The sequence below is a fragment of the Equus przewalskii genome, chromosome 2, assembly GCF_037783145.1.
Source record: "Equus przewalskii isolate Varuska chromosome 2, EquPr2, whole genome shotgun sequence".
In the NCBI taxonomy this organism is placed as follows: Eukaryota; Metazoa; Chordata; class Mammalia; order Perissodactyla; family Equidae; genus Equus; species Equus przewalskii.
The window spans coordinates 40,161,751-40,231,954 of NC_091832.1; the positions used below are offsets into that span (position 1 = coordinate 40,161,751).

At 50.4% G+C, this 70,204-nt stretch overlaps 2 protein-coding genes and 1 long non-coding RNA gene across 14 annotated transcripts in view; 1 reads left to right on the forward strand and 2 right to left on the reverse strand.

Moving 5' to 3' along the window:
- Positions 1 to 4,372: 4,372 nt before the first annotated feature.
- Positions 4,373 to 10,020, reverse strand: LOC103552234 (uncharacterized). Of its 3 annotated transcripts, none has more exons than XR_011537575.1 (4): positions 9,001 to 10,020; positions 6,112 to 8,060; positions 5,521 to 5,676; positions 4,373 to 5,133 (listed from the first exon to the last, which is right to left on the reverse strand). It is a non-coding gene; the product is annotated as an uncharacterized lncRNA (long non-coding RNA). The 3 variants fall into 3 exon arrangements; XR_011537576.1 differs by lacking the exon at positions 9,001 to 10,020 and having other exon boundaries at positions 4,379 to 5,133; positions 6,112 to 6,319; positions 7,953 to 8,820; XR_545199.2 differs by having other exon boundaries at positions 4,377 to 5,133; positions 6,112 to 10,002.
- A 4,650-nt stretch (positions 10,021 to 14,670) lies between these two features.
- Positions 14,671 to 52,686, reverse strand: UBIAD1 (UbiA prenyltransferase domain containing 1). Of its 3 annotated transcripts, none has more exons than XR_011537577.1 (3): positions 52,009 to 52,686; positions 33,154 to 33,267; positions 14,671 to 14,770 (listed from the first exon to the last, which is right to left on the reverse strand). XR_011537577.1 is itself a non-coding variant. In XM_070610817.1 (3 exons), the coding sequence occupies exons 1-3, from the start codon at positions 52,535 to 52,537 to the stop codon at positions 43,506 to 43,508; spliced, it is 681 nt and encodes a 226-aa protein (XP_070466918.1). In that variant the 5' UTR covers positions 52,538 to 52,686; the 3' UTR covers positions 42,505 to 43,505. The 3 variants fall into 3 exon arrangements, 2 of the variants coding, with proteins under 2 accessions (XP_070466918.1, XP_008520311.1); XM_070610817.1 differs by lacking the exons at positions 14,671 to 14,770; positions 33,154 to 33,267 and adding exons at positions 42,505 to 43,568; positions 44,869 to 44,957; XM_008522089.2 differs by lacking the exons at positions 14,671 to 14,770; positions 33,154 to 33,267 and adding an exon at positions 42,505 to 44,957.
- A 5,894-nt stretch (positions 52,687 to 58,580) lies between these two features.
- MTOR (mechanistic target of rapamycin kinase) overlaps positions 58,581 to 70,204 on the forward strand; it is a 119,473-nt gene continuing 107,849 nt past the window's right edge. Inside the window, exons 1-8 of one of the 8 annotated variants that reach the window (XM_008522097.2) lie at positions 58,581 to 58,708; positions 60,643 to 60,818; positions 61,739 to 61,847; positions 62,544 to 62,776; positions 64,361 to 64,561; positions 65,327 to 65,461; positions 69,282 to 69,557; positions 69,642 to 69,750. In XM_008522097.2, the coding sequence (XP_008520319.1) occupies positions 60,657 to 60,818; positions 61,739 to 61,847; positions 62,544 to 62,776; positions 64,361 to 64,561; positions 65,327 to 65,461; positions 69,282 to 69,557; positions 69,642 to 69,750 (1,225 nt within the window). In that variant the 5' untranslated portion in view covers positions 58,581 to 58,708; positions 60,643 to 60,656. Of the gene's footprint in view, positions 58,709 to 60,614; positions 60,819 to 61,738; positions 61,848 to 62,543; positions 62,777 to 64,360; positions 64,562 to 65,326; positions 65,462 to 69,281; positions 69,558 to 69,637; positions 69,751 to 70,204 lie in introns of those variants that run through there. The other 7 variants (XM_070610818.1, XM_008522096.2, XM_008522095.2 and 4 more) reach the window with 7 other exon arrangements.

The window sequence follows — 70,204 nt, forward strand, 5'->3', positions numbered from 1 at the left end:
AGAGTCTTAATAAATGTTTATAGAAGGAAATAAAGAATGGAGAGAAGAGGGAGGGAGGGAGGGAAAAAGAGAGGGATGCGAACAAGGACTTGTGGTCCCCTCTGAGCAGAGACAAATACTTCCAGACCCCAGCAGTATCCTCCAGAAGCTGATCAGGTAAGTGGGTTCCCACCACCCAAACACCCTCCCCCTGCCCCCCACCACGCTCCAGGATTCTGAGGTCCGGAGGTTGCCAAGGGGAACCTGGATCTTCCAGCCCAGGATTCCCTCCCCAGCTGTGGAGAGGGCAGCCCAAAGCCAGAGAGTAGAGAGGCTATTTCCCCCCTCCAATTGAAGACTTCTTCAGCCAAATGAATAATTCATTGTAAATGACTTTGAGATGAGTCGAGTCTCCATGTTGCCTCCCGATTATATGTACCATAAAAAGCAATGGCAGTAATTTATCTCCTTCCTCTCCAGGGGTGGGCCATGGGGATGGGGAGGAAATACTCGGTGCCTGGCGTGGGGTTATGAATCATTCCTCTTAGCAGTTAAGCTGCAAGCTGCTGACACTTTTACTGATTTGGCATTAAATAATTCCAGCCTTGGTCTGGAAGCAGAGAGAGGGTCCCACTTCCCTTCTCGAGGGAGCGCCAAGGGGATTGAGAGAAGTGGGGCAAGAGGCCCTCAGGCGGGGAGGGGTAGAGAGAGGAGGTGTGTGCAATTTGGCCTCATTAGTTCACCCTGAAGTTGTCTCTTTTCTGAGATTCGGGGACAGAGCCTGCTGCACGTGACAAGCCCTCATCTGAGCCATCTGAGCTGCATGGGCTGCAGAGGGACGCAGCCAGCAGGGACCAGCTGCTCCTGGGATCCTCCCAGCCTTTCCAACTCCCAGGCAGCTAAGAGGCAGAAGCTCCCGGCCCTCCTTCAGAGGAACCAGGTCTTTGTGCTGGAGAAACCCCAAGAACTTCACAGCCACTACTGCCTCCTTCCATCTTAGACAGCCACAGGAGTGAAATACGGTTCCCAGATTGCAGATGGAGAAACTGAGGCCATAGTGAGGCAATAACGAGATAAAAGGCACAATACAAAGAGAGAGAGTGGTGGGTGGGACACACGTCCTCCAAAAGCCAGACCAGAACCTTCTCCCACACCCAAACGGCCTATTCTACTCATATACCAAGAAGACAGAAGTAACCCAGAGAAATCCAGAGCTGTGCATCCCGTCCACAGATCTTTATTCTGACAAAAATATTTCTGTTTTACACTTGAGGGGCATGGTCAGGATCCTATAGAAACCAAACTCTACTCGCCTAACTCCACGTTCCTGCCCCACCCTGGCCAGCGACAGCACAGACGTTTTGACACAATCCCAGGCCCCACCCTAGAGCCACCAGTTTATGCGTCACGACCTCCAGGGGAGGGGTCTGTTTGGCTGAGTGTTTAAAAAGAACCCCAATAGCAGCTTTATTTGCAATAGCCCCAAACTGGAAAGCAGCCAGCTGTCCTTCACCAAACAAACTGGAACATCCCTACAAGGGAAGAAGACCCAGTAACAGGAAGGAGCAAACTCAAGACGCTGCCAACAACTAGGATGAAATTTCAGGGAATTACACTGAGCGAACAGAGCCAGTCCCAAACGGCTACACACTGTACAGTTCCATTGATATAACACTCTCGAAACAACAAAATTATAGAGGCAGAGGACAGATTAGCGATTGGCAGGGGTCAGGGATGGGGCTGGGGTGTGGCAGGGATGGGATTGGCATTGACGTGGTTATAAAAGGGCAACACCAGGATCCTAGCACCAGCGAACTTTTCTGCTTCTTGACCGGAGGTGCATATGAAAACTTACCCATGTGATAAAATTGCATCAACACACGCACAAATTAGTGCACACAAAACTGAAGAAATCCGAATAAGACCAGTGGATTACATTAATGTCAATTTTTTGGCATGATATTATACTACAATTTTGAAATATGTCAGCACTGGAAGGGGAAGGGTACCAGGACCTCTCTGCATTACTTCCCACAACTGCATGTGAACCGATAGTGATGTCAAAATAAAAGTTTAATTCAAAAATTTTTCAAAAGCTCCTAGTGATTCTATTCAACCAGGGAGGAGAACACCTGCCACACTGAGCTTTCTTTTGTAATTCAATGCCCCAATCAATAGAGTCCACACGCTTCCCCCTTTCACGGTCAAGGAGAAAATGTGCACCCTTCAGGATGCGGCTGTCCGTGGCTGGCCCGGTGCTAACCGGATGACAGACAATTCCTGCATCTCGAAGGCTTGGAAAGGGAGCAACTTCGGACAGGCCCAGGCTCTCCTACGCACCAGCTCTGCAACTTTATGAAATGATTGAGCTGCATGAGTGTCTCTGCAGAGTGGCACATTAATTACACCTGCTTTAAAGGTGGCTTAGGCTGGAGATGTGGAGGGGAGAGGCCTGAAGAGTGAAGTCACTCGGAGACAGAAGCTGTCGGCAAATGTCTGGTGGGTGGTGAGGAATCTGGGGTAGGTCTTCACTTCAACCCCGGGTCTCCATTCCCATGGGCACACCTGTGCACCTGCCACCCCCTCAGCCCCCCTGAACTCTCGCAGTACAGGATTCAGGGGCCAAGGTTGATTCGAGGCTTCCTCTGTCTCTGTAAGACCTGCTGTGTATCTACCCAGGTAACACAGGGCAGAGCTCCTAAAACGGTTTCCCCTCCGGAATCAGACACTGGTACCCTCCAAGCCACCAGCCCCAGAGGGCAGGTGGGCACTGAACTTAACCAGGGATATTTGATGTTTTCCCAGCTTGTGTTTAAAATAATACAAAGCCTTTCTCTCTGTCGATGGGAGCCTTCTTGTAAAGTCCGCAGTGTGGACAACCCAACTGCTCAGCCCTGTGTGTGCAGACCCCACCCTCGGTGTGCACATGAGTACATACAAACACACACATACACATACAGACACGCTCCTGTGCCACACACGCCTCCTTCCTGTGAAGGACTTGGATTCTGACGCGAGAAGGGTAGTTTTGAATGTCACTTCCTTGCAGAGCCCGTCTCACCTGGATGAGACACAGGGAAGCGGAAGCTGCAGCTGGGACCCAGGCACTTTCATTATTTATGAAGCTTTCGTTATTTCACGTATAAATAATCGATGACTGCAAAGTGTGGCGGGCCCCGCCGTGGAATATTCATGAGCCACATTTTCTGGGGTTTCGGCTGCCACCTTGGCCCATATGTGCACGCACTCACATACACACATGCTCACACACACGCCCCCAGATAAAAATCATTGCAGTAGAGATTTCATCTGTCAGGCTGGGGCCCCGTCTCCGGGAGAGCAGCCGCTTGCGCCGTCTCAGCACTAGGAGGGTTTGCTCGCCTGGTAACGCCGCAGCTAAGAGGTTCACCAGGCTCTCAGTCAAAGATCAAGAATCCTCTGCGTGTGCCCGCTGAGACCCTCCCCCCAAGCCAGGACCTCGGCCTCCGAGGGGCTGCGGCTGCACACTCGGACCCCTGTGCGTCTGGGAAATAGTTTTGTCCCTGAGTTTCGTGTCTGCTGGTCCAGAGAGCAGAAAGGTCTGACCTCCTCTCATCATGGGATCCCACAGGGGGAGGGGGAGGATGAGCCAGATGGAAACAGCACGGCCCCCCAGGTCCTGCAAGGCTGGCCCTTACCTTTTCAGCCCGTATTCTGCATCCCACTCCGGGCTGCAACTCCTTTCTGTTCTCTTGACTTGTTTTTTTTTTTTACTGAGGAAGATTATCCCTGAGCTAACATCTGTGCCAATCTTCCTCCATTTAATACATGGGTCACCACCACAGCATGGCTGACAAGCAGTGTAGATCTGCGCCCAGGATCCGAACCCACAAAACCTGGGCCACTGAAGCAGAGCATGCCAAACTGAATCATTAGGCCACGGGGCGAGCCCCATGTTCTCTTGACTTTTAATGCTCTTCTCTCCTCCAGGGCTTTCCATTTGCTATTTATTCTGTTCCCTTTGCTTGAAATACTTTTCCTTTCCCCACCAATGCCTGGCTAGTGCCTACCCACCCCTTGGGTCTCCAGTAGATGCCACCTCTTCTGGGTCTTCTTCTCCAACTCCCCAAGTTGGGTTAGGCCCCTCCTCTGGTTTTCAGGACCTGGACTCCTGGTTCTGTAGCTTATTCCACCATGTTGTCATGATCTCTTTGTTAATGTCCCCCTCCCCATGCACAAACACTGGATTGTAAACTATGTGACAATGGAAGGCTCTCAACAGACCTCATTTTGAATCCAAGTTCTGCCACTTACTAGCTGTGTGTCCTTGGGCAAGTTATTTAACCTCTCTGTGCCTGAATTTCTTCTGTAAAGCTGGCATAATAAAAACAGAACCAACCTCATAGCGCTGTTACGAGGATTTAATGTATTAATCCAGTGGACGTGCTTGGCCCAGTGCCTGCCCAGAGCTCAGTAAGTGGACAGTCCCAACCTCCCCAAAGCTCTGAAAACCAAAAAGCTCTTCGAAACTCATTTGGCAGCAAAACCTGAACTGAACTGACCTTGGAGGTACTAATGGTCTTTATCCACTGGCTGGAACTAGTCATAGATATTTTGCTACAGAAATATGAATATGTTGACGTGTTTGTAATATATAGAACATTATATTTCTAAAACCTGGAAAAACTTCAGAATGTGAAATGCATCTAGCCCCAAGAGCTTCTATGAGGACCCACAGACTGACAGCCTTCTCATGACTTTTATTATTGATAGGATAGTAATGGGGACGCACCCATCCCACCCAGCACCATGCCTGGCACAGAGCAGCCTCCGTAAATCAAGGGTGACGGTTGCCATAGCGACTGGAGTTAGCACCGCTTCCCTCACCTCCTGGGAGACCATCCTGCCACCCACCCCCTCAGAGCCCCGAGCCTCAGGCCCAGCTTGCTGACTTCCCAGAGCTCACGCTTTGCTGTGGTGGCAGAAGCGGGCCACCTGGCCTGTCTGAACTCTGGTTTTGCACAGGAAGCAAATTACTTGTTCCAAGTCACAGGTGAGGAGCAGGGAGCCACTGCCTCTGTCCGTGCTTGCGGGAAGCGGCTTCATTCTTCCAGGAAGGCAGGGGGATGCTCTCAGGTCCTCCCTGCCCCTCTCCACAACAGCACCAGGAAGAGCCTGGAAGGGAGGGACCCATCAAGTGAAATTGGACTGAGTGCCGATCCGTGCTGGTCCTAACGTGTAGACAGTAGAGATGTTAGAGAGCGAGCGATAGTATAGCTAGACGCTATGGATATAGATGCTATGGATAGAGAGACAGATGAAACAGACCTTATAGCTGGACAGTATACCACCACTCTTTCCATCCTCACATCCAGCTCATGGGGTGTGTTAAGATTTAATGGATCCTAATAAATAACCTCACTGCCTCCCCACCCGAGTTCAGATCCACGTGAGAGAGAGACGCTGGCACCCCACAGATAAAGGTCAAATGCCAAGTTTAGCACTTGCCCAAAGCTCAGCTGCAGAATGTGACAGGGTGGGGAAAGGCTGGTCACATCCCACCTCCTGAAAATACGAAGCCCATTTTGTTGATGAGGAGACGGAGGCGAGTGAGTGGAGGAGGATTGGAACCCAGGGCTGTCTGTCTCCCCACATCATTCGGCCTTGCTTGTTGCTCTTGACAGGCCCCAGAAACACCCACTCAGGACCTCTGGGAGCCTGTGGGAAAATGAATCCCATATGAAAAGATGTTAGAGGTTGGGGAGCCTGCCGCAGAGCCCTTGGGTCTGGCCAAAGGCTGGCCCATTATTTCCCTCCTCCCTTTCTCTCCCTTTCGCCCCCACCCCGCCTCCTCCCCCTTCCTCCCTTTCTCTCCTTTTCCTACTCCTCCTCTTCTCCCCTCCCCTCCCCCTCCTCTCTCCTCCCCTCCCCTCCCCCCTCCTCTCTCCTCCCCTCCCCTCCCCCTCCTCTCTCCTCCCCTCCCCTCCCCCTCCTCTCTCCTCCCCTCCCCTCCCCCCTCCTCTCTCCTCCCCTCCCCCCTCCTCTCTCCTCCCCTCCCCTCCCCCCTCCTCTCTCCTCCCCTTCCCTCCCCCCTCTAGTGCCTATCCTTATCCTCCTCTGTCAGATGACCCTTGCTCATTTCCTTCTGGTTACCCTGCTTGGCGAAGCGGCTGTCCTGGTTCCATATCTGATCCGCACACCTGAGCCAAAGGAAGGACTTGCTTTCAGGAGCCACTTCCATCTCCAGCTCATTAAACAGCAGGTACCCTTGTCTGGGTTCACCTGTCATAAGCCTGATCCATGTCTGCCAGCTGGAACAAATCCCACGAGGGAATCAAGCAACCCCAGTCACTCTGAACACCTGCGGAGAGGGCAGGGGGCCCAGTGGCTGGAAAGCCGGATCTCAGGCAGTGCCCTCTGAGGCTGCCCTGATTCTGTCTCATATACTAGAGTTGTGGTCAGTTTATAAATCAGGCAGAGAAAGCTGCCACAAGTTCAAGGAACAGGGTCCCAAGTCCCGAGATTGGGCTGTTGCTGTCCCCCACGCCCAGGCCAGCCTGGCCCTGCCGCAGAAATGGCAATATGCTTCCTTTTATGAACCAGCCACAAGCGGGCTTTCCAGAATCCTGAGGTTGCATGAGCTCAGCATGAAGGAGCCCTGTGATTGATTAGGGGCGTCTGCCAGGGCTGCAGCCTGGGAGATGGTGGCGCTCAGGCCATGTGTTCACTTTCTCAGCATTTGTGATACCTTATGGATGGCCGTTAGGGAAGGACCCTGTGACTGTGTCACTCTGGGCGTCGGGGTTCTGTGTGTATGCATGCATGTAATTTTGAAAGATATACCTTTACAAAGCTGCTCATAAATCAATGGTCAACGAAAGCCCTTTCTTCCACACCATATGGCCTGTATGACCTCCAGCCAGCACAGAACCTTCTGGAGCCTCATTGCCAATTTACAAAACAAAGATGAAGCTGCCAGTTGGAGCAAGGTTGAATGCATTAAAGTCCTCCATCCATTTATGGAAATAAAGGATTTGGGCTTTTTAAAATTATTATTAAAAAGCCATACATTCTACAGATCAGAGACAGACAGGGGAATGCAGGACACGGAGCCTCAGACTTGCTGGTCTCCAGGTCCCCAATAGGTAGGAGCAGCCAGAATTTCAATTCCTCTGGGATGTCGGAACCAAAGGGCCTACTGGTGCATGTGAATTCCACCATCAAAATTCTGCAAGAGCGTTGCATCTCCTGGGGCAACAGATGAAGTCCTTACAGCAGGTACAACAGGCTACATCCTCCGGCCACCCTCCCCTCCTTCACTCCACACCTACCACGCCCCTCCACCCCGGCTGTTCCTTACACACACAAGCACTTCCTGCCCCAGGACTCCCTCGCTTCATATTTGACCTATTTCTTCTTGTCCCACCTTCCAGGGAGCTGGACAGGGCCAGTTCAGGAGCTCCCGACACAGGCACTGTGACCATGACACGTCATTGAACTGGGAAGGGAGAGAGGCCACGGGCTCCGTGCCCCAGCAGTTCGCCGCAATCCGAGAACCCCAGCTCCCGAGGCTGGGGCTGTGTCAGCACTTCGCCCCCCCGCCTCGCCACAGTGATTTATGGGCCCTGTCAATCTGCAGGCTGAGCGGGAGACAGCTGGAAGAAGAGGGGATCAGGAGCAGAGATCCGATCCGATCCGATCCGTCAGGCCAAGGCGGGACTGCGGTGGGTGGGGGGGGGTTTGCAGAGAGGGGCTGAGGGTTCATCAGGAGGGTGGGGTAGGGCGGAGGTGAGGGGGTAAGGCGGCGAGAGACCCAGACCCTCCAGGTGACAGTAAGACAGAGACCGGGATGGGGACCCCAGCATGCTGGGTCAAAGAGGCCACCGCCCCCAGCCAGACCCAGTGGCTGGGGCACAAAGACACCCAGAGTGGAGAATAACAAAGAAAGCAGGAGGAAGGGAAAGACAGCGAAAGCGAGCTGTGTAGAAACCCACCTCAGGAGTTTCTAATTCTCTTTATTCTGAAGACAAAAGCGAAATGAAGATGACAGACGGTGAGAGACGTTTAGTGGGGTCTGCTTTTCTGCAGACACGCTGGAGGACCTGGTTGAAATCACAAATTAGCACATTTCCTATCTCTCGTGTGTCACAAGCCCTGGCAGGGATCAGAAGCACCAGCTCCGCCTCCCCTTAGGTCCCAGCGCCTGCTGGAGGCAACTCTCCCACTGTCTGCCTCACCCTGTTTATGTCCCTTTGCCCCTGCAGCTCCACATCTGCCCCACTCTCAATTGCTTCTCACCTTCCCAGCCTTAGATTTTTCTTGCCACTCTCTGCAGATCTTACTCCTTGCCAGCCACTCTCTCAGTCAGCCTCCCTGTCCCTGGTACTTTCTACTCCTTTACAGTGTCTCCCCCACCTGCCTCCCTCCTGGTGTGTCCCCCTGGGTCTCCACCTCACACTCTCCTGGGTCCCCCATCTTTCAGTTGGCAATTGGCCCCTAATGTTCACCGACTGCAGATGCCCCTGTCCCTGCCGTGGGTCCAGGCAGCAGATGGAGTGGGAGAGTGGCATCTCCAGGCCTGGAGGGAAAGGGAGCCCCCACATCTCTCGTAGCTGCAAGCAGCTCGGCACAAAGGCGAGGCAGCCCCGGGAGTTAGGGGAAACAGAACAGCAGCCAGCAGCTCTCTTTTATCCAGAGTGGATTTGATATTCCAGGTCAGGCCCCGCTGAATGCTCAGGCGCTCGTGCGCACACACGCACACGCGGGGACACAGCACAGTAGCCACGCACTGAGCAGCCTCAGACGGCCTAGCAACCAGACGTGCAAATCCACGTCTCTCCACAGGCGTCCAGGAACCAGAGACCACCCCCAACTCCAATCCCCAACCCCCCCAACTCCAGCCCCAACTCGCCCCAGCACAGAGATGTCCCCCTTCCCCCAGGGCCCCAGGAACGCCGGGGTCGGGGAAGGTGCCTCCGGGCGTCTGCAACGCCCGCGCCCGCGGGAGAAGGACGAGGGTCCCCAGACTGCAATCCGCCGCACCATGAAGACGCCAGCCTCTCCCAGGCGACGGCCGGGCAGGAGGAGGGACGGCCTTCTGGACCAGGCTCTTCAGCTGGAGGAAGGAAAAGAGTCGCTCCCAGGGCACCGCGTCGGCCCGGGACCTGCCCCTCTCCCGAGGAGGAGACCATCTGTTTCCAGGCTTCCGCCATCTCTTTGTTTCCCGCTTTCTTTGTATCCCCTTGATTTATGAGACTAGGGGAGACGATCTCTTCTCATTTAACTTACTTTGAAGCTGATTCAAGTTGTTTCAATAATAAATTAGTCTAAATAAAAAGCAAAGTTTTCACCTGCGGCCATGCGGTCTAGTGGCGCCGCCTGCTCCCCTGAAGTTTCCGGTAAGGTGGGCGGTGCGCCCCCCAGGGGCCAGTGTGGAAATGGCAGTGCCTGCCCTGGGAACCAGGCGGCGCCGATAGGCGCTACATATACACACTAATCGTGGATATGGACTACGCACGCACTATGTACATTATATATGCACTGTATGCACACTACATGTGCACTATATGTACACTATGTATATATATGCACTATATGTGCACTACATGTGTACTACACGTACACTATTTACAGTATATGTGCGCTATATGTGCACTATATATGGACTAATCTTATACATGCACTACACATACACTAATCATGTATGTGCACTACATTTACTCTCTACATACACTATGTACAGTACATATGCACTATATATACACTATATATACAGTAATCACATATACGCACTACGTATACTCTCTACATGCACTATGCACAGCACATATGCACTATATATACACTATATATACAGTAATCACATATATGCACTACGTATACTCTCTACATGCACTATGCACAGCACATATGCACTATATATACACTATATATACAGTAATCACATATACGCACTACGTATACTCTCTACATGCACTATGCACAGCACATATGCACTATATATACACTATATATACAGTAATCACATATACGCACTACGTATACTCTCTACATGCACTATGTACAGCACATATGCACTATATATACACTATATATACAGTAATCACATATACGCACTACGTATACTCTCTACATGCACTATGCACAGCACATATGCACTATATATACACTATATATATACACTAATCACGTATATGCACTACATACGCACTATGTACATTATATATGCACCATATGTGCACTAATCATATACATGCACTACCATTACACTATATGTACACTACATGTTATAGACTGAACGTGCCCCCCCCCCCCAAATTTACGTTTGAACCTAATCCTCAGATGGTCTGAGGAGGTGGGGCCTGCGGGAGGAGATTGGGTCATGAGGGAGGAGACCACAGTGTCTGACCCCAGAGACTGCTCCAGCTTCTCCACCTGCACCTCTCATGCAGGCCCTACCACCTAGAAATGCCCACATGGGGTCCCTGATCAAGTATGGGACAACTTGTGCCTTGGGAACTCAGGGCCAGAGCCACTCAGACCTATATCCCAACCATGGTTCTGCCAGTGTTTAGCTCTGTGACCCTGACATCTCTGAACCTCCGTTTCCTGGGTTGACAATGGGGATAACAGTAGGTCCCACCTCGTAAGGTCATGAGGATTATCCCAGAGTTGGATGGAGGCGCGGGAGCTAGTGGAGGGACTCAGAGAAGAAATCTCAACGGAAGAGAGGGGCCTGAGAGCTAAAGATTCTTAAGGCCATGCAAGGACACCCCTAGGCACACTCCCCCAACCCAACAGAGGAGGGCAACAGCGAGAGGCGGCAGGAAGGAGCCGGAGGGCTGGGACAGTCCACAAGTACGTGGGGGGGTGGGTCTCAGGCACCACCCCAAGGAGTGAGATGTAAGGAGCATGATGTTTTCTGGCACAGCTCAAGCTGTCCCCACAGCTGGGGAAGTGTGGCTCAGTTAGGAACCTGCTAATGACATTCTCTGCCACCTCCAGGCTGACTGAGCAGGCCTCCAGGCCTCCCTGCCAACTCCAGGCTGTAGGGGGGAGGGTCCTGTCTGGGTTTTAGGATCAGGGCTGGGCTGTGGGATGGATGGAGAGCACCTGAAGGATTTTCAAAGACCCTAAGTAGTGGAAGCGTAGACGTGTGCTGGGGCACGGAACTCAGGACAGGGGACCAGGGCTCAGAGACAGGACAGTACTGGGCAGCAGTGGGCCGGGTGAGAGTCATGGCTGGGGGTGAAGATGGAGACGAAGCTAGGGTCACAGCCCAGCAAGGAGGGGCTTGGTGGGGCATAGGGGAGCGGACAGGGGCTCCAGGCAGGCTGGGGAGAGGGGAACCAGGTTGGCCACAGACCTGGGCCGGTGAGGGGTCCTGTCGAGGCATCTGGGTCAGGGAGAGAGGCCACAGCCTCCAGGTGGGGGGAAGCTGTCAGCAGCATGCTGCATGGCAGCCACTGAGAGGTACTGTGTGCTGGGGACAAAGGAGCCTCAGGAGGTGACAGGATGCTGTGTTTCCCCTAAAATAACAGTGGCAGGGGTTCTTTTCTTGTCGAGAGAGAGAACAGTTCAACTCTCCTTCTGTGAGCAGCTCTGCGGGCTCCTCGAAGCCCCTGCCCACTCCAGGGCCAGGGCTGGGCCAAGTGTCCAGCGGGGTCCTCATCAGGCCTTCCTGCCCACGCCCCGACTGCCTCCAAGCAGCCTGCACCCTTTCTGTCTCTCCTTCTCCTTCCCCCCATATTCAGCTTTATTTTTATCCTCACTTCCACCTCCAGAGGTAGAAGTTCGCGCTCCTCAGTCCCGGGGCCCAGGCTGCTCCCCTGTCAGCTGTGGCCTCTGTGGGGACCGGGCCGGCCAAGGCCAGAGATGGGAAGGGGACATCCCTCTGCCCGCCCCTGGCTGGCTTGCAGGGTCCACTCAGTTGGGGCAGAACTCTCCATGGAGGGGCCGTCCGCAGGGAGGGCCGAGGATCAGCCACAGACCCATTTATAAGCCAGCCCTAATAAAAAGTGACATTCTTGCCTGCTAGAAAATATGGTGCCATTTCCCCATTCGTGTCCAGCCCAGCTTGTGGGAGATGGAGCACATTATTCCATTTCCGTCACAGCCGCCTCCCTCCCCGCCACCTCCTGGCATGTGCTACGGCCCTTATTAATAAGGAGCTGCCTCCCCGGGAAGCCACCCACTGTGGGAGCAGCCATCTCCCTCTGATGCTCAGCACCAGAGGCGGCACTCAGGCTCGGGGCTCCAGCGCCACCCCAGCTTCCCTCCCCGCCTGCCTCCCGTACTTCCCAGTATTGCCATATCAAGGCCTTGGCGCATGAGGGAGCTGAGTTGCCCAGCAGGGATGCCCCAGGGGAGCCTCACTCTGGAGGCTAAATATGCATTCATTCATTCAACAAACGTTTATTGAGCACCTGCCATAAGGCACTCACTGTTCTGGGCCCCAGGGTCAGAGCAGTGAGCAGACGGGTGCCTGCCTTGATGGCACTGACAGTCCGGTGCAGGATATGGACGTGAAATGAATAAGCTCCGAACAGATGAGGTAATCTTAGATTTTAGACAGTCCTGCTAAGTCTGATGCAGCAGTGAAACAGGAAGAGCAGATGGGGAGAGCCTGGGGCTACTGTCAGCAGGGGGTCAGGGAGTGCTGTCCTGTGGGTGACACCCGAATGGTGAGAAGCCAATGCCTTGAGAAGATCTGAGGGGAGAGTGTGCGGGCAGAGAACGGCGGGCGGAGGTGGGCAGGGGCACCGAGCGCAGGCAGTACAGGGGCGGAAGGGGCCCGTGCTGGGAGAGGGGTCTGGTGGAGGAGGGGTCACGGCTGAGAAGCTAGAGCAGGAAGAAGGGGCTGCATGAGGTGCAGGGCACCAGAAGGACCTGGGATTTTTTTATAAGTAGAATTGGGAAGCCGTTGACAGTTTTAAGCAGGTCTGTTCTTTTAAAATCCCTCTGGCTGCTGGGCAGAGAGTAGCCTGGGGGTGTCGGGGGAAGGAGGGGGCCATGGGCTGTACCAGTGCAAGGTGATGGGGAACTGAGCGATCGTGGGGCAGAGGGTAGAGAGGCATCAGATTGGGGGTACATGTTGCAGGTCGAGCTGGCCGCATTGGCAGATGTACGCTACCTCTCCACTTCCTCCTCTCTTGCAGGAGTGTGGACCGTGACCCACCTCCATAGCCACCCACCTGGGGGCTCTGTCTTCTCTGTCCCTCTGCCCCACCAGCCTGAGGCTCACTCTCACGCCCTGCCAGGTCATGAAGCCATGTCTTCGTTACCTGGAGGGAAGAAGAGAGAGACCCCGCACCAGACTGTGTGCCTGGCGGTCAGGCCCCAGCTCAGCAGAGAATCCAACTCTGCTCCCAAAACCACTGAGCAGCTCAACCCATTTTGCAGAGGGGAATGTGAAGGCACCGAAGTTCGGGTTATTCTCCGCTTCTGTGCTAGGCCTGGGACCCGAGCTCCTCCCAGCAGCCTCGGGAGCAGGTAAGAGTTCAAATTGTGCCATCTGCAACCTGGGTGTGAATTTCAGCTCCACCAGACACAAACTGTGTGACCTTAAGAAAATGACTTACCTGTCTGAGCCTATTCACTTGATTAAGTCTTTCATTTAGTCAACAAATATTTAGTAGCACCTAGTGTGCTCCAGGCCTTACAGTGGATGCTGCGGATGCTGCTGTGAACAAGAGGAACTCACAGTCTCAGACTGAAGATGGGCAACAAGTCAACAATGAGTACCATGACTTGTGATCCCTGCCAGGAGCGGAGGATAGGGTTCGATGGAAGATGATAATCAGGAGAAGGAGGCCTCTTTAGACAGAGCGCTTGTGAGGATGAAATGGCATCATACATGTAAAGCCCTCGACTCAGGGCCTAGCACATGGTAAGTGCCAGGACCCGCGAGCCCCTATTTCTAGGGGCCCAGGGGAAAGGGGGAGGGTGTCAGAACTGCCTTCAGCTCCAAGCCCAGAGCTGGCCAAAGCGGGGAGCCTGCTTTCTCCCCCCACAGGTCAGAACTCAGCACTGGCCGCTCTTGTGGGGAGGCGGGATAGCCCGACTCCTAACTCTGGTCTGGTGCTCACCTCACTTCCTGGAGTGGGAGAAGGAGAGGGGACTCCGAGGCCCCTCCTCCAGTGACCAGCCCTCTGGGCTCAGATGGGGGGACACAAGGGACAGCATGGAGGAGGATCCAACTCTGTAGGCTCCAGACAGAATTTGCAAAACCTCCACTGTTCCTGGTCACTCAGGGCTAGAAACCCCTCTGAGACCCTTCGTGGGGACAGCTGGGGGAAGACACGGGCCCCTGCCCAAAGCGGGAGCCAGCCCTGCCTCCTGCCTTTCCCCATTCCCTGCAGCAGCCGTTCGCTGCAGTCATAAAGATGCTTTATAACCCTCCGGTAGGGAGACAGTTCAGCAGAGCTCCTGAGCTGGGCGGGTGGCTGCCCTGACCTTCTCCCAGACCGGAAGGGAGGAGCTGCCATCTTTCACGGGTTTGGAGTTGGAGTGAGAAGGGACAGCTGGATATCAGTCTGAAATGGTCCTTGTCTGTGGGTGCCCCTGCCCCCACCCCAAGGAACCGACAGCAGAGTTGGGTCTAGGCTCCCTTAAGAAACACCCTCCTGCTCCCCAGGGACCCCCATCCCAGCCCCACTTCTACCCTCCTCACCTCTCCCGGCATTCCTTTCTCCCCTCCCCTCTCCCTGCTGGGGCAGGAGAGAGGCACACAGCACCTTGAAAGTCATCCCAGACCTCCAGGGTGACCTCCTGATCTTTTCCAGGCATCTCCATCTCCTGGGGTCTCCTTCGCCTTTTTGAAAAAGAAATTAATATACTTTATTTTTCAGAGCCGTTTTGGGTTTACAGAAACAATGAAGGGAAAATCCCATATACCCTCTCCCCCTGCACACAGTTTTCCCTATTATTTGTGTGTGTCTGTGTGAGGAAGATTGGCCTTGAGCTAGCACTCGTGACAATCTTCCTCTGTTTTATGTGGGATGCCACCACAGCATGGCTTGACGAGCAGTGTTAGGTTGGTTCCCAGGATCCAAAGCTGTGAACCCCGGGCCTCGGAAGCAGAGCGCAAAAACTTAACCACGATGCCACCAGGCCAGCCCCTAGTTTCCCTTATTATTAACACCTTGCATTAGTGTGATCCTTTGCCTTTTCCACTTTCCAACTTTGGGCCCCAGTGTCCTACTCTGGTTCTGCTTCCCCCGCCCTGGTGCCAAGGCTAGTACACCAAGTAACCAGTGTACCAAGCAATTGATACAGCAAGTGACTGAAGTACCAGGTGGCTGATGTGGATGCTGCCCTTCCTAGCACTCGCCCCTGCCTCCCCCCAGGCCCAGCTCATATGACTGGTCTCCTGGCCCCTACCCACCCAGGAAGATTGACAGCTAGGAGAGAGGGGCATTGGGTTGGGACACCCAACCATTCTTCATCTCCAAGGTCCTCAGCCACCTCTTCCTCTGAGGACCCCAGCCAGGTAAAGGACAGTGCTCAGACTGGGTGGGGCAGAACAGAGGAAACCCTGGCCTCCCTGTGGTCCCTCCGACTTCTCGTAAGAAGTTAATAAAATTGCAGGCAGGAATGACCCAGAGGACATGATTTACTCAGGCTGGGGAAAAGCTTTCAATAAGGTCCCTCCATAAAAGGCCATTAAGGGAGTGGAATAACCACAGGCTAAGGGGCAAGTGTTATGGATTCCAGAGTGGTTTAAGCGGAGGAATTAAAGAGGCATTCAGAGCCGCGAGACGTTATTAATAACCACACTGGGAGTTTGTAAGGACTTTTCATCTCAGCTGGCTTTGCAGGCACTAGCTCCTCAGCGCTCAGGTCTCTGGTGGAGATGGAAGGAACGAGCAGGCTGGGGGCCAGGCTCACCCCACTTTTAAGCTGAATGAGCGGGTGCGATGGGCTGAGGTCTGGGAGGTCAGGGGTCCCTGGAAGATTCTGGGTGACACACTTCCTAGTGCTGAAAGATGAGACTCCGGAAGGAAGGGCAGCCCTGGGGGAGGGCAGGAGCGTGGGGGTGAGTACGATGTCCAGCCTTCAATCCTATGACCAGGCTGAGGGGCGTGTGCCGTTTGCAGCATGTGGGAGCAGAGAATCCACATTTCCCGTCTACAGGCTCCAGAGGGAGAGTCCCCCCGAGGAAAAAGAGGCTACTCTCCCTGGCCTCCTTCAGCTTGCCCACGAGGACCCCTCTGGAGCCTGGACACGGGCCTGAAGAAGCTGCGGTCTCACCTTGTATGTGGGCCACCCCAGCCCACCCGAATCTCCTGGATGAAAAGCCCAACACCCATAAGGTCCGAGCCCCTCCTCCTAACCCATCTTTCAAGGCTCAGGTTAAGTGACACCTCCTCCATGAAGCCTTCCCAGCCCTCACTTTGACCTTGCCCCTCTGAGCTATACCCTCCTCACTCCCTACTCTTGATAATGCAGACAAGGATCCCCACTTCCACAAGGTTCCAGCCCAGCAAGGCCCAAACCTATGTCCAGGGTCATCCCATTCAACCCGGTTTCCGCCTTGGGTCTTCCTAGAGGCCTGTGCTCCTAGAGACAGACGGGCACAGAGAGGCCACAGAGAACCTCAGATAGGGCTGAATTCTGAGCAGGGCACCTGCATCCCAGCTCTGTTCTTCTCTGTAAGGTACCCTTCCCAGAATTTCTCTCTCCTGCTGAAATTAGCATTCTTTTAAATGTTTTCACGCTGTCCAATCCTTCCTGAAATGTGCATATTAACGGGGAAGATGACCACCTCAGCTACTTCACTGGGCCCGACATTAATCTCCACGACCCCATTACACTTAACGCGCCTGGTCCTCTGGGCTCAGCCTCATAAACTCAAGTCAACTCCAGAACGTTCCCCGCTGCCCAAGGTTTGCAGCTGCAGAGGGCCAGATGCCGCCTGGAGGGCCAGGGGAGGCAGCGCGGCCCTGCTGGGCTTGACGTCCATGGGCAGAGACCCCAGGGGGAGCTGCCTGCCTTGGCTGCCCCTTACTGAGTTTCTCACACCGGCAGCCTCACCGGGGGCGAGTGACTTCCTCATTTCACAGAAGAGGAAGCTGAGCGTGTGAGAAGTAAAGGCATTTGCTGAAGCTGAAGCCAAGATTTGAACCCTGGGCGTTCTGGGCTCCAAGCCCTTGACCACCACACTGGCACTCCCCAAGAAGTGGCTTGCGTAAGGAAGGTGATGGGCAGGGGGTGGTCCTGTGATGTGGCTTGACCACCTACTGACTGTGTGACCTTGGGCAAGGGCAATTAGGAGATAAGAGCAGATTTTTATTTATAGCTCTTCATGTATATAATACATTTAATCTTCATTGCAACCCTGTGAGGTAGATACTATTACCACCCTTCTATAGATAAGAAAGTTGATGCACAGAGAGGATACATAACTTGCCTAAGGATGAACAGCTAATACCTAGCAGAACCAGGATTCAAAACCAAGGAGTCTGTCCTCGTAACATCCACATTATATTGCCCCCTCGGTAAAGACAGGGCAAACCTACCTATTACTCCATTCTTCCAGATGGCCTCCTGACCATTCACAGCTGGAAACTTCTTGTCCTGAGTCCAGTGTAACTTTCAGATCAGACTGCATCTTCAGAGCCCATGCGACCTCTCATTTGGCCCAACTGAAGACGGCAAAGAGCAGGGAGCCCACCCCTCAGCTCTGTCCTGCACCCCACCCAGCCAACCGCTGCTTGGGGAGATTCCCATGGGCTGATGGTCATCCAGCAGCTAAGCATGTGTGGCTTCATCCTGAAAATTCCTCAATAGAATTCTTTGGGCTTTTCCACCAGGATTGGGACTCCCCATTGGCAAATCGGGACACCCTCTCTGCATCAGCCTAGGTCTTGGAGGCAGGTCAGGGCAGCGTCCAGGGGGTTCATGCCCTGGGACTCCCATTCCTACCAGAAAGATGCCAACAGGACAGGTGACCCAGAAACACCCCTCTCCCCCCAGGTCCCTCCACTGCTGGGCAAATGTTTTGAAGCCTCCACCATCAGGCCAGACTCTAAGAGTGCCTAGAACCAGATCTCTGTCCTCCAGAATCCGTAGATTGTCTCACCCTCTGCCCTTAATGAGGGTCCTAGGCCACTGTCGGGTCTCAGGGACACATTCCTGAGTTTGCTCCAGCCGCAGAGGGCAGCGAGGAGGCAGGCGAGAGGTGGGCTGGCCGGTGAGCTGCCAGGTCAGGAATGGGGTCCCTTCTCCCTCGCAGGGATACAGCAGTCCTGGGGCCTCCCTGATGTGATTTATCAGACAATGACAACCTTTAATGTCCGCTCTGCTATAATCTCCTTTATCTTAATACAATCTTTTCCTGTCGAACTCTCCAGAGCCCCGACTGCTATTTTCAATGGAGGGATTTTTTTTTTTTATTACGACTTGATACTGTGATTACTGTCGAACTCTCACTCTTTGTGGAGGGGAAATTAATAAGTTTTTCTTAAGCACTCTGCACAGGCCCTGCATGCTGATTAGGCCGGCCGGCTCCCCCAGGTGGGAGTCAATTATCAACCTGGCCTCTCGCCTGCCAAGACCCAGCAGTTCTCACATCTGCGGGGAGCTGGTTAGGAGGTGCCAGCTCTGGTGCCAGCACCTCCGGCAAGTGCTGGACATCCCGTGAGGGTCAGGGGTTCACCCCGCTCCGTGCCTGGCTGGGTCTTGGGGCAGGAATTAAAGACGCTGAATCCTAGAACCAAAAGAGACCTTGTTTCTCAGTTCTTCAGTCCTTCCCCTCCTGCATTACAGAGGGAGGAACTGAGGCCAAGCAAGATGTGACTGGGTTTCAGTCACAGACAGCTAGGGCCAAGGCTGGGGCTGTCACTCCTCGGTGACGTCCTGGTACTCTCACTCCCTCCCTCCTGGGAAAACGCGTTTGCTCTTTCCTCTCCGTCTGGCTGCAGCCCCTCTGGCTGCACTGCTTGCCTTTGTCCTGTTCTAATTGGGCTGAAGGATTGACAGGTGAGGTCTCTTCGCCCCACAGAGACAGTAACTGGAAACACAGCCCCAGCCCCACCGGATCCTGCTCTGCTCCCAGCTCCAGTCATGCTTGGCTTGGTCGAGGGAAGGGCTCCCTTGGGCATCCTGCCAGCCGGCTGCCTACTCGGGCAAGCATGGTGGTAAACAAAGAAAACAAACAGCACCCCTTCTCCCCTGACCATGGCCGTCCTCTCAGCCAAGCTTGTCACAGCCACCGCCCTGGGAAGTGGGGAAGGGGAGGGACCAGGCTGACGCCACCACCCAAGACTAGGGCAGGCTTGGCAACAAGGTGGTCCTAGTGCAAAGAGGGACCAGGGGACCTAGAGGTGGTCTCAGGAATGGCCTGGAAAGTGGAAGAAAGCTCCTAGGTGGCCCCTGAGGAGACAGCCCTACCCTAGCCCCCACCCAACTACACTGACAGAGAGCAGTATTGGGTGCAATGGGAGGGAGTCGGGTTAGACGGCAGGAGAGGACTGTCAATCACAAGCAAGGTTTGCCCCTCCCTGGAATCACCAGAAAAATGACAGCAGTCAAAGGAAGCTCAAGTTGAAAGCTTGAGACCATCCCTCAGAAATTGAGACCGGGGCTCCTCTGACTGCGTGCAGGGCAGAGAGTCTTGACCTCCTTGCTCCAGGGGAGAACAATGGATTCAGATCATCAGGCCTCAACTTCTCTTCAGCCTCTGAGCTGCATGATCTTGCTTTCCTCAGGTTGCAGAATGAAGACACTGGGCCACTGTCACCTATAGACAGCACCTGAGAGGAGAGCTGAGCGGAGAGACACACAAAATTTGGGAAGAAAAGCAACAGATCCAAAGCCGTCCTGTTAGCAGGACTGAGGCACATGGGGTTGGGGAGTGAGGCACTCATGTACTTTTTCAGTCATTCAACAAACAGAGCACCTGAGACGGTCCCTGTCCTCCTGGGTGCCCACGTTCTAGAGCCAGAAGGCGGTCATGAAACAGGGAACCACATAAAATGACTTCAGCCAGGTGAGTGCTCCATGGGGAGAGATGCAGAGAGGTGAGGGAGCTGGGGAGAACCAGAGATGAGGGGGCTGTCTGCCCTGTGCAGGGGTGACTCGGAGGGATGGGACGGCCTCCCTTCTCCCACCAGCTGTGGCCCCACAGCTCTCTAGGGTGGAGACAGATAAGAAAGCTCCTCCCTTCCCCAGTGGGGGGCAGCAGACAGGCTCCAAGCAGGCAAGGTGATGGGCAGGCAGGTGCCTGGGCTCAAGGGAGGCTGGGCCATGAGAGGGGAGGCTTAGGTGGGCACCTGTAGGGGGTAAGGGGAGGGAGTGGACGCTGGGGCTGAGCTCTGACAACAGAGTGACAGAGCATTACTCTTACCAAGTAAATTAAACCCATTAATCACTCTAATTAGCACAACTGCTCAGCAGGCCCTTGGCTGGGCTATTAATACATTGGCACGGTCTCCCCCCATGGACTGGGTGACCTCCCCACAGCCGACCAGTGCAGGAAGCCTTGGTGCCAGCTGCCAGCCTCTGCAGTAGGAGGATGGAGAATGGGGACCTGGGTGCTCTGAGCATGGGAGAGGCCATGGTCCCTCTGGCCACAAGATTTCTTCGGATCACCTAAATGGCCACATTCCACTAGCACCTAAGCGCCATGAGGTAGGGACCTTGTTGGCCTGGTTCGCTGCTGTAGCCAGCCCCAGCATCTAGAAGAGTGCCTGGCACACGGTAGGTGCTGGGAAAGTATTTGCCGAATGAATGGATGAACGAATGAATGCATGCTCTCTCTCTTCTGGGCATTTGTACAAACTGACAAGACCTTGCTTGAAACACTCACTTTGCCTAGCTAATTCTGCAGATCCTTGTGTTAGCTTAGATGCCGTCTCTGCCCTGAGAAGCCTTCCTGTCCCCCAGGTGGGACGACATGTACATCCTTTTTTGCACCTGGAGTCTCCTGTGCTTAGACCTATTGTAGAACTTGACACACAACATTACAATTGCTTGTTTATGGATCTCTCTCTCTCCCATGAGACTCAATGCTCTGTGACAGCAGGGGCTGGGGCTGGGTCACCATTGTGTTCCCAAGGCCTGGCCCAGTGCTTGTACGTGGTAGGGTTTTAAATATTTGTTGAATGACTGAGTGAGTGAATCAGTGAGGAGTGGGAAACCAGCTGCTGGGCTGCTCTGAGTCGCATGTGCTCTTCCCTGACTTTGAGTGGGCTGAGAGCAACAGGCACGGACGCGAAGGGAAGGCGGAGCCTGAGCCCACAGCCCTGAATGCCCGGGCTCCTCTTCCAGGCACTCGCATCTCCCCGATCTGTGCTTTAATAAGAGAGATGCCAACCTCACAGACCAGAGCCTCTGGGTCTCCAGGTGAGGTCTTCCTGTTAGCACATGCCTGTCTCCAGAATTTCTTGGTAAGGCACCCCCAGGGCTGGTCCCTCTACCCGGGCCCCACCTCTCACCCCCAAGAAAGGCACAAGGCCACGCTGGGAGCTCCCTCTAGTGGCAGACAGGCCCTGAGGCTCAGCTCAGACTTGACCTTGTGCCCAGGGTGGGCGGGCAGGTGTCCAGGATGATGTGGTGGCCTCAGAGACCAGATGTTTGTCCTTCCATGGTGAGAACATGTGGAAGTACTCAGGGAACTGGAAGATGCCGCCCAGATGTCAGTGGGAGCAGGGGAGAGGGTACAAGATGAGGCTGCAGGAGAGTTGGCTGGGTCTCTGACTCGGAGGGCTGGAGAACGGAAGGCCAGGAATCAGAAGATGAAATCAGGTCCACATGAGGCCCCTCACTGGGCATGCGAGAGGTGGCTTGGGGTGGGCACCCTCTGCTCAGGCGTGCCTCCGTGGCCCCAGGGCCCTGTGAGCTCAGTGCGGGGCCTTTGGAAGCAGCACACCTGAGTGAGCATATTTCTGTTACTTAACCTCTCTGAGCCTCAGTTTCTTCACCAAGAAAATGGGATAACACCTACCTGGCAGGTGTGGGGCTTAAATGAGACAAAACAGGTGAAGCTCCGGGCACATAACAAGCACTCAGTGTTTATTATACCCAACGAGCCCCAACCAGTCCACCACAATGGGACCAGGAGCCCCTCTCCGTGCCTGCTCCCCAACATGGACTCCCCCTGACACCCTCTTATGCCCCATCATTTTTCTTCTTCCCTAAAATGAAAGTCACAACTGAGTTGATGTTGGGTAAACAGTCCTGACCCCCGACCTTTCCTCTGAGCAGGACCAGAGGGAGATTTCACCCATGATAGGCCAATGGCTGAGCCCTTCAGGGACACCCTGACCCCACCCCTCTCAGAGTACTGGGGCCCAGGTGTCTCCCAATGGAGGTGGGAAGGTTATTGGCCAAGGAAGAAGGACTATGATCTTCCTAGGATCCCACAGTTCAGTGGATGTCAGTTATTTCTGCAGCCTAGTCCCATTTCGTCTGAGAAACCGCCCCCATTCCAGGTGGTCCTGGTGAGACTGTCAATCAAGTGCCCTGCCTCTTCAAAGGGGTGGGCATCTGGCCTGGCTACGCCAATCACAGTATAGACTTATTCCCTTGGGCACTGGTGATTGGTCCAAGTGTGGCCATGTGACCTAAGCAAAGCCCATTGGATCCCTTACCAGAATATAAGCTGTAGGAGGGCAGGGAGTTTGCGGGTGTTAGTGCTTTGCATGTGGTAGTGGTTCATAAACGTTCGCTGAGTGGATGAATCTGATGGAGTTGCCAAGTGTGGGGATGGGGGTGCTGGTGTGAGGCTGGTCTCAAGGCACCAGGAGGAGGGGTCAGGGTTACCACTAGCCTAGACAGCATCTGACATGTATTAGGAGTAGGTGAGTCCTCCTGGCAGATGAATTAGGAAAAGTGCCCCACTGGACCAACGCTGCCTTGTCCCAGGGCACAGAGCTTGGCAAGGGGAGCATTGGGTGTACTTCGGCTCCCACTCGGCTCCTCAGCTAGAGCCTTTGAGCAGTGCCCAGACCGCCAGCATGTGTAGCCACCACCTCCCTGCCACGAGGACAGAAGAGAGAACTGCTGGTAACGAGGTTAGAGATAGACAGACGGACAGAGCCCTGATGACATTATTTGATCCCTGATTCCCCTACCAACGGAACCAATAAAGACCCTTTTGTGCTGAAGCTACTTAAGTTGGGTTTCTATAGCTACCGAAATGTCCTGATCGGGACAACAGCCAAGTCTCAGCCTTGCATTTCCTGGGATCCTTAGGCACCCGGACACAGTCCCTCCAAACCCATCCCTCCTGTGGGCGTGAGGATATCAAGCCAAGAATAACTGGGGCTGGCCCCGTGGCCGAGTGGTTAAGTTCACGCGCTCCGCTGCAGGCGGCCCAGTGTTTCGTTGGTTCAAATCCTGGGCGCGGACATGGCACTGCTCATCAAACCACGCTGAGGCAGCGTCCCACATGCCACAACTAGAAGGACCCACAACGAAGAATATGCAACTATGTACCGGGGGGCTTTGGGGAGAAAAAGGAAAAAAATAAAAAATCTTTAAAAAAAAAAAAAAAAGAAGAACTGTGGTTTTTAGGAACGAGGCGTGAATCCCAAAAACTGGACCTGATTTCCAGCTCTGCCCCGTAGTCCCTGGAGCCAGCCGACCTGGATTGCGATCCTGGCTCCATCACTTACAGTCCCTGTAACCTGGGGCAGTCCCCTAACCTCACTGGGCCTCAGTTTCCTTATCTGCAGACGCGGGTAAGAGCAGTATCCACTTCATAAGGTTGTTGGGAGCGTTCAATGAGTTAATATGGGTGGAGCTCCTTGAGTAATACCTGGTACCTAGCAGCAAATGTCAGCTGGTAGTGTTATTACTACCTGTGGACCCTTGAAGAAATCACCTCCCCATCTGTAGAATGGGAATAAAGATCCCCGAGCTAGAAGGTTGTTATGAAATTAAAATGGGCAAAGCCATGGGCCCAGGCCTTCACACACAGCAGGTGCGCAGTAAATGCTAGCGGAATCTGAATCTTTGGCTGCTTCTCTGAAACCTTTGAACTGAGTTCTCCCCCTGCCGGAGCCCAGAGAAAACAAGTGTGCATTTCAGCAGGAAGCCCAGCAATGAGGAAATAAATCCTCATGCATATTATTCCTGAGTAAAAGTTCTCCTGGGATGCTCCTTGCTGGTAGCCTTCTCATTCCACAGCCAGCACGTGGCAGGGGCTGCGCGCTCACCTCTGCTCGCTCGCTCTCGCTGGCTCGTCCTCCAGGGGAGAGAGGAAGGGAGAGGGGAGGAAATTGAAAAGTCTTTGAGCCTGCCGATGCACGTCACGGAGTCCTGAGGCCCAGTCCGCCAAATCACAACCCAGTTCCCTGCCCGTCCTTCTCTGCTGTTTCCTGTAATTAGTCTGCCTGAGCATTTAGGGGAACCCTGGGAGGATGGGAAGAGGGGGCAGGAGCACCTGAGGCAGGGGCTGCAGAGCAAAGCAGAAGGGAACCAGCTGAGAGGACCCCTGCCCAGCAGAAAGGGAGCAGCGGGGACCCACGCCCTGATGTCCCGTCTGGAGACACGGCCTTCCAGAGAGCTCGTCTGTGCTGGCTACGCTGTCTGCTGGCCTTTGACACCACAGGATAAGCCGGGACCTGTTTCCAGCCTGCCTCGGCCATTTACTAGCTGTGCCGCTGAAACTGGGGGCCGGGGGTTGGGTGGGGAGGGCTGAGCTTCCTCATCGGTAAAAGGGGAATAAGCGACACTGGCCAAGTCTGCGATGAGACACGGCAAAGACTCCATGGAATTGAAGTGTGGACATCATCCTGAGATGGACAGCTTTCCCTGCCTTTTGAGGAAGTTTATCTTCCCTCAGAGCTCCAAGCTTGGTGCTTCCTGGCTGGATCGCCTCCCACTTCATTTCTGGGGCACAGGGAGGACTGCAGTCGATTCTCCATTTTAGAGTTGAAGAAACTGAGACTGAGACAGGGGAAGGTGGCAGGGTCAAAGTCAAGCCCAAGAGAGGCTTTCCCCAGGATGAGGCAATCTGAGCCCTGCCACTTTTAGCTGTGTGATCTTAGGCAAGTCACTTAACCTCTCTGGGCCTCAGTTTTCTTACCTGTAAAATGGTAGGGTGATGATAATCATTAATAAAGTGTACGGCACATAGGAAATGTTCAAAATAATAGTTAATACACACTGATCACTGTCTCTGTGGCACGCACTGTTCTAAGTGCTGTTTTTGTTATCATTCTCATTAGCAAGCACAAGTCTCCCCTCGTATTTTCTCCTTTCTGGTGAGGGTTACATTGTAAAGCTCCTCTCCTGCTGCTGCTGCTTCGGTTTCTTTCCTTCTCAGAAACACCTTCCAGAAAGCTGTCTCCCTGAGCCCTCGGTGGGTAACGAGAATGCCCAAATACGACCAGATTTGCAGCCTCCAGGCTTGGAGGAGCCCAGGGAAAGGGGAGAGCAGTTTGGTGCCCCTTCTAGTCCCTTCTGTGAGCCTCCGACTGCATTTTCAATCTGAGGACACGAGGCTGGAATCCAACATCCGCTCGGAAAGGCAGCAAGAAAGCAAGCTGCCCGAGTGAGCTGCTGGGAAATCCCCTGAAACGGCTCCCTCCATTTCCCTCATTTTCACAGACGATGATTTATGAAGACATCTGTCTTCCAGCTTAAATCTGCTTCCTAGGACTTGAGCCGTCTTCGATGTAAAACTAATGAAAGGTTTATGAGTTACTGAGCTCCAGGTACTGTTGATAAACTCCCTCACATGCCGTTGTTACGGCTCGTCGTCTGCACAGCCGCACCTGCAGCGTGGATCATTCTCACCCTCCCCTCCGGAGAGGAAGCCCGTTTGTGCCGCCGCTCGTCCGCTCCACCAGCGGGCAGGGAGAGGTCCAGCCGGCAGGGGAACTAGGGGCTGGCAGAGACTCCAAGATGACGTGGAAAATTTCCAGAAACAGATGGTGGTGATGGTTGCACAACAATGTGAGCATACTTAATGCCACTAACTGTACTCTTCAAAATGGCAAATATGGTAAATTTTATATTATGTATATTTTACCACAATTTTTTAAAATTGATTTTAAAAGGCCACAGCCCTTGGCCTGGCTGCTGCCTCAGCACTCCTTGCAGTCTGGAAGATCCATTTCCTAAACACAGGGTACAAAGCTACTCTGGGACCTCATAACCTGTGGCCTGGAGAGCCTTCCAGGTGTCTGCTTCCATCTTTCTTGCTGTACTGTGAACCCCCTTATCTGTCTGATGAACTGTGGCTTCCTCGTGGGAGGATGGAGCCTCACATCACAGATGCAATAAATATAAGCTTAGTAGATAGAGTGGGCCCTGGAAGCAGATCCTAGCTGGGGTTCAGATCCTAGCTCTGCCACTGAAGGGCTGTGTGGCTTGGAGCAAGTTACTTACCCTCTCTGTGCCTCAGTTTCCTCATCTATAAAATGGGGAGGTACCTACCCCATAAGAAGCTGTAAGAAGTTAGCACTTTTACTATGCTTGGCACCAATAACACCTAGTAAGTGCTCCATAGAGGTGGGCTATTCTTGTCCCCAGCTTCCCCTCTGCTTCAGTTGCTGCTGATGGCATTTTCTTTGGCGTGAAAGATGTAGCAAGGTGGGGGGGTGCGCAGCAAACAGATGGTAAAGCTGGGTGGAGGGTGCGAAATGGTGGCAGAGTTTGAAGTAGGTGTGCAGTGAGGGTCTGCCTTCCCAGACTGCAGTTGCTCACGTCCTAATTTCTGAAAAAGAGTCACAGGGCACAGCCTTTAGGGGCTGGCCACTCTGGAGGCAGATACAGCCACCCCAGGGACCCCTGGTAGCCAAGATATCAGCAGGGATTGGCTGGAGTGTAGGGGAAGCGGGGAGCAGTAACAGCCAGCCCTTATGATCGTATGTGACTTCTGAAGCCTGTTCATAAAAACCAAGGCAGCTTCTGCCTTGTTCTCTCTCGTCTCACTCACTCTGAGGAAGGCACCACCATGTCAGGAGGCTCATGTGGGGAGAAAATGAGGCCTCCTGCCAACAGCCAGCACCATGGGAGTGAGCCATCTTGGAAGTGGGTCCTCCAGCCCCGGTCAAGCCTTCAGATGACCACAGCCCCAGCGGATCTCTTGACTGCAACCTCGAGAGAGACCCTGAGTGAGCTCCTGACCCACAGAGACTGGGAGAAATAATAGATATAGGTGTTTATTATTGTTTCAAGCAACTAAGTTTTGGAGTAATTTGTTATGCAGCGATGGATAATAGAGGTGGGCCAGGGGGATGGGAAGGCAGGGCCAGGAGCGTCTCACACTGGGGTGTGGAGCCGATGGAAGACACCCTGTGTACCTCCCCTACACTTCCACCCTGGTTTTTACTCAAGTGAAATCCACTTCTGAGTTTTGCTGCTTCCCAAACCCAGCCAGCCCTCCGCCCTCCACGCCTGGAACCTGCTGCCTTCTCGGTGCCTCGAGGCTGGGGAGGGGGCTCGTCCTTCTCACCACCCCGGCTGGTGGCTGGGGGCTGTCTAATAGAGAGATCGAGGCGCTGCTGGCAGGAAAGGCTCTGCAGCACCCGGGAGCCCTGGAGATTTTAATCCTCTCCCTCTTTAATCTTTCTTTCACCTCCTTTGGTTCACAGGTCTCCACACACATCGCAGAGTTTCGAAAGATAAGCCCCACAACCGGAGATGGCAACACACCCTCCTCTGCTCCAACAGGAGTAGAATTCAGCCAAGCAGGAATCCACAGAATCTCTCACTGTCTTCTGGGAGCTGGAGGAGCCTGCGGGCTCAGGGACCCAGGAAGCTCCGCCCCAGACTGTTGTTTCCTTTGGCCTCTGGGTCAGTCCTGCTGAAATCCCACAAGGTCCCTGGATGGGCTGGGAGCTGGGGGCCTGCGTTACCTCCGGACTGGCTGGGCCAGGCAGAGGCAGTGTGGCTTAATGGTCAAGAGCAGCGGCTTTTGAAGTCAGACAGGTCTGGAAACAAATCTCAACTTGGCCACTTCCTGCCATGGGACCTCGAACAAATAATTTCTTTCTCTGGGACTTGATTTTGCTGGGCACTCAATAAATAGGCCAGGAGTAGGACTTGAGTGTGCAGGTGACCCCTCCCTGACCTCGGTCCCCCTCAGCCTTCCTCTCAGTAAACCGGCAAGCAAGGCAGCTCTCTGGCCTCTGGGCGCCGGCCAGGCTGGGACACCGTGTGATGTAAGGACGTTTAGCAATCCTTCAGGCCAAAGAACCCCCACATAACAAATTCATTCTGTGCAATAAAAAACTTGGCTGCACCCCTGCTCAGGGCGTCTGAGACCCAAATTGCTGTCTTGGCACCTCAGAGACAGAGAAAGAAGAAATGAGCTCAGGGTCTCTGGGAAAAGACCTTAAAACCTGTTTAGAAATCAGATATGTCTGCCTGGCCTCATCTGCCCTCCAGGTGAGGATGAAGGGAAGGGACTCTGGAGGGCTGCCTGTCGGGCACGGAAAATGGTGAGCAAGGAAGAATAGGGTTCCAGGAAGGGGTGTGATAGGGACCCACAAACACAGGGGCCTCCCAGGCGATGCTCCTTCCCCGACCCAGTGAAGCTCTCGGGGCCGAGGGAGAGAAGAACTCCCTGGCTGGTGTTAGGATGAACAGACCTGAAACGCAGACACAGACCAATAAACAGCCACCGCCTTCCATTCATCCAGGCCCAGCTCGCCCCTCCGCAGACCTCATCCGGTTCCTCTCTTCCTCCCCAAGGCTGCCTTGGATGCTTGCTCATTCCTTCCTTCATTTGACAACCTGACGTTGCCATCCTGTTGGTGCCGGTGAACAGGGAGGGCCGGCAGAGTTAATTAACCAAATTGAAGTTCTGAACTCCAGAGCTTACGGAACCAGTCAACCCCCTCAAGTATCCGTCAAAAAATAGGATATCATGGGGGTGCCAAAGAAAGTGAGAAAAATTGCCCAAGGGAGACTGGGACGGCCTTCATAGAGGAGGGCACATTTGAGCTGGGTCTTGAAGGCTGAGTAGGAGCTCATCTCATGAGGAAAAAGAGAAACAGGAGGAGGAAGAAGTGGAGGAGAGGGGGCAGGTAGGGCATTCTAGGCAGAGAAAGCAGCACATTCAAGGCACAGAGGTGGGAAGAGCATAGAAGGGTGTTTTGGGGGGAAGCAGCAAAACACAGAGGTGGATTTCACTTGAATGTGTGGAGAAGGTACATGGGAGTGTCTTCCATCAGCTCCACACCCCAGTGTGAGATGCCCCTGGCCCTGCCCTCCCATCTCCCTTCTCACCTGTTAGTTATCCATTGCTGCATAAGAAATCACCCCAAAACTTAGCTGCTTAAAATGATAATAAACACCTCTATCTATTATCTCTCCCAGTTTCTGTGGGTCAGGAATTCAGGGGCAAGCTCACTCAGGGTCTCTCTCGAGGTTGCAGTCAAGATGTTGGCCAGGACTGTGGTCATCTGAAGGCTTGACCGGGGCTGGAGGACCCACTTCCAAGACGGCTCACTCCCATGGTGCTGGCTGTTGGCAAGAGGCCTCAGTCTCTCCCCACATGAGCCTCCTGACATGGTGGTGGCTTCCCCAGAGTGAGTCGGACGAGAGAGAACAAGGCAGAAGCTGCCATATTTTTTTATGAATTGGCTTCAGAAGTCACATACAGTCATTTCTGCAGTATTTTATTGAACCCCCAGATCAGCCCTATTCAGTATGAAGGAATACCACACAAGGGGGTGAACACCAGGTGTTGGGGCACCTCCACCGGGCAAGCCTTAGTCTACAGAGTTTCAGGGAAGCAAACACTCAGATTCCAAAGCAGGCTCTTCCATCAGTTTCCATGAGGCTTTTCAAGGCGCCTTCCGATAGTGACTGGGTGGGTGGGTGTGGTATAGGACAGGGCTGGTGCCGACCTTCCCTGGGGGATGGGCCTGTGGGTCAGGAGGACCATCTGTGTCTCTCAAATCATGCCAACATGTATCATATGTGGCATAATCATGCCAACTGAATCCTCCTCTAGTCATTGTGCAACTACCCAGCAGCTTCTGGAGTGGTTATCCTCAAAGCAGGCCCATAAATGTGCCCTCAGCAAATCTCTGAGACAGTGGCAGTTGGGTGCCCCACACTTGACAGGGACCAGTTGTGCTCGTGAGATCCATGCAGGTGCCTGGGACCGACTCAGAGGTTAGAGAGGTACTTGAAAGCTCCCAGGAAGTCTCTGTACGCCCAGCCCAGGTCCTGAACAACTCAGACCTGCCTGCCCCTCAGGCTGCACAGGCCGTGTATGATTGGAATGCCAAGTAGCACCTGCAGACAGTTTTATCACACTCTGTATAATGTGTAAATACCATTAAGTTAGACAGATTTTCTCATGAATTCTCGGTCCCAGTGACAGACCAGGAATTAACACAATTGATTTTCCAGTCCCTACTCATTATCAATCATCCCCAGAACTTAGTCACATTTCATCTGTTCCACCTGGGCCCCAGCATCCGTTTGGAAGCTTCAACATATATTAAACTAATAAAGAGCAATGGGCACTGCGTGTCAGGCCTGGAAACTGGTGGGGATGAGCAAAGAAACAAATCTTGGGCAAAAGTTGCTTCTGGAGTTTCTAGATGGAAGAATGCACAGAGTATTTGAGGGCACAGTCCTGTCCCCTAGGATGCTGGCATTGGCCAGTGGACGCCCAGGCAAGGGTGTTAGTAACTAGATCAATTATGATTCGCTATGTGACAAACCACCTCAAAACTTAATGGCTTAGAATAACAACTGTTTATTTGCTCGTGATGCTGTGGGTGGACAACTTGGGCTGGTCTCTCCTGGGCTCACTTGTGTGCAGTCAGCTGGTGGCTGGGATGGCCAGAGAGTCTAAAACTGACTTCACTCACATGTGTGGTGGTTGGTGCTGGATGTCAGCTGGATGGTCTGAGGACCGCAGCTGGGATGGCTCATCTTTGCTTCATGTCGCTTCTCACCCTTCAGGGGGCTGGACCCGACTCCTTCACCTGGCAGTCTCAGGGTCGTCCCAGGTGGAGGAGAGCAGAAGCTGCAAGGCCTATTGAGGCCTAGGCTGGGAAGTCGTACAGCATCCCTTCTGCCACATTCAGAGTAAGACAAAGTCCAGCCCGCACTCAAGGGGCTGGGAAAGAGGCTGTGGCTCTTGATGAGAGGAGTGGGGCTAAGGCACACTGCTAAGGGGCGTGCCACAGGGAGGGGGCTTGTTGCAAACAGCGTACCACCGTCCCCAATCTAGGATCAGGCTCTCGGGCCCTCCTCCAACCCTTAATACCGAGAGGAAGTGGCTCTGATTCAAGACCTGACCTTGGTACCCATCAAAGCAGGAGAGAAGTGTGCGTCCCAGTGACCTGAACAGTGACCACATCCAACACTGAGTGGAGGGACAGGAGATGGAGGGAGGAGAGGACCTATGTCGAATTCTGAATCGTGCCTCAATCTGACTTCCCTGCTACCTGGAATGCTTCTGAACCATCTCGCCCCCAAGGCTGAGCAGCGTGTGATCAGAACTGCCCGTTGGTTTTAACATCAGCAAGAGCATGCACACTTACAGAAGCAAATCTCTCGCAAACAAGTGTGTGTTGTGTGTAAGACACTGATTCCAATCCAAGTCGAAAACAATTGAGGATTATCCGCTGCCTTCGCCTGTCTGTGTCATCCCACCCTAATAGAGAGTACTTGATTCCAATGATATAATTATGGAAATGTTAGCAATCTCTACTTGACAAAGGGCTTTTGGGGTAAACGTTTTACTGAGGTGTATTGTACATTCAGAAGAATGCAAAAGTTGTACGTGTGTACATCAGCGACTCTTCTCAAAGTGAATGCCTGCTTAATCTGTGCCCTGAAGCCCCCTTCGGATCCACCCCCCAACAAAGGGCAACCGCTCTCCTGACTTCCGACACCATAGATTAGTTTTGAAAGGTTGTATATTCGTAGGGAAGGTGCTTTAAAGACGCCCATCCGCCCAGCCCAGGTCCCAGCATGGGCGATAACTAAGTTATCGTCACTGGCTTCAGGGTTATTGGATCAGGCGTCCCTGCTCTGGGGCAAGGAGATGGCCTTTCAGCTTCTCAGGGCTCCTCTGCATCCTAAGTGTCATCAGGGCAAGCCCTTTGCTCCAGAGAGCACCTCTTTTGCCACACTAGATCCAAGCATGGGAGCAGGGGTGGGGGTGGGGATTGGGCAGAAGAGTGAGGGGAGGGAAGAAAGGGCCACCAGAGGTCAGCAAGCCACTGGGGGCTCCAGCCAGTTTCCTTCCATTTTCTCCTGGATGACGTTCCTCATCCAACCCCTTGTCACTCAGGATTGCGAGGCAAGCTGTTAGATGGCGTATTAATGCTGGTGTGGAAGGCAGCAGAGCTGGCGGGACACAGTGAGGAGGGGAGGGGTGGGCAAGCTTCAGCAGACCCTTCCTGTGCTTCCCGGAGCAGGACAGAGTGGGTGGGCCTCAGGGAGAGGGGGCAAGCCCTCCCTCAGCTCTGGTACTCAGGGAGCCCGTGCGCTCACCTGGAATCATCACTAGACAATAATGATTGTCTTTATGGAAACCATTTCGGATGAATTCTAATGTGATTCATTATGTGACTTTTTTAGAAGTTCTGCTACAAGGAGGTGAAATAGGTTCTGAATATTAAGTAGTAAGAGGTTACAAAGGGCATCTCTGCCTGTCGGTATTCTCCCCAGTTAATTAGCTTCCTAATACCCATCAGGTAGAGGGGGGATGGGAGAAGAGGGCCTCCTCCAACCCCTACTCTCTCTTATTTCATCCAAGTTGTCCAGGTGGCCCAGGGTACTCTCTGCCCGTGGGAAGCCACTGGCTGGGGGCCTGAGCTCACCTGCCATCAGCCCTTTGGCCCTAACTGGGGGAGGGGACAGGCACAGAGCAGGGTGTGGCACAAGGTAAGGCAGCAAGGGCGTGGGAGATGGAGGAGATGCTGGGCTTCCCTCTCCACCCCATCTCTGCTCCTTCCACCCTACTGAGATATGAAGGAGGCCCCTGTGCGGACAGAAGTGGCTTGAGCTTCTCAGGTTTGAGGGTCAGCAGGGCATAAAGAGTTTTCCCCTCACTCCAGCCAGGGGCAGAGGCCGGGCCAGGTCTTTAGTCTCACCCTGCCAGTCTCAAAGCAGAACGGGGCAACCAGCGCGTGGTACCAGGTTCCTCTCAGAACTCTCCCTTAAATTCCTGATTCTCTCATACAGCCTCGCAGGCCTTCCCTCCCGGGCAGCAGCCCATGGGCTGGATATTTCTCTTCTCATCTGTCTCCCATGAAAACTTACCCATAGTGTATATCATTCATTTTGGGTCCCCTCCTCTGTTCTCCATGGTGACCGGCAGATTTCTTTTCCCTCTGCGAGGCCTCCTCAGTTACGTGCTCGTATTTTGGCAAGGACCTTTGGGAAATATAATGCCTTCATTCAAAGGACTGACTGATGGTGGAATTCCAGGTGCTGGGGCAGGTTGCTGCAGAGCTATTCCGGAGCAGGAGAGCCTCTGAGCTCCATTAAATCGTAGCCACGTGACCTGACGTAAGAGGACAGACTGTTCTTCCCGTGAAAAGTTTTCATCTGCAAACCAGCATGCTGCTGTCAGGTGTAGGGTTAAGCCATCAAGAATGTGCTCAGCAGCAGATGGTTGACTGACTCACTGAATGAATGAATGAGTGAATGGATGAATCCCAAACAAGAATGGAACTCAAGACCTTGATCTCATCAGCCCTTGACCTCATACAACCTCCCAAATTCTGGGAGTCAAAGCAGAAGGCCAGGGGTCCCCATCATCCCTTCCTCTAACATCAGGGTGCAGTCCAGGTGGTGGATGTAGGCACGAAGGAAAGCAACCCTTCCCAGAACCAGTCATCAGCACCCACTGGCCTGGACAAGGGGCCAGCGGGGCAGCTCCTCCCCAAGGCTGGCCCAGAACACCCAGGGCAGGGGACGAGGTCTCTCCCTGCCTCCACTCCATCCAAAACCCCAAGTCCCACAGAAGTGCATCTTCTGGAAAGAGCCTGAAAGAGACGCATGATTCTGTCCCGTTTCTCCGTTCCCCCTCCTGCACTTAACCGCCTATTAGGGACAAAGAGATGGGAATAGAGGACAATAACATCTGTTTTTCCAACAAGCCAGTGACAATGCAGATCTGGAGGCGGAGCTCACGTCAGCACTGGGGCCCAGATGCAGCCCTGCAGCTGCGGAAGCAACTGGCACTTGATCATTTCTCAGAGAGATTATCTCCTGATCAGCCGCTCCTCGCCTGTTTGCTTTATCCTCACCCAAGGAGCCATCGCTGCTCTCTGCAGTATCAGGCCGGCCCCTCTGCTTGCTTTTTATCCCCGTCACGGGCTGGGCCCCTGTTGCGGAAGGAACCTGGAAGCCACAAGTCCTCCAATCTCAGTCCTCCCTTCTTGAGGCCAGGACCAAGGCTGGGACGCTGGCCCATACCACAGAGCGTGGTGGAAAGAGCACTGGGTTAGGAGCCAAAGGACCTGGCTTCTAATCCCAGCTTGGCCACTGGCTCTGCGAACTTAGACAGCTATGTCTGCCTGGGGACATTGACAGCAAAGTGCTTAACCTTGCTGCAGGAGCCTCAGTTTCCTCTTCTCTAAGATGGGCACTCTCATAACTCCATCCTAGAATTGCTCTGAGTCTCAAAGGTGGTAACACACATATGTGAGCCTCATTCGGGTCAGACAGCAGATGAGCTGAGAACAAGGAGGGGGAGATGTGCTCTGTGGGTTTTTGTAGGTGATCTTGTCTGAGGCTGCTCACACCTAAGGATGATGTCTACTAGATTTGCAGAAGCCGCACTTCTGGTCCAGATGAGAGGGACGGCTGAGGCAGCCTCATGGGCCAGGCTGCACAAAGCCATAGATTCATCCGCCCCATTTGCCCTCTCTCTGTTGTGCCTCAACCCTCCCTCTTCTGCCTCCCCTCTGACTCCTCCACCTCGTGCGTGACCAGCACGGGAAGCCCCCACGTGCAGCAGGGGCTGAGGGGGAGCTGCAGAGAGGGTTAGGGGAGGGAAGTGAGAGGAGAGCAGGAAAGAGAATGGAGAGGCAGGCAATGACAAGAGAGGCAGCTGTGGTTCTTTCAACATTTTAAAAGAGATTTAAATTGAATATGAGATTATAAAAATACAACCCATCATGCTTTCCCTCCATCAAAAGAAAGAGGTGTTGAAAATGAAAGAGATTTTTAACCAAATGAGTGCCACATTTAGAGTCAGAGAAGAGCTGATTCGGGTTGAGGCGCTGCCGTCCTGCAGCCACGTGACCTTGAGCAACTCACCTCCCCACTCGGCCCGTGAAACCAGCCCAGTGCGCACTCTCAGGGCCATGGGGAGGCCAGGCTGAGATGCACAGAGAAGGGCTTGGCGACCCCCGGGTTGCTGCCGAGACCCAGAGTCTCTCCCGGGATGGCAGTTAGGCAGTGTGCACGGGCTGCTGTCAGGCCCCCTGCTGCCTCAACTTCCCCATCTCAGGACAGAATCCCAGGAGTGAACGCCCTGCTCACAGCAGCCCAGGCCACCTCCAGGGGTGGCCACCCAGGCCAGGTACCGAACTGCTGAGAAGGACAAGAGAACGCATACCACAGATCAGCCGGGGCAGGCAGTGGGGTTCCCAGCGCAGAGCCTGGCCCCTCCCAGGAGATGGGGCCCCTCCTGGAGAAGCAGGCTCTGGGCTCTGGGCTCTGGGGGAGCAAGATTAGCTGCAGCCACCGATGGCCCAGGGCACAGATTACACAGCACGCTTGCCCACTTGACGAATTCGGTTATCCTTGCACTTCACCATCCCCTCACTGTCCCTTCTTGGAAGAGAAATGACTCTTCTCAGGAGAGCAGCCCACCTCGTGCCCAGCCTCTGTTCTGAGCTGGCAGGATAACGAACGGCTCCATCTCCCTGCCTCTGCCCAGAGCGGCTCTGGGCTATCATTTGCTCACAGCCCCCATGGTTTCCTTTTATTCTCTCTGGAATTGCGCGGAGATTGGTTATCTGGTAATTGAGATTGTTTTACAAGATGTCACTCATTGCATTGGGTTCCATTAATTTTCGGCCCTTCCTGAAACCCAGAATAATAACTGCCCTGCTGGCTGGCGGGGAGGTGTCCCCACATGTACACAAATGCACACACATGCACATGGGCAAATTTTTTAAATATAATGACAACCCTGGTAAAACAGACTTCAGATATTTTCTGGACTTCCTTCTCTTGTTGACCTTCGACAGGAACCCAAGGAGATGATGTTACCTCTCCCCATAGCACAGCTGGGAAATAGGGCCCCCTCAAAATTCCTTTAACCTAGAGATTTTGGAGCCCCTCTGAATGACAGGCCGTTCACAATTGTGGTGCCTAAGACCATCTGTCTCTCCATCCAACACTTTCTTAGCACCTGCTTAATGGTCAGGCTCCCAGGGCCATGGGGCATTCAGATGGGAAGCCACCTTGACAGTCTCTGGCCCTAAAGCTAGAACCTCAGGGATACTGGGCTGGGGGGAGTGACAGCCATAGTCACCTCAGTGGGATTCCAGTCTCAGCACGACCAGGCTTAGGTCTCCCGGAGAGAAAGGCTCCAAATGGGTCATCCCTCGGTTTCCTTATAGAGCCCTATGTGGGTGCCCCCCAAAGGAAATCCCCAAAGGGACCCCCCCACACACACACACACATAGTTTTACAATTTATAGTTTCATTTCTTTTCTGTCTCCTGCCTATCTTATAAGCTCTTTTGAGGACAGGGACCTGGCCTTGTTCATCTTCTATTTTTACTTTTTAACACAGTGCCTGGTACTTATCAGGTGGTCAATAAATGTTTGTTGAGTGAATGAATGAACGTACAGGCATTGTGCCAGCACTGTGAAGAACACCGTCGTGTCAGTCCTGGGTCCTCGGCCCTTTAGTAGGGAAGTCTGAGATTATACAGAAACAGCCACATTCTAAGATGTTCATCAATCAGAGGGAAAAGGGGACTCGCTTTAGGAAGTAGCTGCTACATACCAGGCACCATGCTAAGTACTCTATGAACAATATTTCATTTAAACTCAAAACTACCCTGCAAGGCAAGTACTATCATCCTCTTTCACACAGAAGGACCTGGAAGCTCAAAGAGGTCACGCAGCTTGACTGAGCCCACCCAGTAGGCGAATGATACACCCTGGACTTAATTAAACCCAGTGCTGTCAGACTCCATGAGTGTTCTGCCAGTCGAGCCCTGTGAAGGATATGAGGAGTGTCCGGTTATCTGTCTTTCCTCTGGGTTGTAAGATTCCTAGGGATGGGGACCAGGTCTTATTCACCATCATACCCGAGAGCCTGGCAAGTGCTGGAACCTAATACTTGCTCAATTAACAGTGAATGACTGACTGGTGTCACAGCCGCCTGCAGATGGCGCCAGAGAGGATCAGGGGTCAGAAGACGGTGAAAGGCGTCTGTCCAGAGCAGTGAACTGATCAGAGTCTGGAGCAGTGGGGCATGGAGAAATTAACCTCTGCTGCCCTCATTCTCCCACAGCCCTTGTGCCTCTGTTATGACACTTGGGATGGCATCAGACAACTCACGGATGTGCTCTCTCCCCATCAGCTCTCTGTGAGTCCTCACAGGGCAGGGGCGTGCCTCACTTATCTTGAGTCCTGGGACAGAGCTCAGAGCAGGATCTCAGTAGAGGTGCTTGGCCAGGGGAAGTGTCTGCTGGAAGGCCTGAGTTGGTGACAGTGGTGACCTCTGACCCTCTGGGCAACTCCCCCGAATCTGGGCTCCTCATCGCCTGGCCTTCCCTGGCCTCAGTGCAGCCTAGAGCCGAGGCAGTCTTCCCATGCCCCTGACATGACGCCTTCCCTGGGCCTCGTCCCTCAAAGCCATTCATCTTGATTAGGTATTGGCAGCCTTGGCTGATTAAAGGCCCCATCATCCCCTCCTGTTTGTTTCTCAGGAAGGAGGTGTCAGGGTTTCTCATTCTTCAGGCTTTGACCTTGGCAGTGGTGCGATGGCCCTCAGCACACCGGCCTCAATGCTGCAGTTGTCTGGCTGTGTGCCAAAGAGGTTGATTAAGGAGATCTTTGCCCACACTCTCAGGCAGCAACCAGAGGGCATTCTCCAGCTGGGGGGAATTGCTGGCAGGTGTCCACCAGCATGTCAGCATCCAAGGAAACAAGCACCCTCATGGCCACCTCTTCCTAGAAGCTTTGATGACCACTCATCATCACCTCTTCCTGGAAGCCTTCTTGATTAGCTCCATGCAGCACCTCTGTCTCAACCCTCAGTGCGCTGTGGTCGTCTCCGCTCATAGTTGACGTGGTCAGCCTCCCTTCACTGAACCCCAAGAGTGAGTCTTCTGTGTCCCAAACAGCGTGTAACTATCAGCTCCTGGTGCTGCTCACCCTGAAGGTGGGGAGGGGCTCTTTCAGTCTCCTCCCAGGTGGCCCCCCAACATTCTCAGGAAGCAGAATCACCCACGTTCCTGATGTGGGCACTCTGATGCAGTGGCCGGGTGAGGACCACAGTAAACAGAGAAAATGAAGACAGCCAGATAGAGGAAGGAGTAGAAATTTAACCTGAGAATGGACCTTCCTGTGTTGTTGTGGGTGGGCAGTGGCCACTCTCCATTATTCAAGGATGGGCAAACTTTGACCTAAAACCTTAGTCCAACCAGCCAGAGCTGGTTACACAGCAGGCTTAATTATTATCCCTGTAGGGCCAGCCTCCTGGAGGCGTTGGAGGACACAGGCGGAGGGGCTGAGGGGGCCTCGCCTTGAAGACCAGAGGGCAGCAGACCAGTGCCAAGGCTGAGAGCATTGGTGGGGCCAGGGAAATTGTGAAGGCTGTGTCACTCTTTGACGCTTCCGAAGCCCCCTTTCCCAGGCACCCCCACCATCAGTCTTGTTCTCCCTTCCCCACTACCCTCCCACTCCCAAGGGCAGACCAACTGAGTCCCCACTGTAGAAGGCACTGCAAGACACACAAAGACAGAGACGAGGAGCAGAACTGGCACTGAAATAGTCCAAGGTTTGCATCGTGCTTCCATCACTAGCTGGATGACCCTGGGCAAATTTAATAACCTCCCTGAACCTTGGTTTCCCCTCTTATGAAAAAAAGATCTTAATATCCTATTCATGGGGTTGTTATGGAGATTAAAAGAATGTATCTAAGCTTTTAGAACAATGCCTGGAACATAGTGATAGCTTTATTACTGTCATTCACTCAGGTATTCAGCAAACATTTATTTAGAGGCTTCCATGTTCCAGGAAGATGAGCTGGACCTTAGAGATCTTGAGAGTTCCTGGCATATTTCCCTTCCACGTCCAACCTCAAGTGGAATTCACCCGCACTTACTGCTCAGGGGCAGCACAACTCATGCCCACTTAAAGCTCTGCCGCCTGTTGGTCAGCCCTAGACGGTCCACCCACTCCCTGTAACTCAGTCAACAACCAGTGATGGAGCCCCTGCTCTGTCGTCCCCACGACTGCGCTACTAATGACTGAAGATGATAAATAAAACAGAGTCCTTGCACTCGAGGCCTACCACCTACCGGGGGAGGTTGACAATAGATGTGTTGACAAACTGATAGATGTGTCACACACACACCATGCTGGGCCCTTCCCTGTTCAACCCACTTGTGACCCTAATGGGAGACAATTCTAAGGCAGGCTGGGGGACAGAAGGATAAGGATATGGCAGGAGTGAATGTGGACTTGAGGTGGCCCTGGAGTCACACCACACAGAGGACTGCCTCTCTGGACATATTAGCATCATAACAGGGCCCCAGACCAACCTCCCTTGACCCCTGAAACCTGGCTGAGTGCCTGTGATCAAGACCTTCACTGTCCCTCTCAAGACCCTCCCAGAGCTCCCGCATCTTGAGGTGGGTCAGGAGCACGGAACAGGCCTGTGCCTGACAGTTATAGCCTCTCCTCCACCCCAGGAACCTGTCTGCAAATCTTGTCACCCCTCCAGGCAGGGGAACTGACCTGGTTTACACCACCATTTGGCAGCCTGGCTTAGTCACCCATGGTGGGAGGGCTGTCCCAATGTGAAGAAGGGCAAATCACAAATGTCAACTGGCTGAGACGCAAGTGCCAGGTCCTCGCCAGAGGCACTACTTTTACACCAGCCGGCACAGTCTGGAGCCTGTCGCGAAAGAGCTGACAGTCCATTAGCAGCAGAGTGGTCCACGGGGCTCAGAGGAAAGGAGCTGTCATCCACCTTGCTTCAAGGGCTTTCGAGGATGAAATCAACTGTGTGTGCATGTGTGTGCGTACGTGTGTGTACGTGCACACACGTGTATAATCTTAAAAAAAAAAAAAGGAATATCGATCACAGCTCTGCCTGTTAAAACGGGCAGACAACAATCTGACATCGCAGAGGAAATGTCAACACATTTCTTGTACTCTGTCCTCCCAACCCCTGGGGGCAGGTCTGAGACACAAGCCTGTAATAACAGAACAACCACATCGAGGGATCAGAAGACCCTTAAGGTCTTCTCATACACCCCCTCTCTGATATGCAACTCTTCGCTTCAGTGTTCCTGACAGGGAATCAACCCTTCGCTTGAATGCGTCTAGTCACAGGGAACTCACCGCCCATTGGGACATTTCAAACATCTCACTTGCTGATTCCTCTCGTGGCTAGAAAGTCCTTCCTGACCTAAGAGCTTAAACTTGGGGCCACATAACTTGCACTCATTTGGTCCCAGTTTTGTTTTTGAAGTTACACGCAAAAAAAAAAAAAAAAAGGCCCAATCCCTTTTCCCCAGGACAGCCCTCTTGCAAGTCCCCTTTCCATGCTGACATGGCCATAAGCTGTCTGCCTCCTGCTTTCTGGTCAAGATCCAGTTTGTTAATAACATCTGCAAAATGTGGTTCCCATACTGAGATGCAGAACCCCTGCCACAGCTGTTACCAAAGTGAAAACAGACACGTATGTGCACACACCCGCACACACACACGTGCACATAAAGTTCCTCTAACCGTATTTTCATCCATTCCCCATTTCATAGCACATCGTCAAATGCCTTGCTGAAATCCGAGTGTACTATATCCACGGCATGCTCTTGATCTAGCACCATACTTGCTCTAACAAGAAAAACGAAACTAAAAAGGAAAGGTGCCCAGAAACGGCCCAGCCCCGACCTATGATCCGACGACAGGGGGATGGGCAGGACCTGTGCCTTTCTTGTTCGGGACACTAAACTCCTCTTAATTGCACCTCGGATCACATTAACCTTCATGGAAGTCAGAGCTCATTACTGACTCAAACTGAGCTTTGGGCCATGTCACAGGCTCAGATTTTTGTTTGTATTAATGCAGAAGTAACAGAAGAGTTAGTAAGATGACACTGACGTATTTCACTGCTCCACTCCAGAAGAGGCCAGTGCTGAGCTTCTAAAGGCCCTAGGCTGGGATTTTGTGCAAAGGTCCTGCAAGGGTGCAGAAGGAGGGAAATGCTTTGACTAGGGCAGGTGGACAAGGTAGATCATGGAGAGAATGGGTGCCTCCCCCACACTGGGTACAAATGGGGATGAGGTGGCAGTGACAAGTGGCCTGCAAGCCCATAGTACTCATCAGCAAGGAGGGCTGCTGTCAAGGGGCATCTTGAACCCTTCTAGAGCACTGTCCAAGAAACAAGGGTAGATTCCAGGCCGAACCTCAGCATGAAGTAGCAGAGAAGGGACCTTACAGATGTTGAGCAAACAGAGCAGGGCTCAGCCAACATCCTAGATTCCGCCCCACTGAGGCCCAGGGGTCCCAGAGGGATGGGACCAGGCCCAAGAGGCGACTAAGGTTGAATTTCCAGCCACCCCACTGGGGAGCAGAAAAAATCTGACTCAGAAATAAAGGCATGTGATGTCGTACCCCAGAGTCATCAATAAAATTCATACCGACCACAGCTACTGCTGTCACCCCAGAGATCTTGCCCCTCTGATGTGATACAGTTGACTTCCGGGGCCCAAGTATATAGCTTTACATTTATTCATGCTAAATTTTTCCTTTGACACATCAAAGCAGCTTCTTGATTTGTTCTAAGTTCTTCCTCCAAGGTGTACAGAACCTGTGATTTGGGCTGCCTAATTCTAGTCATTGACAGCAGGTGCTGAACCTGGCCGAGCAAAGGGCAGCGGGCAGGCTCACAGGTGCTACTAAAGGCTTCCTTTCGCACTGACACTGACTCGCTGAGCAGTCGGCTCTCCCGCAGTTTGTTTCCCAGAAACTCATCCAACTAGACCGTTATCCATTCCACACCTCTCTGCTTTGTTCATAAGGATCCATTGTCAAGCACCTAGATAAAACCCAAACATACTCTGTCTTCTACATGTTCTTAATCTATCAGCACAGGGACCCTATCGAGAAAAAAGAAAAATGAAAGCAGGAAAAGACAGAAGGAAATGAGGTGAACCTGGCCTGACTGGCTCTTGGCAAATCTATAGTGGCTCTGAGTGCTCACTACTGTCTGCTCCAGGGGCTCATTAAATATGGTCAAGCTCTACCCAAATTCATCACCAAAGATCAGGTATCCCACCCACACCCCCACCAAATGTCCCAACATCCCTGCGCTGGTCTCCTGAGATTTATGAATCAGAGTTCACAATCAGACAATAAGAAGCAGGAGGAAAGCAAAGAAACACTGGAAGCCAGACCACTGATAAACATTTTCTTTTTTTTTTTATTAATAGGTCTAAAGAAAATCTTCATTGAGTCAGGGGATGTAATACAAATTATGGTGACCTGTATATAAAATCTGGCACCAAATTGGGCCTTTCAGAAATATTTATATATAAAAATATGCACTAAAATCTGCACCAGAACGCAGTGCAGGTTAACTGACACCCCCGATGGGAGTGCTTACAAGGGTGGGTCTGGTGTGTAGACGCAGGGAGGTCTTGGTCCTACAGCCTTGGGGGGAGCCCCATGCAAGAATGGCCTACTCAGAAGAGGAACCCGAAGAGCATATCTTTGAAGGCAGGACCCCTGTGAGCACCGAAATGCCACAAGCCTGGCATAAAACAAAAATGGTGCTGGAAAGAAAGGCAGGAGAGAAAGGCTGTCCTTTCCCTCGTCACTGAGCTCTGACCACTATTAGAGGATTCCGGATCTCTGCAGACAAACCACCTAGAGGAACTTTTGCAATTTCCAAATATATTTTTTCCAAGTAAGCTGCCCAATTCCGACTCAAGGAGCCAAATCATAATTAGCCTGATTTTAAGGATTAAGAACTAGTTCTTATGCCATTTTCTGCAGGCCAAGACTGCAATACCTGTCAGGACGTCTACGGTCACAACAGAAAAGTCTAACAATCATGGCCTCAACCTATTTGTCTTGAACCAAATACAACTGAGCAATTCTAGGCCAGAAACTATACTTCACAGGCAATGAAATTAAATGAAAAAGCAGCTTCGATGAACATTGGAATTCCCCCTTCAGAGTGCAAACGATCTTTGCACAAGGCAACTGAAGCCTTTGGGAGAAGCAGGGTCATTATTGCACTTCCGTCTTCAAGGAGGAAGACACAGTTCCTTCACTGGCAAGCCCTGTCATTCCGGCTGCCCAGGATCAGGACTGTTGTCTATGGGCCTTCTCATCCACGGAGGAGCTGAGGTCCCTGGTCTGCTCATCCGTGGCTCTGTGGAGAGTGGCAGCTTCCCTGACTCAGTTGCTAAGCTGCTGCCCAAACAACTGGGCTCCACGGATGGGAAATACACCAATGAGAACCTGAAAGAAACGGAGGGTGGGCGCAGTGGAGCATCAGGAGGGCCAATGGGGGCAGGGGAAGCAGCTGCCTTGTGGGCTTCAAGTAGCCTGCAAGGACATCAGTGCCTCTACAATTTCAGGGCTCCTAACAGTTACTGAAAGGGCTGGGAGTCCTTCCTGTCATTCTAGTGGATTCCGAAAAGGGAAAACAGCCATCCTACCAATTTCTATCCAAAAGCAGAGTGATTTCTCAGCTGCCTTGAGGGTGGTTTTTTTTTCCTTCCCAGTCCCCAGCTTGATGGTCTTGCTGCAGGGTTATCTGACACTTTTCTTCAACTGTGGCAATAAATGAAAGGAGAGATGAAGGACTAAAGCGTCAGAATCACAATTTAGGCAAAAAGCCGGGAGCCACGTTAGGCTGTTAATGAGGGACTTTCGCTCTCAAGCAGTGTATTTCAGGACCCAAATGCTCAGAGGAAGAGACAGGTGCTCCCCGTGTCACTGGGGCCTGGCGCCAATTATTATTGTATCTTGCAAGACCCAGATGACAGAAGACACTTCGCCGAGTTACTATGGCCCTTTCAGGACAGGGGGCCAACGCCAGCGGCTCCTTCACCAAGTCTTAGGGCATTTTAATCCACTTTAAAATGACCTGACAACACCCTCTAGTGGAAATTACAAATAAAACATGGGCCAGGCATCCCATTGACCTTCTGATACCAGAGTGGTTTCAAGATTCCCCATAAAATGGAATAAAACAAAAACAAAACATTATCTTTAAGAACATAAATAATAAAAAAAAGGTGGGAGTTCCCCAGCCATCCTTAGGTCCCTCTCTGCCAAATCACCTTCCCTCCTCAGAGACTCTGCCTTCAACACGCTCTAAGAAAGGGCAACACATTTGGGGGAGCTGTCGGTCCCCTCAGAGTTTGGGCAGACTGCCTGCTGGTGCCAGAATGATGCCAAAGACATAGAAGAGTCCCAGCAGGAGGTTGAGTTTGGCAGTCCTCTGGGGCAGTTTGTTGAACGTCTGGCTTCGGAACTGTCTCTCGAGGGAGAAGGCCATGGGAATGGTGAGCAGGGGGAGTGCCAGGCTGATGCTGCAGTGCGTGGCCAGGATGCTGAAGATCAGGTAGGGCAGGAAGAGCAGTGTGTTATAGAGCATGTAGGAGAAGGTAGGGCCAATGAGGATAGCGAGCGTGACGATGCCAGCCTCCCGGTCGGACTCCATGTCCCTGGTGTTGTTGGAATGGAGAATGGCCTCGGTGCTAAGGGCGAGGGGGATGGCGTAGACCAATGGGAAGACTGCCAGGGACCCCACCTGGACGGCATAGGCGAACATCACTGCTAGTGGGCCAAAAGTGATGAGGATGATGAGGTCTCCCAGAGCCACGTACTTGAATCCAATTCCTACGGCCAGAAAACCCAGAGAGTTGGTGTGAGATCAAGGGCTGGAAATTGAGGGACTGTTCATCAGTCAAAAAGCAGACCACTTTGGGCTGGGAACGGTGAAATTCTTAGACTGTGAGGGTGGGCAGTCATTGAGCTCCCACCCGCTCCAGGGCAAACCTTGATTTCTTCTCCAATGACAGAGGTACAGAGAATACTGGTCTTGCAGCACTGGTAGGTTTCAGAGTCGAACCCAAGTTCCCCTTCCTACTGTCCCCCAACAAAGCCCCACAACAAAGAGCAGAGGCTTCGCACTACACACACAGTTCAAAGAGGATCTAACAGGTCTTACAATCCCGTTCACCCTTCACCAAGCCCTGCAAGACATCGCTTCTGTCTGTAGCACGCTTAGATCAGTCCTTCACAGAATACCCCTCCCAGTCTCTAACTTTTCCACCTCCCTCCTCAGCAACCTCCAGAGCCATCTTCTGGTTTTGAAAACCCCAGTGAATCTCAGTGAAATTCCAGGATCTCCAAACTCTAACACGTGAACAAACTTCACCCACACAATGAATGAAACAGCCAAGGCAGTGAAGTTATAATGCTGCTTCCCCTCTCTGGTTCCCATGAAGTGAAAACTCTCAATCAGCCCTAATTTTTCCTCCTGTGCTGCCAATCTACTTCAAATCCTGTCTAATTTACTTCTTTCAAACCTGCCCAGTTTCTCCATCTCCCAGCCACACTCCATCCCACCTCACTCCATCCCCATATCCAAGTCATGGTCATCCATACCTGGAATGCTGTGACACCCTCCCAAACAGTCCCTGGCTTCCATTCTTGTAACAACCTCCCCCTCCCCACCCCTAATCTAATCTCCACACTGCTGCCAGAGCCAGCGTTCAAAAATACCGATCTGACCACGCCCCTCTCCCAACAGACACCTGAAAACCCTTATCAACAAGTTCTCCTCAGGACAAAGGCCTCAGATCTCTCACTTGGCTCACCTCTGGCCCTGCCCGGCCTCTCTCCCGCCTTACCTTGACTCTCCTCCCGTCTCCACTCAGAGCCTTCAGACACCCCTCCACCTTTGCCCAACTAACTCCTATTCATTCTTCAAGACCTTAAATACCACTCCTCAAGGCAGGCTTCCTTCACCCTGGAGACCACATTTGGTCCCCCTGCAAGATGCTCCCGTGGCACCCTGACTTCCACTTTTATAAACTTCATCACACTTCTAATGACTTAATCTCTGTCTTTCCCACCAAACTGTAAGTTCCATGAGGGCAGGGCCTGGGTCTGGCTTCTTCACAGCTCACTCCCCAAGGCTTGACACAAAGGCTGAACTGAACACAGAGGTACAGTAACAAGCACCTGGAATTTGGGACCAAGGTCAGCCAAAAGGTCCCGCTCAGATTGAAACAGGTAAAGCAACATGGAACAGGAGAGAGGCACCCACTTGAGAAGGCGAGCCACACACACACCACCACCAAAGCCTGGGAAACCTCCAGATCTAACCAAGCTAACCAGACGCAGCCTCAGGACCAGAAAATGAAGACAACCACTGGGTAAGCGATTGCATTTTATCCAGCCTAGAAAGATAAGGGACACTGATCTGTAGAGGATCTAAAGGCCTGGCAGCCAAAGAGCAAGAGTCAGCCCAAGTTTCCCTCCACACCAGCATTTGGTGCTAGACCACCTCCAGTGCTTTAGAATGAAGCATCCCCGGGAAAGCACATCACAGCCACGGACCCCGATACCCACCAACACACAGCAAACTAATTCTGTACTCCCCACGCAGCATTTTCATAAATAATTTGGTCTTCTGAGGACATGCCCTCCAGGAGGAAGTTCTCTCAAGGAGAACATCAGCTCCAGTTCTAAATTAGGAAGTCGATGTCTCTTGCAATCTCTCACACATTTAAGGGACTGGCCCTGCCCAAGGAAGATGCCGGGCAGCAATGCTCCCAGCATGATCCAGCAAATTTCTCCACCAGCTGCTTCTCTTCTTTTGCTCAGCTCTCCAAAGAGACTTCAGGGCTCTGGCTATGGAAGAAAAGACAACAGCTCCAGAGACTTGACCTTTGGCTAGGTTACCCAAGAACATTTCCTTGGCTCAGCTGGCAAAAAAATGACATAAGAATAAGCCCCACCTTAAACAGGCCCTACACAAAAACCAACCACAAACCCACTCTAGGGATGAGAAGGGTCTGGCAACCTTCTTGAGATTATCTGACACAAGAAAATAACAGAGCCCGTGGGGAGAAAGCCCTGTTTCCAGAGTGTCAGTCACACGGCCCAAGGCTCATGTGCACCACCTGGTTCAGAGAGGGGGCCCTACTGGGAGTGTCCTTTTAGGCATTCCCACCCCTCCCAACATCATTTTCCAAATAAGCCAGCACAGTGAAATATTAGGCCAGTTCTCCACACACAAGCCAGAATGAATTTGTTAAAACATGAATAAAAATGTTGGCTAGGATATGGAGTAACTGGAACTCGCAAAGATTGCTGGTGGGAACGTAATGGCAGTACAACCACTTTAGAAAATACTTTGGCAGCTTCTCATAAAGCTAAACATCATCTACCCTATGACCCACCAATTCCATTCCTAGGCATTTACCCAAAAAAAATGAAAAAAAAAAAAAAATCCACAGAAAGACTTGAACATGAACATTCAGTCATAATAGTCAAAATATGGAAACAACCCAAATGTGGCCAAACAAGAGAACAGATAAACACATTGCAGTGTGTCCACAGGATGGATCCTACACGGCGATACAAAGGAACTACTGACGCAATCCCAACCCGATAAATGTCAAGACCACCGGGCTGAGCCAAAGAAGCCAGGCTGGAGAATTCACACTGAATGATTCCATTTATATAATGCTCTAGACCAGGCCAAACTAATCTACGTGAAAGAAATCAGAACAGTGGCTGCCTCTGGACAGGGGTGGGGAGAGTGGGGATCGATGGGGAAGAAGCACAAGAAAGCTTCTGGGGGTGACAGAAACACACTGTATCATGATAGGGGTGTGGGTTAGATAGCCATACGCATCTGTCAAAATTCATCAAACTATAACATTAAGATCTGTGCCTTTCACAGTATGTCAGTTTTATACCAAACAAAGTCGATGTTAAAAAAACATAGATTATGTCATTACTTTGCTCAATACATTTCCACATCTCCACATCTGCTCATTCAATAAATATTAAGTACTGACTACAAGCCAGGCACTGTTCTGGGCACCATGGGCCCAGGAGAGAACAAAGTGACTAAAATTCCTAACCCTAGGGAGCTTACAGTCTAAGTGGGAAGACGACTAACAAGTCAGTCCTTTACATGGTATGTTAGAAGGTGTACGTGCCATGAAGAAAAATAGAGCAGAGAAGAGCAATAGGGAAGGTATTGTGGGGGAAATACAGAGGAGTATGTGTGTAATTTTTTTTTCAGCTGCTGCAAAAAGCTTTAATATTTTCTCATTTTAAACAGGGCAGAAAGCAAAGCCTCACTAAACAGCTGATATTTCAGCAAATGGGTGGAGGAGGTTAGATCGCAAATCATACAGATAGAAGGGGAATGAGCATTCCAAACCCAGGAGACAGCATCTGCAAAGGACCTGAGGCAGGAGCACAGGTAGTATGGTCGAGAAACAGCCAGGAGGGCAGTGTGGCTGGAGCAGGGTGAGCAAGAGGAAAGAAGAAGGGGCAGGTTAGAGAGCTGGGGAGAGGGGTGAGGGGGGAGCAGACAATGTAAGGCCCTGCGGGTCACTGCAAAGACCCCGGCCTTTGCTCTGAATGAGATGGGAGCCTTGGAGAGTTTTGAGCAGAGGACTGATGTAACTGAGGATTACTCTGGCTGCTGGTTGGGAGCAGCCTGAAAGGGACAAGGGGGTGTGCACAGGGATCAGTGAGAACCTGCCGCAGTAATCGAGGGAGATGACAGCGGTGGTGGTGGGAGGTGCTGGGAAGTGCTCAGGGCCCAAATGCATTCTAGAAGTAGAGTCAACAGGATTGTGATGGACTAGATGCAAGATGGGAGGAAGACGAGTCAAGGATGATGCCATGATTTTTAGCCCAAAGAACCAGAAGGATGAAGCTGCCATCAAGTGAGATGGGGAAAGCTGTGGCTAGAGCAGGTTTCTATGGGGAGAAGATTAGGAATTTGTTTTCAGACACGTTAAGCTTGAGATGCCTGTGAGACCTCTAAGAGAAGTCACTGAGTAAGAAGTTGGATATGAGTTTGGAGTTTAGTGGAGAGATCTGGTCCAGAGGTATAAACTTGCGAGTCACCAGCTTAACAGATGACATCTGAAGCCATGAGACTGCCTAAAATCTCCAAATCTAGCTCTATTTACTCAAATAGAGCTAGAGAAAAGAGGTCCAAGGACTGTGGCTGTTGGTTGGGAATGAGGAGGAACCAGCAGAGGATGCTGAGGCCCTACAAGACCAGCATGGTCTAGCCCCTGTCCCTCTCTCCAACTATATCTCATTCTCCCTCTTCATCACAGTGGCCTTTCGGTAGATCCTAGAAGATGCCAAGCTCCCTCCACTCCAGGACAATTGCATTTGCTGTTCCCTCAGCCCTGAAGGACTCGGCACCCAAATCAGACCCCAATTCTGCCCTATGGCTGGCTCCTTACCCTTCAAGTCTTAGTTTAAGTGTCACCTTCACAGAGAGGGCCTCTTCCCTCCACCACTACTTTGCACGTTCTATTACGGCACCCTATTGATTTCCTTTATTGAACTTTTTACAGTTGGCTGCCAGGACACCACAGTCTCGGTTTTCCTCTTTCTCTTCCAGATGCTCCATCACAGTTCTCTTTACCTGTTCCTTCTCTTCTCCCCACCTCTTAACATTGGACTGCCCCTGGTCTCGGTCCTGGTCCCCCTCACATCTCTGCCAACACTCCCTCCTCCAGGGACCCCACCCAGTCATACAACTTTATCTATGTGCCAATGACTCCCAAATATATATATATATACATATATATATATATATATCTCCAACTCAGACCTCTCCCTGAACTCACCCTCCTATATCCAACTATCATTTTGTCATCTCCATTTGGAGAGCTCATACATTAAGATGTGCAAAATCAATTTCCTAACTTTCTCCCCCAAAATCTATCTTCAATCTTCTCTACCTCACTTAACATCGATTCTATTATTCCAGTTGCTCAGGCCAAAACCTTTGAGTTAGGTTTAACCCCTCTGTTTCTCTCCTGTCTAACATCCCACCCATCGGCAAACCCTGTCTACCTTCAAAATATACTCAGAATCTGACCGCTTCTTCCCTCTCCACTCTGCCACTCTGACCCAAGCCACCAATCTCACCTGGATTACTCAGCAGCTTCTTCCTTGGTCTTCCTGCCTCTACCCTCACCCACTCCCCTTTATCCACTCTCAGTACCTCAGCCAGAGGCACAGTCCTAAAATTAAGGCATACACAATCTGTGTGCCTCTCTGCCCTCCCTAAACATACTTCCCTAACTTTACCTTCTTGTACTCTCTCCCACATTCACACACTGGACTCTGTGCTGTTCCGCAAGCTTTTCAGGGACACTCCTGCCTTTGGCAACTGCCATTCCAAGATGTGGAAAGCTCTTCTTCCAGCTACCTGCTTAGCCAACACCCTCACCTCTCACCTCCTTCAATCTTTGCCCACATTACCTTTCTGATGAGGTCTACCCTAATCAAACTACTTAAAATGGTCAGCTGTGTCCTCCTTCCTTGCTCTACTCACTTTTTTCCCCATGGTACTTAACATCTTTTCATATACTATAATCAGGACACCAATCCATCGTGGCTTACGAGGAACTTTCCTGGTTACAGCACCAAAAGTACCACATCCTGGGAACCCTCTCAGCACCGAGCAAAGCAAGACATTGGTCATCTTAACTATAATTTACTAACTACACTTACTATTTTTACTTTCTGTCTCTCCTCACAATATATAAAATAACTTCCACAAGGGCAGGGACCTGTGACTGCTGTGTTCATGTAGAACAGTGCCTGGCTCCTAAGAGTCACTCAATAGGGCTTAACCACCTTCCTATCACCGCCTTAATCAACCTGCTGCAAGGACTCACCTCGCAAATGAGCTGAAAGTAATCAGCTATATAATTTGGAGTTCTACAAATTAAATTCCACTAAAATTGGAAACTGTGGCATTATAAGGTAGGACCAACAAAAGGAAACTAGACAGAGCAGTCCCCCTTATCCACGGGGGATACGTTCCAAGACCCGCAGTGGATGCCTGAAACTGCAGATCATACAGAACCCTAGACAATGGAGATACTACATTTTTTCCCATATACATACATACTTGAGGTACAAGTGCAAAACCAGCACAAATTTTTTTCCTACCTCAAAATGTGACAGATTTGGTCTTACCATAGATCTTAGCAACCTCAGCACATAATTTTTTTTCTTTCCTTATGAGGTCAAGAACTCGTAGCTTTTCACTTAAATGGAGAACTTTATGGTTTCTCTTTGGCATATCCAAATTGCCAGCATCATTACTCTTGTGCTTTGGGGCCATTATTAAGTAAAATAACAGTGACTTGGACACAAGCACTGCGATACCAAGACAGTCGATCTGATAACCAAGATGGCTACTAAGTGACAAACAGGCAGGGAGCATATACAGTGTGGCTCTGCGGGACAAAGGGATGATTCAAGTCCAGGCGGGACGGAACAAGATTTCATCAAGCCACTCAGAACAGTTCGCAATTTAAAACTTATGAACTGTTTCTTTCTGGAATTTTCCATTTAATATTTTTGAACCTCAGCTGACTGCAGGTAACTGAAACCGCAGATAAGGGGGACTAATGTACCCAAAATTTCCATACGTATGTGTCATTCCTAACACCCATAAGTCAAGCCAGGATCTTCTCAACTCACTACTGTTTTCAAAAAATCCACATGACCCACACACTATAGATGTCATGTAAATGGCCTGGTTCAGAAAAGAACCTCTGATCCCTCTCCTCTAGACCTATAACTCCTATGCAAAGCAGCAGTTTCCAGGACATGCAACCAAGACTTGCAGCACAGGAAACAGGCCAATTCTTACCTCCTGTGTAGAGAAAGGAGCCAGACAGGCCTCCAAAGTAGATGAGAGCCAAGTGCTCCAGTTTCAGAGGGGACAGATAGTAGAGGCAAGCGGCACAGACACAGCCCAAAGTGTAGAGGAAGACGCCAAACCGGACAACATCCTGGGGCTCCAAGATTCGGTCCACCAGGGTCCTGTCATCACTCTTTTTGTGGTCAATGCCCTTGGAAAAGTCATAGTAAGTGTTGACCAAATTGCCAGCCCCGTGCACAGCCAGGACAGCCACGGCACACCCCACCAACAGCCTGGGATCCAGGACGCCCTGGGATCTGTAGGCAAGGGCACTGCCCAGGGCCACCGGGGTGAGGGAAGCACTGAAGCTCCAGGGCCGCAGAGCCAGCACGTAGGAGGCGCACTTCTGCCTCCAGGAGCGCTGGGGGGGCCTGTCCTGCTCCAGACAGTCGTTCCCCAGGAGGTCCCTGTCCCCAGCCTTGGCCGTCTCTCCCGCCTGGATGTTAATCTTCTCCCCTGGGACCTGCGAGGCCGCCATGGGTCGTGGCTGAAGTCAACGTTAATAGTGAGCCACCCACACAACAGCGACCGCCCTGCGGCGAAGAGGGACGGGGCGGGGCGGCCGGACCTGACCTTCCTGCGGTTCCGCCCCGGGTAGGGCTGGAGAGGTGGCGGGGCCCGGGGACAGTAGAGAGCGGCCTAGCACCCCACGCGGCCCGGCGGCACCGCCTCGGCCTCCTGTCACCTAGACGAAGCCTGCCTCTGGGCCTCAGCCCCGGGCTAGAGCCCAAGGCCAAGCTGCAGGCGCCTAACCCAGCGTACCGGGGCCGCCATCTTGTGCGCCCGCCTCTGGAGGCCCGCCCGGAAACAGGGGCTGAGGCGCCGACTGGGCCGGGCGGGGCGGGGCGGGGCGGGGCGGGGCGGGGCCCTGCCGGGCGGGGGCCGGACCGGCGGCGGCCGCGGACTCCAGTCCTTCGCTCTCCGAAGTTTCGCGCCCGTAGCTTCTCCAGACCCGCTGGAAATAGCCTCATTTAGTATCACAAAAACGCCCACGAATGCTTATCGCTTTACGACTCACCAAGAGCTTTCACTCACCTAAATAGGGCTCATTCATTTTTTCGTCCAACAAGCATTTATTGAGAGCCTGCTGTATGCAACAAGCATTTATTGAGCACTTACTATGATATGCAGAAGCGAGCAAAATGGACAAAAATCAGGGAACGCATTGAGGGCGGTGAGAAAGGTGTAATTATCCGCTCCCTCCCTTTTAAATGGGAAACTTGAAGCTCTGAAATGGAAAATAATGTCTAAGAAAGTATTGGCTCCAGTAATAATCACATCAGCATTTACCATATGCCATGTACTGCCTGCCTGCCTTTTTATTCCATAGTCTGGTTTATTTACTTATTCATGCAAATAACCTCCCTCCACCCCTCCCCACCAGGTGGCCATTGTGTCTCCATTGCCCACCTTCTGGGAGCTTATGTCGGCATCTGTAGCTGGTTCTGGCTGGAGAGAGCCAATTGTTAAAGTTTCAGGAATTTTGTGAGCAGGTCATTAAGCACAGCCATTACTAAAAATTAAATTACACAAACTTATAGTTAAACCATATTAAAAACAAAGGTAAAAAATACTCAAAACATTACTTTCTAATTATCACTACATTTTACTGATAATCACTACATTTTAGTATTTATACTCTTCAGATTGTTTACATCTGTCGTATCTGCATTGTGGAAATACTACATGATAATGTGCTACTGCTCATCTCTTCCCAGCTTTTCATTCAGTGACATCCATTGGTAGCTTGAAATCTGCCACGATGGGAGTAAGGTGGTTTGGTGTTTTGTTTGTGTGTGTGTGTGAGGAAGATTGGCCCTGACCTAACAACACCTATTGCCAATCTTCCTCGTTTTGCTTGAGGAGGATTGTCCCTGAGCTAACATCTGTGGCAATCTTCCTCTATTTTGTACGTGGGACACGCCACAGCATGGCTTATTGAGCAGTGTGTGGGTCCACACCCAGGATGCGAACCTACAAACCCCAGGCCGCCGAAGCGGAGTGTGCCAACTTAACCACTACACCACTAGGCTGGCCCCATGATGGGAGTATTTTTAGTGCACAAATCAGCAAATGCTTGATAATTGTTTTGTTGATCATCTAGACTTAAGAAAGTGACAAGGAAAAATTAATAATGCAGATTAAACTTAAAAGTCTGTCAACTCTGTAGCTGTTACTTGGTGAATACCAGCAAAAGTTTGAGGAAATATTCTTCTAGTATTGGAAAATTATTATCCAATTCAGCAAAAAAGCTTCTAATGTCATTGACAAACTAGTGAAGTTTCAACATATCTCTTGATTCTCTCATTTTCCTCTTACTCATTAACATAAAAGAAAATATCAACCAACATTCATGTGGAAACTATACTTATTGGTCAATTGCAGCCATAAGGAGGCTGCATAATATCAAAAAAAGCATACTGTTAGAATCAACCTGCCATATGGAAGGTTGCCCGTTACAATAAAGAACATTGTGTATTTTATTGCTGTTAGTAAGCTGTGTGCTACACATCCTTTATATGTGTTGTAATAACATATATAACACATAAAGTTGTAATACACATATAATGTATATGTACACAGGACTGACTACATAATTTTCGTGCCCAGTGCAGAATAAAAATGCAGGGCCCTTTGTTCAAAAATCATTAAGAACTTCAAGACACAACATTACGACCTCACAGGTCACATAGCCATGCAGACAGCCCTGTATATACACACTCGCCCCCCTCCTTTACCAGCTAGTTGGGTGTTAAACATTTACAACTCCACCACCCAGCACATACTTGCGATACTGGCCAAACCTGAGTGTCCTATGCTGCCAAATCAGAGAAAAGGAAGAAGCAGATGCGTTAAAATCCTGGCTCCATCACTTACAACTCTACGACCTAACCTCTCTACCAGTTTACTCATGTATAAAGTGGGAACAAAGCCTGCCTCACGGAAATGTTCAGGAATAACACTAACAGCACTTATTGACTGTCCACATTTGTCATACACTGTTTTGGTTTTGTTTTTTTTTTTTAGGTTTTCACACTTTTTTTTTTTCAAGCAAGTTTAGTAACATGGATACATGGGAGAACCCCACGGATACTGAGCAACTCGGGCATGTGGCCAAAGCTGACACCTTATTTTTTTCTTCTTCTTCTCTCCAAAGCCCCCCAGTACATAGTTGTATATTCTAGTTGTAGGTCCTTCTAGTTCTGCCGTGTGGGATGCCGCCTCAGCATGGCTTGACCAGCGGTGCCATATCCACGCCCAGGATCCAAATTGGCAAAACCGTGGGTGACTGAAGCAGAGCATGCGAATAACCACTCGGCCACCGGGCAGCCCCAGGCATACAATGTTTTAGGGGCTTTACATGTGTTAGTGTCTAACTGGGCAACACTGCCTACTGAGATAGGTACATTGTAATCCTTCCTGTTTTATAAATAAAGAAATAGGTACAAAGAGATACTTGCTCAGATAGTTAGTAAGGGTTGGAGCTGAGTTTCAGATTCAGTTAGTTCTACTCCAAGTTGCTTTTACCCACTAGCCTGATACTTTGTAAGTGTTCAATAAATATTGGTTACTATTTTAACATAATGGATAAGAAAGCTCTTTGTAAACTGAAAAGAGACCTACAAATGCATCTATTACTGTTGCTATAAAATCATCTTTGATTAACTAGAAAGCAGTTAATAAAAATAAATAAGTTCTGGGCATGTAATACAGCATGGTGATTATAGTTAATAATATTGTATTTCATATTTGAAAGTTGCAAAGAGAGCAGATCTTAAAAGTTCTCATCATAAAATAATCTGTGTATGACTCCACTCATATGAGGAATTTAAAACTATGGACCAAGAACAGTTTAGTGGATACCAGGGGAAAGGTGGGGTGGGGGGTGGGCACAAAGGGTGAAGTGGTGCACCTACAACATGACTGACAAACATTAATGTACAATTGAAATTTCACAAGATTGTAACCTATCAATAACTCAATAAAAAAAAAAGTTCTCATCATAAGAAAAAATTTTGTAACTATGTATGGTGACCAATGCTAATTAGACTTATTGTAGTGATCATTTTGCAGTATATACAAATATTGAAACATCATATTGTACACCTGAAACTAATGTAACGTTATATGTCAATTATACCTCAACAACAACAAGAAAAGAAAACAGGGCTTTATCACGTCTTGGGGTGGCAAAAATCTCATACATTGCTAGTAGGAGTGAAAATTCATACCTCCCTTATAGAGATCAGTTTGACAATATCCATCAAACATGAGTACACATGGATTTACCCTCTGACTCTATAATTCCATTTCTGCGTATTTATCTTGGTACACCTGCCAGGGAATAAAATTATACATGTTCAAACGCATTAGTAGGCAGCATCATTAGTAATAGCAAAAATTTGGAAACAACACATGTCCATCAACAGAGGACTGGAAAAATAAATTATGGTATATCAATATGATGGAATACTAAGCAGTATAAAAACAAAAGAACAAGGAAGCCTTCTATATGCTAAAATGGAAAGATTTCCAAGATGCACTAAAATTTTAAAAAGTGCAGAACAGTGTATATAGTGTAACAAAAAGGGAAAATAAGAATATATATTTATATTTGATTGTATTTGCATAAAGAAACTTTAGGGATACTTAAGAACTAAGAAAATAAGTAGTAAAGGGGTATGGTTGGAGTAAGACTTTTCATGATAAATATAATTTTTATTTATTTTGAGATTTGAACAGTGAATATACAACATAGTTGAAAATGTATAATTAAAAATAGAGATGAACGCAAGTGAAAAATGTGAAATTCAGAGGAACAATTAGTTCACAGAAGAATCAATACAATGAAAAGATTCTAAACCTAAAGTAGTAATCATATATATATTTTTAAATCTTTCAGATTTAAAATATTACCAAACTTTTTTTCCAGAAGTTTAGAACTTCTGGAAACTTACATCTCTTCAACAAACATTTCTTTTTTTTTTCTTTTTTTTTTTTATTAATGTTATGATAGATTACAACCTTGTGAGATTTCAGTTGTACATTTTTGTTAGTCATGTTGTGGGTACACCACTTCCCCCTTCGTACCCTCCCCCCACCCCCCCTTTTCCCTGGTAACCACCGATCAGATCTCCTTCTCAATATACTAATTTCCACCTATGAGTGGAGTCATATAGAGATCGTCTTTCTCTGACTGACTTATTTCGCTTAACATAATGCCCTCGAGGTCCATCCACGTTGTTGTGAATGGGCCAATTTCGTCCTTTTTTATGGCTGAGTAGTATTCCATTGTGTATATATACCACATCTTCTTTATCCAGTCATCAGTTTCTGGGCATGTAGGCTGGTTCCACGTCTTGGCTATTGTAAATAATGCTGCGATGAACATAGGGGTGCAACGGACTCTTGAGATATCTGTTATCAGGTTCTTAGGATAGATACCCAGTAATGGTATGGCTGGGTCATAGGGTATTTCTATTTTTAACTTTTTGAGAAATCTCCATACTGTTTTCCATAGTGGCTGTACCAGAACAAACATTTCTTTTTATTACACCAGTAATTGATGGCAATGTATAAAGAAAAAAATTATGCTTTCCCCAAATCCCATTACATCTTAGTTTTCTGTTTCCCCATGTGAACATAGAACACATAAGAAATATGTGCTTTTTAAAAATTATCTTATACTGTTGTATGACATATTTTTGAAACAAATTGCGAACTCTTTTCCTTCTTAGAAAATATTCAACTACGTTATCTTTATTAGTGGCTACATATGTTCTCCTTAATATGAATGCTTATTTTATCAGACTCGGATTATGAGTTATTTAGGAATTTTCAATGTTTATTATAATAAACAGAATGTATTATAAAACTGAGATGTCAAATTCCATTTTTACAAGTGATTTTTTGAAAGGATGATTTAATAATGATGTTGCTTTGAAATTATTTACGAGTGGCTCATCTAGTTAAAACTTGCCAATGGTTTTTCGCAAATGATCTTGTGAGCTAGACAATTTTGGGAAAGTGGGAAAATCCAAGTAAAAACTTGCAAATGCATATTACACTTAACAAAAGAGAAATGACGGGTGCAGGGGGAGCGCTAGTCCGAAAATTTGACATCTTTTGCTCCAGTAATCACAAGGCGCCGGCATCGTTCACACTCTGGTCTCAGAATTAAACCCGGCGGGGTCGCTAACGCCCGCCCACCGCCTCCCAGTCCCCTCTAACCACACCCAAACAGCGGACTCCGCACGGCTGCAACCCCAGCGCCGAGGGGAATTATAGTAGCGATGCACCGGATGTGTGCGTGGAAGTGCCTGAAGTCAACTCACGACCGATTGGCTCTCCCGAGCGAAGCTAAGCCTCCTTTCGCCTGCCACTGGCCGCATGGTTTGTCTATTTGAACAGTCCCCGCCCCCTGGGGAAGCCGGGTCCCGAAGCCTCAAGGCTCCTTCATTACTATTGGTCCGTCTTCCAGTCCATCTTCTTCTTACGCCTGTCGATTGGTCCTTAGGGATGGGAGCCCGCCCACCCTCCCTCCCGGCTTAGAGGACAGCGGGCCAGGCGGGTGGTGGGGTTGGGGGCCTGAAGTGGTGGTACCGGCGCTGGCGGCGGCAGCAGCTGAGGTCTTGGCCGAAGCCGCGCGGTGAGTCTGGGGCCTGGTACCGACCCCTCCAAGGCGGCGGAATGTCCAGACCCACGGCAAGCATGGTCCGTGGGGGGGGCCCCGGGAAGTCGCTTGTGTGGGACGTGGGGTCCCCTCAGTACCGGCCCCACGGAGTTGGGCGCCGCCTGAGCCCTTGGTCCCCACCCCGTGAGGCGACGCCCACCTCCTCCCGGACGCCCAGGAGACCTCTGCACCCTTCAGCCTGCTGTGGTCTGTGGCGCCGCGAAGGCCGGCCCATCCGCTCCGGTACTGCCGGGGCGCCGTTGGGTCTCCTTGCCGGTCAGCCACCCCTTGTTGTGAGCCACCTACAGATTGTCCTCAGAGGGACCAGCGTCAGTGTCAGCCCCGTGCACTCCACCCCGGAAATTTCTCAAGGACTCAGTCCCGGAGCTGAGCTCGGTTCCATCCTTGGCTTTCACCCTTTGCCTCCCCGCCCCCATCCCTATTTCAGCCGCCCAACTTTAACTTTTGTGAGCCCTCGCCGAGACCCCTAGAGGATTTGACTTCCAGTATTTTAATCGAATTCTGCCTGGAGCAGATGGTTTGTGGGTCTTAGACCTTATAAAGATACACTGATTCTTTCCTGAGAATTGTAATTCCTTGCTAGCCTTCCTCCCCCTCATCACAGTCGCCACACGCGCGCTCTACCGTAGTTTTCTCATCAGGGATCCTTAGGTTTCCTTTCCCCTGAAGGATATTTCCTTCTACAGTCTTTTTCTTGGCAACAGAGTATTTAAAAGCTTTTCAAAACCAGTTATTCCCTGTTTTTTTCCTCTGCATCTCACAAATTTTTTCAAAAATAAGAATTTTGAAAAATTGATTTTCTAGTATAATCTGGACATTCCTAGGATAGCTATGGATGTTAACTGCCAGGGCAATCTGGGCTGAGCCCTGTTATGTCCACTTTATTGTGGTTGCCTGATTATTTATGTCCCTCTAGATCGTAAGCTCATTGAGGGAAGGGACAGTACCTAATTGAGGAAGGAAGGAATGATTTCAGGAGCTAATCAATCTCTTTTAGCTCACATTCCCGGTACTAGTATTTTGTAGAGCTGCACCGTCCAATACAATGACCACCAGTCACATGTGGCTTAGCGCACTTGAAATGTGACTAGTCTAAAGTGAGATTGCCATAAGTGTAAAATGCACACTTACACTGAGATTTTAGAGACTCAGAACAAAAAAAGAATGGAAGATGTATCAATAATTTTTTATACTGATAACATTGAAATGATATTTTGGAAGTATGGGATTAAATAAAATGTATTAGTTACACCTATTTGTTTGCCTTTTTTGATATGGCTAGTAGGAAATTTAAAATTACCTTTGTGGCTTGCATTATATTTCTGTTGAACAGTGCTGCTATAGAATAATACTTTCCCTCTCTAAGTTGAACTCTTTGAGGAAAGGGACAGTCTTGGCGTGTTTTATTCTCTCTGCCTCTAGTACCTGGCACTGTGCCACTTACATAATGATAATAATGATGATAATAGCTAACAATTGCACTGCGTGCCCGGCACTGTTTTAAGCGCTTTTTAACATGTTTTAACTCATTTAATCCTCACATCAACCCTATGAGTTAGGTGCTATTATCCTCCTGTTGCAGTTGAAGAAACTGAGACATTTTAAGTATCTTCCTCAAGGTATATAACTTTGAATTGGATTCAGAACAGGTAGTCCAGCTCCACAGCACACAATTTGACCCTCTCTGCTACCCTGCCTTTTGTAAATGGCAGTCATTGTTAAATGAATTGAGGCTTTCTACACGTTCCTCAGTGAGGTCTCCCAACCTTTTTAGGATCCCCTACCTGACATGGGCTGGGTGGAGATTTGTGTTGAGGAACTGGGGCCATAAATAAATTCATCGCCATGGTTTGTTATCCAGAATATTTAAAGGAAGCTTCTCTCCAAAGAAGCTCAGGGCAAGATGCTTGGGACCGGACCTGCCGCCGCCACCACAGCTACCACCACATCCAGCAATGTGAGCGTTCTGCAGCAGTTTGCCAGTGGTCTGAAGAGCCGGAATGAGGAGACCAGAGCAAAAGCTGCCAAGGAGCTCCAGCACTATGTCACCATGGAGCTTCGAGAGGTTGGGGTTTCTGTGATTTGGGGCCAGCCATCGTGGAGTGTTTGGGCTAAATGTACCATCACTGGTTTAGATTCCTTTTGACAGCTAAGTAAGGATTCCGAAAATGCAGAGGTTCTGTTTTAGAAAGGCACCCAGTTTCTCATGACCGTAGAAGGTGCAGGTTCCTTTGCAGTGGTTACACATTTCTGTGGCATTTCGTGTGTTGTCATATTTTAGGAGTCAGCGTAGTCGGCTGTTTTTAAAATTTTTTTTCTTTTTCCCACCACATTCTAGACCCTCAGTTCTTTCTGCTTGGTAACAATGGTTGGGATGATGGGGCTGGCCCAGTGGTGCAGCAGTTAAGATCACGCGTTCCACTTTGGCAGCGTGGGGTTCACCAGTTTGGATCCCGGGGCGGACCTATCCACCGCTTGTCAAGCCATGCTTTGGCGGGCGTCCCGCATATAAAGTAGAGGAAGATGGGCATGGATGTTAGCTCAGAGCCAGTTTTCCTTAGCAAAAAGAGGAGGATTGGCAGCACATGTTAGCTCAGGGCTAATCTTAAAAAAGAAAAAAAAAAAATAATGATTGGGATGGGTTTGAAGAGTTGATAGCTTGAGGCTTTCTAAATAGAGACCAGACTTGAGGTCAGGGACAGTGTGTCTTGTTCATCCTTGTACGCCTGGTACTAGGTATAATCTAGGACGGGATGTGGCCTGCCATGGAGTAGATTCTCAATAAGTATTTGTTAAACAGGTGAGTTGCAAGTTCAGTTGTTTTACAATTTAAAACTATAGAAATGGGCGGTAGCTTTGTCGTCTTTGGTTTGAACTGTACCTGCTGGCTACCTCTCATGTCCTAATCTTTGGAAGCACCCCCCCACCCCCTACCCCGCATAAGGGAAACATTAGAAATTGTTCTGAGTACATCTTCCTTTTCAGATGAGTCAAGAGGAGTCAACTCGCTTCTATGATCAACTGAACCATCACATTTTTGAACTGGTTTCCAGCTCAGATGCCAATGAGAGGAAAGGTGGCATCTTGGCCATAGGTAAGGACAGAGTCTCTGATGACAATAACAACTAGGAATAAAGGACTGCTTACCTTTGTGTCCACTGCACTCCATGTTTGCCACTTACTAGAGGCTTAGTTCATAATTGTTTAATGAATTTGGAGGAGCCTGGTGGCTTTCAGTGTACTTATTCAGGTATTCTAGCAACACTACTGGGACGTAGGCAAAGCATGTTTTTTCAATACAGAGTATCAGAACCGTTAAGGGACTTTTCTAGGGCCAGACAGTATGTCAGAGCTGAGACTAGGAGCCAGCTTTCTTTCCACTTCCCCATGTTGCTTTTTGCAGGCTCTGGTTTCTCTGTGGAGCAAAGTTTGGCATAGTGGGGCTCACAAATGGAAAAGTAGAACTGGGGTACAGTGAATAAAGGCAGGTCTTTTTCAACTCCCAGGGACTGCTCATCCATCCTGTGAATTATTACTCAGTCCCAGTTTGTTTTCTTTTCCTCCCTGGGAAAACAAATTATATATACTAAAATGAGGTCATTTTGCTTTATGTAAGTAGTTCTGGCACAAATATCAAATCTCTTGGTTAAAATGAAAATTATCTGCATCCTTACCATCTGGAAGGTGCAGTCTGTACTCAAAAGGAAGGGGTCACCAGCTTTCCTTTTAAGGCAGTATTCTTTCTGGACAGCATGTGCACGTCCTCACCTTTTTCTTTCCTCTTTTCCAGCCAGCCTCATAGGAGTGGAAGGCGGCAATGCCACCCGGATCGGCAGATTTGCTAACTATCTTCGGAACCTCCTTCCCTCTAATGACCCAGTTGTCATGGAAATGGCCTCCAAGGCTATTGGCCGCCTTGCCATGGCAGGGGACACTTTCACTGCTGAGTACGTGGAGTTTGAGGTGAAGCGAGCCCTGGAATGGCTGGGTGCTGACCGCAACGAGGGCCGGAGACATGCAGCTGTGAGTGCCTGTGGGGAGGAGCACAGCCAGGCCCCGGGAGGGATGGCACCGTGTCGAGGTCCCTCACTCTGTTTGCTCAGGTTTCTGAAAGGCGAAGAATAAGAGAGAACACTCTAGGCAAAGGCACTGTGCTTCTTGGTGGCCTCAGATTCTGTCCCGAATTCCTTTCTCTCTTCACCCTAAGCTCCATAACTGAACAGGAAACTTTAAATTCTCTTTTGTTGCTTGAGAGGCAGCCTAAGTGCAGTGCTTATCCTGACTTCTGATTTTCTAGAATCAAAATTGCCTACCGAGCACAAGCCACCCCTCAGCCACAGGCAAGAAGAAGCCACAAGACAAAGGGCTTACAAAGCCCCAGATGACTGTACAGTCTGCACTATCCCTTCGGTATCTTTGCCGTGGTCTCTGCACGCACCCTGGGAATGTGGAAGTACTGGGATTAAGAGAGGAGCAGGGGAAGTAGGTACTTTCACTGGCCCTAGTGGGAGAGTTCGTCTGCCTTCTCCCAGGCCTTTCCTGTTTGTTTTTTAGACATTTGATGATTGGTACCTAGCCCAAATTTCCTCTTTCCCCATTGGCTGCATTTGGGGGAGTGGCAGCTTCTTATCCTCTTCTTCCAGTGGCATACCTCACAGCTTTTTGAGGCTCGTCCCTGAAAAAGGCTGGTTTGATGGGCTAGGATTCCAGGCTGTGGGACAGGGGAGAGTCTGTCCTTAAGAGAGAGAATCTAGGAATGAATGTGGTACGGATCAGAAGCATAGGTTGGATCTGTTCCAGTCCACTCCCTCCTTAGGAGGCAGCACCACAAGAAAGGAGCATGGTATGGGGGAAAGGGGGACACAGTTGGTTAGACCGTGGTTCAAGTCTTGGCTTTGCCACTTCTTAACTCTAACTTGGAGCAACCTCTGACCTTCGGTTTCTTGCATTGTCAAATGAAAATAATAGCAAGATTAAATATTAAACAGGATTATTCATTAATTCAATAAATGGGGGTTTTTTGTTTTTGTTTTTTTGGGCAAGATTAGCCCTGAGCTAACTACTGCCAGTCCTCCTCTTTTTGCTGAGGAAACTGGCCCTGAGCTAACATCCATGCCCATCTTCCTCCACTTTATACGTGGGATGCCTACAACAGCATAGCTTTTGCCAAGCGGTGCCATGTCCACACCCGGGATCCGAACCGGCGAACTCCGGGCCACCGAGAAGCAGAACGTGCAAACTTAACCGCTGCACCACGGGGCTGGCCCCCATTCAATAAATGTTTATTGAATACTTGCTGTATTCCAGGCACAGTTGCAGGTTGTCAGCATAGTGGTATAAAAAGCATAGAACACATCTGCCCTTCCAGAGTTTATGTTCTAACATTAAGCATTCTATGTTTGTAAACACCCTAGGATAGTGAACATTGAGGTGTTTGATCAATTTTCCTTTCCTTCCTAGAGCCCGAGAATTTCCTAGCTAAAAGAGTAGGCCCGTCTGCTCTTTTCCTAATGTGTAGCCTCTACACATAAAAACAGAGGCTGTATTCCTGAGAGAACAGAACTCTCTGGTATGGATGAGAGTTCTCACTGTGCCTTTTTCTCCTAGGTTCTGGTTCTCCGTGAGCTGGCCATCAGCGTCCCCACCTTCTTCTTCCAGCAAGTGCAACCCTTCTTTGACAACATTTTTGTGGCTGTATGGGATCCCAAACAGGCCATCCGTGAGGGAGCTGTAGCTGCCCTTCGTGCCTGTCTGATTCTCACCACCCAGCGTGAGCCAAAGGAGATGCAGAAGCCCCAGTGGTACAGGGTGAGGGGATGGTTCGATTCCAACCACCAGCAAAGCACATTTATATAGAGTGTCACCTGGCCCACAGGGCAGCAACAGGCCCCTTGCCACAGAGCAAGTATCACATTTGTTTCGGTCTCAAATGATTTTAAAAGCTCAGTATGAGTCGAGTTATTCTATTGTATTTCACTAAAGCAAAGATCCGTTGATAACCACACCATTATTTTATGTACCAGTAAGAATGAAAGTATGATTCCAATTAAACTCTGATTGACTGCCTTTTATCAACAGTTATAAGACATCTCTCTTCAGAGATGTTAAAATAAGGAGAAATGGGTGTCTCAGAATTGATGAAATACAGTTGATACTAATTTAGAAAGTGCCAGTTCTCTCTCCTAGTATCATGAATCCTGTGCTGATTGCTGCTGCCAAAAGAACTTACTAAGGAACCTTGTGCTACAGAAAGAGCCCTGAACATGGGATTGGAGACCTAGGTTCTAGTTTTGGCTTTGCTGTGTAACCTTGGACAAGTCACTTAATTTCTTTAAGTTGCTGTTTTTGCGCTATTAAATAGGGATGATAATGGTATCTGCATCATGTATTATTATGAGAGTTGCTCAATTAAATGAGAGGACTTGATGAGTTGGTATTGTTGATGATACTGGCACAAGGTGCTGAGCAGGCACTGTAGCCCTTCAGAATCTTCAGCCCATATAGATGGGATGGGCCTGTGTTCTTTCTAACTTTGGACACTGGGTAATTAAGGCATTCCGTATTTCCACGTAGCACACATTCGAAGAAGCGGAGAAAGGGTTTGACGAGACCTTGGCCAAGGAGAAGGGCATGAATCGGGATGATCGGATCCATGGAGCCTTGCTGATCCTCAATGAGCTGGTCCGAATCAGCAGCATGGAGGGAGAGGTGAGAAGCCATGTCAGAGGGGAGTCCAGGCTTTTCCCATGCCATTCTGTGAGCAAAACAAGGCAAGGTCTTTGTCCTCATGGAGCGACATTTCATAGGGGAAACAAGCAATAAACAAGCAAACAAGATCATTTCAGATAGCAGCCAGTTCTGTGAAGAACTGAGATGGAGGGTAATGGGGGGAGGGGTGACTCCCTTCCTGAGGCAGCGCCATTTGAGCTGAGACCCACATGACTTGGAGGAGCCAGCTTGCAATGGGCAGGGAAATTGTGTTCTAGGCAGAGGCGTTGAGATGGGAAAGAGTTTGACAAATTCAAGGAACAGAAAGAAGGGAACTGGTTCACCACGAGTAAGGGAGAGGGACGAGGGGCCAAATTGTTCATAGTAGATGCTGGCTTTTATTCTCACTGAAGGGTAAACATTGGAGATGTGTACACAGGGGAAAGAAGTGATGTCATCCGTTTTTAAGAATCTTTGCCACCTTGCGGGGAAAGGCTTTTATTCTCACTGAAGGGTAAACATTGGAGATGTGTACACAGGGGCAAGAAGTGATGTCATCCGTTTTTAAGAATCTTTGCCACCTTGCGGGGAAGGGCTTGTGGACAGGAAGCAATGAAAGCAGGGAGGCTGGTTAAGAGGTGTGTTAGCTCGAAAAGCAGCTGTGAAAATGGGTTTAAAAGTGCAAGGGGGGCCAACCCCATGGCCAAGTGGTTAAGCTTGCGTGCTCTGCTTCAGCAGCCGGGGTTTCACTGGTTCGGACCCTAGGCGCGGACATGGCACCGCTCATCAAGCCGTGTGAGGCGACGTCCCACATAGCACAACCAGAGGCACTCACAAGTAGAATACACAACTATATACCAGGGGGCTTTGGGAATAAGAAGGGGGAAACAAAAAAAGAAAATTGGTAATAGATGTTAGCTCAGGTGCTAATCTTTAAAAAATAAAAGTGCAAGGATCTTATTAGGGAAATAACCTGGGAGAGAAAATGGGGAGGGAGCTGGGAGAGGCTTGGAGAACCATCGGACTTCAGTGTACATCTGACCCTGAGTGAACAAGAGAGAGAAGAAAAGTTGGGTGGAAGTATCCTAGTCTATGCTGCAGTGTCATCATGGGGTCCTCAGGCCAAAGTCGGCCATCAGACGAGGCCTGCCTTAGCATTCCTACTGTGTTCTGTCATGGGCTAGAAGCAGCCCATGGAAAGTATGGCCTTGGCACAAACATGGCCATAGATTTTGGAGTAGCAGCTGGAGCCCTTGGTCAGTTATATTCCTTGCAGTTGGAGGTCCTCTTCTCACAGCTACCATAGGAGGCTATTACAGTGGTCTGGGCGAGCGACAGTGGTGGCCTTGACTAGCATTGGCAGTGCAGACACTGAGAAGTGGTTTCAGTGTCAGTGCACTGACACTGGATTCAGGATATATTTGAGAGGCAGAGCTCCATCTGTGAGTCTTCCTGTGGGGAGCTAGTTGGTGTGGAATTTCATCTGAGGGCTTCCTGCTTTAAAAGACCCAGTGATCATTTGGTAATGGCTGTGCCATAGAGGTGGTGCGGCGTGTGCTGCAGTTTGTGTAGCCCAACTAGTCTGGCTTTGCATCCCCTCTCCTCTCTATACTTTATGACTTGGGTACATTACCTCCTTTAGCCTCATTCTCCTTACTTTAAGTGGGGGTCTTATCCACCTCATTGGGCTCCTGTGAAGTGCTTAGCACAACACCTGATGCATAGTGGGCATTCCATAAATGGGAGCCCTCAGAGATTTCCCCACCCGAGTATAACATGGTGCTTTCCACTGTAGTCCTGACGTCTCTGGGAATTTTGTCTTCTCCCAGTAAAACAGGACAATATCACCTGACTCATAGATTTAAATGAAATAGTACTCATGACAGTGCTTTGTAAATTATAAAGAACTACCCAAATGTAAGGTATTATAGTTTCATAACTTGTTCATTCATTCAATAAATACTAATTGAGCTCCTACTATGGGCCAGCTATACCACGTCCTCAGAGCTAAAATAATGCAGCAGTGAGTAAAACATTGCGTTCTAGCAGGGGAGGCAGACAGTACACAAGTAAAATATATCGTGTGTCATGTGGCAATGAATGCCACGGGGAGAAGTAGGGCAGAGGAAGGGAACAGGAGATGCTGGCGGGGATCAGGGAATACGTTTTAATGTATGGTGATGCTTGAGGACAGTCGTGAAGGAGCTAAGAAAAAAGCCATACAGACATCTGGGTGGGAGCATTCCAGACATCTGGTTCTGCAAGCGCAGAGGCTCCCAGGCAGGAGCACGCTCCTTTTTGTGGGGAGCAAAATTGCTGTTGTGACTGAGCCGAGCAAGAGGAGAGAGGTGATGAGAGGTGGGTTGGAGGAACACCTGGGCAGGGAGGGGCACATCATGTGGGGTCTGGGAAGCCACTATAGAGACCTTGTGTGGGAAGTTGTTAGTGGGTTTTGAGCAGCAGAGTGACATTTGACTCATGTTACAAAAGGATCGCTCTGGCTGCCATGTTGAAAATGGATTATCGGGGGGCAATGGCTGAAGCCAGGAGTCTAGTTAGGAAGGAACCGCAGCAATCTTAGCAAGGCCTTTTGTGACTTGGACTATAGTGGGAGCTATGGAGGTTCAAGGAGTGGCTGGATTCTGAATTTGGGATTTGGACGTTGGTGGGGGAGAAAGAAGAGTCAAGGTTTTTGGCTTAGCAACTGGAAGGATAGAGTTGCCATTTACTGAGATGGGAAGGCTGAGATGGGAGGAGCAGGTTTGCATAGAAGGTTAGGAGTTTGCTTTTGAACATGTTAAGTTTAAGATTCCTGTTGGGCATCTGAGCGAGATATTGAGTAGTTGTGGGGAGAAATCTGGCTGAGATACAGATTTGGGAGTCCAGCATATAGATGTTATTTCATGTCATGAGACTGGATAAGAACCACAAGGGAACTAGAATAGTTGGAGAAGAGATGGGGTCTGAGAACCTGAGGTCGGCAGATGAGGAACCGAGAGAGACCAAGAAGGTGCAGCTGGGGTGGGGTAAGGGGTCGGAGGAGAGCCAGGAAGGGTCCAAGAAGCCAAGTGAAAAAAAAGTTTCAAGGAAAAGGAAATATGAAGTTGGATCAAATGCTGCAGAGAAGTCAAATAAGATGAGAACTGAGAATTGACCGTCAGATTTGGCAGCATAGGAGTCAGTCACTGGTGACCTTGACAAAAATACTAGGCAAGATTTTATGAACAATGAAAATATCTGTGTGGAGAAAAGTTTGGCAAATTTTTTTATATCCTCAGTTTGGACTGTTGGAGGATGAGTTATTAAGCATTTCCTCTGCATAGGAAAGAGTCATGAGTTCTCAGCCAGTTAGCTCATTCCACAGCTCCTCTGGAATTCCTAGGACTCTGAGAAAATTACTTGCCTGAGTTCTTTCTACCTGGGTTTCTGGGGAGAAGAGAGCAGAATATCCTTAACAGGATGTTGGTGTGGGGCTGCCCCTCAGCCTTGCAAGAGGCTTCATTGCTGTGATCTTAGGCTGTAGTCACAGATTTTTGCAAGTCAGCTTTTCTAAGCCAAGAGCGGTGGGGGTCTTTGGCAGCTAGCGCCTTCTGCTGCTTCCTTGTTCAGTAGGTGATGCTCTCATTCCTAAATTGGAACAAAATCAGGCGCCCTGCATGGTTCTAGGGAAATCCTAATCCTAAAGATGAAGAGTGGCCACCCTCCACTTTGGAAATAGTACCGTTTTAGGGTTGGGTGAATGTGTTACTCTGTAGACTCCACAGTGCCCAGGTTGAATGCCACTTGTAAGTAAAGATGATTTTTCCCTCTACGTATATAGCGCCTGAGAGAAGAAATGGAAGAAATCACACAGCAGCAATTGGTCCATGACAAGTACTGCAAAGATCTCATGGGCTTCGGAACAAAACCTCGCCACATTACCCCCTTTACCAGTTTCCAGGCTGTGCAGCCCCAGCAGTCAAATGCCTTGGTAGGACTGCTGGGATACAGCTCTCACCAAGGCCTCATGGGATTTGGGGCTTCCCCCTGCCCAGCTAAGTCCACCCTGGTGGAGAGCCGGTGTTGCAGAGACTTGATGGAGGAGAAATTTGATCAGGTAAGTTTCAAGAGGTCTGCTCCCTCTGTTCCCAAGCTCCACACCTCCCTTTCCTTTGCCAACCCTGTATCTTTCCTCTCTCAGGTGTGCCAGTGGGTGCTGAAATGCAGGAATAGCAAGAACTCGCTGATCCAAATGACAATCCTTAATTTGTTGCCCCGCTTGGCTGCATTTCGGCCTTCTGCCTTCACAGGTGAGGATGTCCATGGAAGACATCATTACCCATTTAAGGGTAATTAAACAGGGAAGAAGTGATTCCAAAAAGTGTATCTGCTTCTCACATGAAGCAGTGCCAACTAAGGGGCTAGTCTCTGGTGTCTTTGCCCTCTGTCCAATTTCAGTGGTATCTAGTTCAGGTTTTTTACAAGTGTCTGAGGCAGCAGACACAGAAACAGTCAGGATGTGTAGGCAGAGAGGCCGTTCCAGAGCCAAGCAGATTCTCATGCATGGAAGCCAACAAGTTCATGAATGGACTCAGACTAAAGGAAGGGCAGTTTTGGTTTGGATACTGTGCAGCAGCCTTGCTGTGGGGCAGGCAGGATTTGGTGACCATCCTGCTTCCGCCCCTGAGGGTGGTCACCGAGTAAGGGCTGGATGTTTCGGAAACAGATTTCGTCAGTGATATAGATTGTGAGTTCCCATATTCG

Bases quoted from the DNA above. Each gene is read 5' to 3' on its own strand.
- UBIAD1 (XM_008522089.2), bottom strand. From the start codon at position 52,537: ATGGCGGCCTCGCAGGTCCCAGGGGAGAAGATTAACATCCAGGCGGGA. The intron at 44,958-52,008 runs GTAAGAATTGGC...TTCTGGCCGTAG, and splicing joins CTCCTTTCTCTACACAGGAG to GAATTGGATTCAAGTACGTG.